This window comes from Molothrus ater, chromosome 8 (assembly GCF_012460135.2).
Source record: "Molothrus ater isolate BHLD 08-10-18 breed brown headed cowbird chromosome 8, BPBGC_Mater_1.1, whole genome shotgun sequence".
Lineage (NCBI taxonomy): Eukaryota > Metazoa > Chordata > Aves > Passeriformes > Icteridae > Molothrus > Molothrus ater.
The window spans coordinates 5,923,341-5,994,089 of NC_050485.2; the positions used below are offsets into that span (position 1 = coordinate 5,923,341).

Genomic DNA, 70,749 nt, shown 5'->3' on the forward strand with positions numbered 1-70,749 from the left:
CTGGCCCAGCACCAGATTAAACTAAACAGATTAATCTCTAAATTGAATTTTATCTCCCCATGGACAGAGGAAAGTGTGCACGGCCCTGCATTCACTCTCAGGACCCCAAAACTTGTCTAGGAGACTTCATTAACCCTTCAGTAGGGCTCATATCAGCTCTATTTGGCAGCCTGTAATTTTTTACAGGCTTTTTCTTTTTGCTGTTTCTATCCCTTACAAAATGAGCAGATCTCTGTGAGTATTAAATCTGCACTTTTGCTGTGATATCTGCCAGTATCAAGTTCTGTTCAGCATTAGTAGGACAGGAACAAGAAAAAAAGGCCAGAGACAGGAAGATTAATTTTAGCAGATACAGGTTGTTTTCCCAGGTTTTATAAAATGGTCTGATGCATATTCCAGAATTGGCATTAACACCAGAGAAACCTCGATATGATGAGCTTGGCTATTTCCCACCTCTTCCCCATCCCACAGCTGGCAGATGTGGAGATATGGCAGGTGGTTGGGAGAAGTGGCAATTTAAGGGATTTACTGGGGAAATTAGAGTATCAAAGGAGCAGGAAGGTCATGGGGAAAATTAAAACTTGAAGAGTGAGAGAAAAGAGCAAAACATAAATCAGTTGAAACTGAGTTTCTTAGTTCACTGTTCATGGAACAGTTTGTTTTACACACTTAATTGGATAAGGTGGTGCAGACAGGGGTTACAACTCAGCAAGATCCTGGGCAGAAAAGATTTCTTCCTCCTGAATATCCCCTTCTCATCAGTCATTACCGTACAGCTCTAAAGATCAGGAGCCAGATGGGTGCAAAAGTAAGCTCCTATCTTCAGATACGCAATGATGAATTTTCCCAGGGGGTGCTGGCACAGGAAATACCACAGATTGGCCAACTCTTGCACAAGAACTAGTGACGTGTACAGTGAAAAAGTGCACAAGTGTGTGTGTTTGGCAGAAAGAAGGATCCCAGTCTTGACAGCAGTAGCTGCAACAAAGTTTGGATGCCAACCTGAGCCTTGCAGAAAGGTATTTCCCTCTTCAAAGATGTGAGGCACTTCAGCTAATCTGGGTCTAAACACTAAGAGAAAAACAGAGATGGCATTTCAAAGCTGTCTAAGTGCCCATCTAACACTGCCATCTGCCTGAACTCAAAATCTCAGTGGAAGAAAGAATGGGATTAAAAGGCAAAAAACCCACAGAATTTAGGGATTATTCAAGCACCTAGTCCTCAGTGGAGCTGCTAGATACTCTTGCAGCTAACAGAAGTGTGCCTGGAGGGCATTAAAAGAAATACAAAAGCATGAGTAATTGGAATAAGTAAACACTGACTCTTTCCTTTTCCCTGACATTTGCTTTAGTCAGATTTATGCATATAGAAATCAAGTGACGTGAGACTATCCTCCACTCACTCATTCCACCCTCACACTTCAGCACATGGAGTACACTAATCTATCTGGGAACTTCTCCTAAAATGAAACAAGTGAAACAGAGAGACTAGCAGAAATGGCAAATAATTCCTTTCTCCACAGTGTGATCCTGTAAGAGATTGCACTGAAAACTGAACCTACCAGCAAGATTCCCAAGGGAATTTCTCATCTCCAGGTTGTGTGACTGCACTCCAAAGAGAAAGCAGAAGAGGCTGTAGAAGCAGAACAGCTTCTAAAGGAGGGGCATTTGTTTGAGAATCTCCTCCAATTCCTCCAACAAAATGCATTTGGCAAAATTATACTTAATTCTGGATTACTCTTTCCCACTGTTGCTGAAGATCAATCTTCCCTGAGTCAGTCTGATGACAATGTACAGACCAACAATGCCTAGAAAATGGCAGGACTGTGTTTGTGCTGTGCAAGGAGGTGTCATGGGCCGATAGCACAGCTGCCCTGAACTGAGCAAGGATTACAAAAGAATCCCCTTCTGCTGAAATAAAGGCCTTTTTCAAACACAGTTGAAGCAAGTTAATAACTAACCACAAGACACACAGTAGTTTAGAACAGGAAATAAGCTCCTGTTCAAGTGGAAGTGCAGGAGGACATTAGGTAAACAGAGGAGTGGGGCTGGGTCTTTGCCAAAATATCAGTCCTCTAGAAGTATGCTGACAGCAAACTCTGCTGGATTTTTCACTGTTCCTTCACATGGTTCACAGCCACCTCTTCCATACCTGACCAAAAATACTGCTCTTTTTGCCAGAGCAGTGCTTTCTGCAAGCTCTGTATGAGAGACGTGGATCCTGCTGCCCACAGAGCCACTTCCTGCATCAGGCTGCTGCATGTGCATAGCTCTTGCCAGCCCAAGAGATTGCAACAGAGCCAGCCAGGGGCAGACATGTGGGCCTGAGAGCAAATGTCCATCACCCAAACCAGTTATCTGCTGGGCAGGCAGAAGCATCTGCAGTGGGGCTCCTGCAGGCAGGTAGGCCTGTCCCACTCACACAACGCAAGGCAGACACCTTCACAGCAGCAAGGAACTTGTAGCAGCACTGCAGCTCTTTTTTCTTGCCATTTCAAAGCAGAAGTGTTGCTGTATTGTGACCTCTTAAAATCACTCAGGGCATTTAATCCTTTGGTAAATTCACAGAAGTTCTGTCCTGTCTTGTTCTTGTTTAGCGAAGGAAAATCTAAACATACCCTTATCTGCTGCAGCTGTAAAATTCAAGAGTGCCATCCTGCTTTCTTTCCCAGCTATGGCCTTGTCACTTAGGCATCACATCCCACAATGATTTATATTTTACCTGGCAAATGGATGCAAACTCTGTGACACTACTCTCCTCCCTGGCAACTGGTCCATTTGGGTTTTCTAGAATGAAAACAAAGGGATGCTGTCAAAAGCCAACCTACACTCCCTGTGATAATGTGGTACATTTAAAAAAATACTGCAGGGTTAACTCATAGCAGTTGTGTATCTTCTGGATCACCTCTTCTACAATCAGAACAGCAGCTGTGAATATTGGGAAGTCTGTTCTGTATTAGAAAGATACAAGGACTATAAAAGTGAGAAGCTCATTCCAACAGTTCTTCAGAATTCTTTTTTCCTCCTTTTTATTTTTTATTTATTATTTATTTTCTCCTTGGTTATCAATTAAGAAACCAAGCCAAGTATTTGACAGAAAAGATCATTTTTGAACTGAGAGTAGATTAAAGGCTGGGAGGCAAATGAAAGGGCTTTGATGGTGGAGAGGAGGCAGCAGTGAGGGTTTGCTGAGTCTGGTTTTATTCAATATCTTCATTCACAACCTGCAGAGAGTGCACAAAATGTCCAGGTCTACAGGTATTCCTGACCTCCTTAGGGCAGTCAAATGCCATGCCAATGACAACATCCTGCAGGATCTCACAAAACTGAACACAAGGCACACTAGGCATAGGAGTTTCAGTATAGATAAATGTAGGGTAACACATGTAGAGGAAGATAATCCAAACCAAAGCTCTTTGATGCTGATGATGGAACTGGCCATCGTGGCCCAGGAAAGAGGCCTGAAGTTGCTGTTAAGAGTTGCCTGAAATGGTCAACCCAGTGTGCATCTGCAGCCAAAAAATGCCAACAAAACTTTTAGGAAGCAGCAGGAAGTGTTAAGGGAAAGACAAAAGGTGTCATTTTTTTACTCTGTGTAGCCTCAGCATGACATATACTAAGTCCAACTTCCATGCCTGGTCTCTCACAGAGAATAGGAACATACCATTAACTATCAGTGTGAAAGATTAAACCAAAAAGATTTGTGGAGAGCCTAAATAGCTCAAGCATGCTTTAGCTGCCTCCAGTCCTAGAAAACAGCAATGACGGATGTGTGTGCTTTGACATCCTTGAGAAAGAAGCTGAGCTTCTCTCTGTAACAGAAACTTGAGATCAAAGTCTTGGGTACCATCTCCTGATCTCATGGCTTACCTGCAGATACAGATCCTCCTTTTGTCCTTCTAAACAGGGATTTTTCCAAGTACAGTGTGGTATCACGGTCGGGGGTTGCTCAGGGTTTACAAATGCATGATGGCATTTGGATTTTACCAGTCACATCCTAATGCTTTAGGATAAGCCCAGAACTTGATTTAAGGTGATTAACATGCCAAGAGGTTTATTCAAAATGCCTGTTTGTCTTTCCCTAGAGGTGACTTAGATTGCCTCCACCTGCAGTAAAATTAAACACTTATTTATTGATTAAACCCACTGGCATCAAAAAAGTCTGTTCTATTAAGTGGTATTCTACTGCCAAAATTTATTTGCAAAACAACAGTCACAACCCTTTAAAAGTAATTTAACCTGCACAGCTGTTAGAGCCAAGAATGAATCACAGAATCACAGAATTTCTAGGTTTGAAGAGGCCTTTAAGATCGAGTCCAACCCATGTTCTAACACCTCAGCTAGATCATGGCACCAAGTGCCACATCCAGTCTTTTTTAAAACACATGAGATTGAAAGAACACACTGTTTGAAAAGAGCAGCATAATTTGATAATTACTGCAGTGGAAGTCTGTGCTGGCCATTGTTTTGGTACCCAGATCTTGAGCAAGAGCCCTGGCAGTGAACAGACAGTGAATCTTGAACATGTCGTACCCATGTATGGTGATATTTTCCAGCTGTGGAAAAGTATTTGAGAAAAGCTATGCACTGTGGCCTTATCATTCATTTTGCTGCCTGTTGCCAGCTAGCTTGACTGAACAGAACAAACATTGCAGTTACTGAGCAGACCCTTGGAATACACTGATTTTTGAATGCTTTACACATTAAAGATGTCATCTCTGGGATGCTCAGGAAGCTTTTTTGCATAGGCTGCTCAAGAAGATAAAAAGGCACCTTTTTTTTTGTGTGTAAGTCTGCCACACATACAAAAACAGCAGAAGAAAATCACAGTCTGCATGACAAAAAAGGATGCAGAGCAGGGTGGATTAAGGGCAGTGCAATGTCAAATAGAAAAGAGGGATGGTTGAGTCTTCAGCTGGGAAAAACATAACAAGAGACAAGATCTATATGTGCTCATGTGAGACCTGTGCAGCTTCTATATATTGAAGGAAACAGAAGTTGCTTGAGAAGCCAGGTAAAGCTCTTCTGACTTCTCCAGACTGCATATGGGAAAGGACTGCAGCCTGCTTAGCTAGTCCTGTAAACCTACTGTGATTTTACTGACTTCTGGGGGAATACCAGAAAATACTCCTTCTATTTATTACAACTGCACATCTAATTAAACAGCTTACAAAGTGGGGTGTGGAGGAACAGGAGACTGCTAAGGGGACCCAGTGCACTGGTGTGTGTTGCTTTCTGTCCAGTACTGCAGGATTTCACAAACAGTTAAGGAACAAAAACCCCAGTAAGAGATGTCTGCTCAAACACATAACCCTTCAACTCTGAGAAGCATGGGTTTGGCAAACAGAACCACCACTTTATACTTTTAATGCCTGGGTCTACTAGGGTATAGAATGAAATGCAACATACCATTGTGTCGTTTGATTTGTCCCTTTTTGCTCCCACGTAGGACTGCTACATGATGGTAAATCTTCTCTAGCTTATGCTCTCTTCCCATCCACCACATCTTCTTTTCTTCCTTTTGCTCTTCTTCTCTTCACAAATTTGTTTGTTTATTTTTATGTTATTTAGTTTTTATTCAGCTGCTCTCAGCATTAGGCAGCTTGGAAATCATCCTGCCAAGAAATGCACTACACGCCCCGGCAGCTATAGAAAACAAGAATCACAGAACTTCATGCAGCAGGCCCAGGTACACATTCTAAATTAATCATGGCTCTAGGAAAATTATTATGACAGTGCAAAATGAAGAAGCCACTCACCAATGCAGGAAAACCACAGCAGAGAAGCCTGGATACAGAGAGCAATTGGAGGAACAGGTATCTGACACTGCTGGACTGAGTGTCAGTGCAGATCTGTGTGAAATGTTCTGTCTGGGCTGAAACAGTGATGGTGAACACCAATAAACTCATCTCCCTGGCACTGGTGTTGGGCATCCTCTCTCTACCCACAGGCGAGGGGAGGCTGTGCTTGTCCACCTAATCCAGTCAGGGCTCAGCATGGGTTTTGACAACCTTGGAGCTTCAGGAGTTGCAACAAAAGATTTAGCATGAGACTTCCATGCCCAGGGTGGCTAAGGAGAAGCCAGCTGACAAGGTTCCTCTGCAAAACTAATGTTTAGTTTCATGCCTACATTCTTATCCTTCCTGCTATTATAAAATGTTCTTCCGTTTCTTGGATGTCAGCAACTGTGATACAACACTGACTCATGTTTCCATGTCTTTAGTTGCATTACACTGAAAGGAAAACCCACCTCTAACTGCTGCACAATTGCACAAGGTAAGTTTTACAGACCCAAACAGCACCTGAACAAGGTCCAAACAGCATCAATATGGTCATTTTAGCAGGCTTGCTGTCAGGGAACTGGCAGTACAACTTCTGGACTCACAGTCCAGAAGGCTCTGGGCATGAAACGCTGTTTAGTTGCTAATGTATTTATGCAGCACTTCCAGCTGCCTGGGCTCAGGCTGAAACCCCTTAAATCCACAGCTGTGGAGAAAGCCCCTAGACCAGTGCTCATGGAGGCACCATTGCTCCGTGTGTTGATTTGGCACAGACTGCTTTTCTGGTAGTGAGGAGGGCCACAGAAGTGGTTTCTGTGAGAAACTGCTAGAAGCATTCACCATGTCCAACAGAGCCAATCTCTGATGGCTCTGAAGATGGAAATGCTGCTGGCCCAGTTAGAGGTGGAAGTGCCTCTGTGATGACCTATTTAAAAAGAAAATTAAAACAGCACACGGAGTTTTTTTCCAGGGGTGGTGAGGCATCACCAGCAGGGCTATCCCAGCGCAGTGTGCAACGTGCTGCAGCCACTGCCATCTCAGCATGGCCTGCAGCGAGCCCTGCCTGCCTGGGCACCCCCAGCCCGCCACGCCGTGGGCACGAGGGGCACGGGTGGCAGGAGGGGTGGGTGGCAGAGGGGCAGGGGTGGCAGTGGCCTCTCTTTCCCAGCCCTGTCTGACAAGAGGCACTGAACAGCCCCAGCGCTGGCACTGTCTGCTCAGCACCGTGGCGCCGACAGCAGAAACACGGCGAGCGATTTTCCAGCATGGAACCCAGACAAGATCAACTTCTCGGTGCTGGAGGATCTCGCAGTAATCTTTGAATTGGAACTTGTTGGCAATAGTACAGGCAGAAGTTTTTCTTCTAGTCAGAAAAGAGGGAGTGAGGACACGTAAGGGAGATAACATGGTGGCACCAAGGTCAGTGGAAAAAGGGGGAGGAGGTGCTCCAAGCACCAGAGCAGAGATTGCTCTGCAAGACTGTGGTGAGCAGCTGCACCCCTGCAGCCCATGGGGGATGCAGAGATCCACTCACAGCCTGTGGGAGAAGTGGATGCCAGAGAAAGCTGTGATCTAGTGGGAGACCTGAATGGAGACAGAGGGCTCCTGCTTCCAGAGATTGAGGGCCCTTGCTTCCCAACTAAAGCAGCCTGTTCTTAGAGGACTGCACCCCATGACCAGTGACCCACATCACAGCAGTTTTGGGAAGACTGTTTGCCTGTGGGATGGACTCATGCTGCAGCAGTTCTGGCAAGACTGCTGCTCATGAGATGAGAGCCACACTAGAGAAATCCACAGAGACAGTTCCAGTTCTGTCTGGAACTGTCTCCCATGGGAGCGACCCCACAGCACAGCAGAGGAAATGCTCCTCTCCCTGAGCACAAAGAAGATGATGTCCAGTGACAAACTGACCAAAACCCCCATGCCCTGTCTCCTATGTCAATGGGAAGGAGGGAGGGGCTGGGGGAAAAAAAAAAAAAGGTGTTTTAAAGGCTTATTTCACTTCTCATTATCCTCCTCTGACTCTGTTAATCATAAATTTACTTTATACCTTTAAATTTCAACCTGTTTTGCCCATATTGTGTTTTTTCCCAGTCCTCATCTCAACTCATGAGCCTTTCATTAATTTTTTTTCCCTCTCCTCTGCCCAGCTGAGAGCAAGAGAGGGTGAGTGAATGGCTTTGTGGATGCCTGGCATTTGGCCAGGGTCAAACCACAACACGTGGCCTCTGTTTCCATCCAGTGGAGAGCACAGCTGCAGTGCTGGCTGCTGGCTCCACTGCCCCCTCAGCCTGCAGACTGAGTGCTCCAATGAAACCTGCAGGAAATACCTGTAACTGACAACCTCTCTCCTTCAAGGATCCTGACTGCAGAAGCACTCAAATACCTGACATTCACACTATTTCAATGAGTCACACTCAATTACTCAAGAATCAGTACTTTAATTGCCTGACCTTCCCAACAAACACTTGCAAGCTGAAAATAACGAGAAGCAGAAATAGTTTTAACTCTGCAGCAGGGATTTTTCTCTGCTTTAATTTTTGAAGGATTTCTATTAGGATTTTCAATCTGAGGTCAAAATTGCACATTTGAATCATGTGGTTAAATTTATGGTTAAAACTGGAAGAAATGTAACCAATGCACTTCATACTCTGGAGATTATTTGAAGAAAGCACTAAAGAACACGACTGAAGAGACCATTGGAACAGTCAAGCACTCTGGCCATTAGAATGTAGTGCCTATTATGGTACCTTAGTACCTGTTAAGGTACTAAGAGAAAAAATGAAGTGTTCTCTGTGATGCTCATTGAGACTGCTTGGTTAAGTTTGTTTCCTCAAATCCAAGACTCTCTTCTCATCATCACATTTGAACAGCTTGCATAAATAAGGTACAGTACAGGAACTGTATGTGCCTCTAATTAAGATCTGAACACTCAAACCAACATTCAGAAATGCAACACTTCTCCAAAACAAAAGTCACCAGGATGTAAATCAACAGAGACTGTGCTTCTCAGGAATAAAAACTTCCCACAGGGCCCACTTCCCTGACGCCCAAACTCCCGGAAATATTTTATTGGCAAACTCCACCAAATAGTTTTATGACTCAGGAGACTTATCTGAAACCTCAGGACTTCATTTCTCAGACCATTAACACTGAATTTCTATTCCTTCAGGAGCAGCCAGGCTTTGATGTTGACAGGAAAAGGAGTCTCAGAAGGAAAATCCACTCCACACACAGGTTCATGACTACAGCAGCACTGTACAGCTCTACTGAAAGAAAGAGCATAGCCATGAGAACACAGACTTTACAACCTTGAGATTAAGATGAGCTCAAATGTGTATTTGACAAAAATACAGAAATATCCACTGTCATATTCTAATAATACAGAATTTACTTTGCTTTGGATAAAATGTATTTGATAATTTAAGGTTAAAACAACTTTCCATATCTATTAGTAATCAGCAAAGTAAAAAATATCAAGTCTTTACACTCAGACAGAAAAGACAAACTAACACATTTGGCTGCAACTTCTTTCAGGTCAAGAGGTCTCTTGGACAGTAGTGCTCTTACTCTGACACTCCACCTTTCTCTACCTGTGCCTCCTTCTTTACATTCTGGGCTTCTGCCCAAATCCAGACCAGTTGGCCAAGACCTCAGCCTCTGAAAGCCTCACAGAGAAACTATGCAAAACATCTTCAGTTTTAACGAGTTGTACCAACCACCCCTAAAAAAATGAAACAAACAGAACTCTCCTGCCCTGATCATCTGAAGAATCCTTAAGGGTCCAGGCTAAAATGTCAGCTTCCTAACAAGGCCTTTGATGTAGCCCTGAGGTAGTTTCTGTCCGAGGACATTCAGAGCTCAATCTTATGCAGGCCACAGTTACACTCATGGGCTGGGTTTAGTACAAAACTGCCCCCTGCTGCCCCACTCTTTGGGTTTTGCTTTGTACTTACATGCATGTTAACAAATCAAAGCTATTTAAGGAAACCAACGTGACAGGCACTGATGCAACCATGCCAAACAAGACAAGTGCCATGGGTAAGGACGGTAAGAGCTCTCTCTGTCTCATCCTTCCCTCCCTTCTTGTTTCTATCTGTTTTCAAAGCCCTTCTTCATCCATGCCAGGTTTTTTGGTAAAATCAGCTGAACCACATTAGCAGCCCAGGGAGGCAGGAGTTAAGACACATAGAGCCTAAGGCCACATATTAAGAAAGGTATGCCTCCTCCCTTCTCAGTGGGAAAAGCTTTCCAGAACCAGCCAGTGCAATGGTGAAGCAGATGGTGATGACAGGTGGGGGTTTTAGTTTTTATTTTAGCTTCTGGAATTAATCAGCAGAGCCACCCCACAGAAGCATCCTGTGGTCTGGGGAAGTTGGCTTCACTGAAAAAATGCAAGTGAAACTAAGGCTTTCTCTAACAGCAATAACAACCCTGCCACCCCCCCACCCATCACTCTTGGAGCACTTGGTGTCATTTCATTCATCTATTAAGAAATCTCTAGAGACTATTTCCCTAATCCTACTCTAAATACAGGTCTGCAGTTTGGACAGTGTTTTTTTGATACCAAGTTGAAGTAGGGTCAAGTTTCAATGCTGCTGTAAATCCAAGGTAAAGTTGCCCTCTAGCCCCATCTTTCAGCCTTTTCTGTTCTCTGTTCATAGCTAGCAATTGGAATTTGTTCTTTTACAGAAGCCATAGAGCACTGTAGTGTAATAGGACAAATGTGACACCTGCAGAAAATGCAGCACAATCAGAGATTATGATGGCACTGTGATTTCTTCCCTGCCACTGCCTTTTACATGGATATCTATCTACCTCTGAACCTCTCCAGGATTTTATTATCTATCTTTTGATACACATGTATTTGAAAATAATTTAATACCTATTTCCTGATGAAGTACATTCTGTGCCTCATTTTAGTTTCACACTAGTGAGAGGGTACACACATTTTACAGGACAAAATATTTAAACCATGACTACTCAGTAAATTATGCATTGTAGTGATTGAAAGACAACAAGTACCAGAGAAAATATACATGCTGAAGCCTGATGTATATACTAAATGGGAAGTCTTCAGTCATATGACAAAGAATTTGTGGATTTTCCCCCCCAATTACAAGAGAACAGAGGATTTGTCAGACATTGATTCTGTAGCTTCTAGTGTCCACTCTACGCTTCCTTCCTCTTGATGATCAGAGGCCCAACGTTGTCACCAGTTTCCTCGTTGTGCTTTGTGTGAGAGCCATCACACAGTGGGAACTGAAAAAACAAAAAATAAACACATCTAAAGTACATCCAGAGTTAGAACTGAGAACCTAGGCTGAAGTTTATTAGGCATCTTCTCATTAAATCCACTGAAACCACAGACCACAACTTTTATGCCAGCATCTCAGGTCTCCCTGAGTTTTGGCTGAATGCTGCTTTATCCTTATTAGTGCAGAGCAGACAAGAGGCTTGCTCTGAAACAGCAGCCACCAAACTCCACCCTTTGGTGTTCCTGCCTCAGGTGAGCAGGAGAAAACTGCAGCCTGAATAGACCTTCAGCTGTGACCTACCTGGAGTATCTTACTCTCAACCTTGCCCTAAGCTTCCTCAGTGCTGTCACAGAGACACATCAGTTGAAAGTAAATTGAAGAAATATTTGTTCCATTAGAAAACCCCAAACAAACCCCACCCCAGAACAGGCTGGTCAGAGCAAGAATTACAGGGACTCCTTGAGCCAGCTCTAACTGCCCAGCTCCCAGAGAAGTGATAACTACTGCTCCTGGGAAGCTCTTATCACATGGAAGAGCTGTAAGACATTCTGGGAGGCAGTAAGAGTGAGGCTGGATCCCATCACTTCTCAAGGATGCATTTTCAGGGCTACACCCCCTCTGCACAGGAAACTCTGGAGATGATCACAGAAATCACACGCTGGTATTTTGCATTCAGTTACAATTTTGTTTGCTTAGAGGTAATGGGGCTGAAAGTTGGGCATTACTCAGCTTTTGCCTCTGCAACAGTTCCATTCTCCTGCAGTACCATCACAGTCAGTACTCAACGTTCCACTGAGCTCCATGTTCCTGCTTCAGTCACAGCCTTTGAAAAACATGAATACCCTACCACCCATGCTTCATTAGAATAAAAGATTTCCAAGTACTGCAAAAAACCAATACAATGAAGCAATATACAGAGCTTTAAAAATAACACCACCTTGTCTGTAGGATAGTACTGGGAGGGAAGGAGAGAGATGAGGTGTAGGGGTTTCTTCTGGCTTTTCACAGTAATGAAATGTCAAAACATAGGCTAAAAATGGCATGCAATATTTCTGAATAAAGAAACCTTGAATTCAGAGAATGCTCATGTAAGCTGATTCATGGAGAAATCTTCCCATCCCATCAGTTACTTGTTACTCAATGAAAAAGTAGTGACAGACACTTGACAAAATCTCAGCCAACAGGAATGTATGTTACTGGGACATTGAGCAGCTTTCAACAGATGTTCCTGGGCCAGTTGTTTTCCCATTTAACCCCACAATCCACTGGTCTTCACAGATGCAGTGACACAGCTTCCATCAGACATGAACATCTCACAAGCTCCAAGGAGGCAGCCCAAAGTCCAGCTACAACATCATCACTTCCAAGTTTTCAAGCAACAAAAATGGTGGGACTGCTAGGTTTAGACAGCATGGAGACATCTTTAACAGCTACCAACAGTGCCTGCTCTGCACTCATTCTGCTGGTCAGCTGCTCTCAGAACTCTGGCTCCCAGGGGCTGTGACACTGCACTTGAGCTTCTCAGGGACAAACACCAAACCAAACATCACTTTGCCAGAGCACTCACTTGGTCTCCTCAAAGACCAGACTCTGCAGAGAAGGATATTGGGCCTGACACAATGTGTTCATCCCTGATTAAAAATAAAGCAGGCTAGCAGCAATAGTGGTCACAGCTCAAACCCCAGGGGAATTGTACAGTGATCTGGACAGCTCAGCTGATTGCCCTTGACACTGAACATGTGTGGATTCTCTGTCACTATTTCTGCTGATAGTCTGCAGCAGTATTCCTCAACCCACAAGCTGGGGACTAATACTTCTCTGGAAGACACAGAAGCTGCAGGTCATTGTAAAAAGACAGCAGATTAAATTTCCCACTCCCCCAACTCAAACCTAAAAATGAAGACAAGTAAGACAACAAGTGTTCTAACTTTAATTACAATTTAGAAGACAAAACTCTTGTCTCTATATTGGTTAGTTTGAGCACTAGGTTTGTTCACTAAACTGGACAACTATGAAGTGCCTGCAGAGCACAAAACTGACTACAAAAGGGTCATTTAAAGAACCACCCATTTATTATTAACAGATAATTACATGCCAAGACAAACTTATTTCAATATACCATGTTTGGTTTTTAAAAACACATACATTACACAAAGACTTTGGCCAGCACAAAAGCATTTTAAATATACTTTTTCAGAAAAAAACCCTAAACAAAAACAACTGCTCTTTTTTCAAGAGTTACTCTAAAATACTCTGGTGTAGTTACTCTAAAATACTCTGGTCCAACTGCTTTGTTATTCCATGTAGAGGAGCAGCACCCTGTGGGGTCAGCTCTAAGTGCATGCACACCATCAGTGCAACAGAAACATCCTGTGGTTCCTAATCCTCCTGCTTCTACCAACAGCCCCATGCCACAGGTGAGCCTGAATCTCAGCAGAAGTGCAGAGAGTAACACAAAAGGACATTTCTTCTAGCCTTCAGATGCACCTTTAACAAAAACATGACAGGTACCTAATGCATTTGAAGTAACTGTAATTTCCTGCATTGAAAGCACACACATTCCACATTCTGACACCATAGAATTAAAAATTTAAACAGTTTGAGAACTGTGAAAGCCAGATAAGGCTAGCTGACAACTTCCAACTATGACAAGCAAGTAAGAATGGTGTACTTTATTACTGTTTCACAATAACAAATATGAGAAGCACACAAACCCTATTAAAGGTTATGCAACCCATGCTGCAAGGTCAGCCCATGAAGGCAAGAGAAAGGCAACAAAACTGGAAACCACAGGCTTTGAGGTGGAACATGTTGACTAAAATACTAACCAATTAACAGCAGTAAAAGGAAATAAATACCTTCCAAAATCTCCACTCACCTCCTAAATGCCTTTACAAGACCTTTCAGATCAGAATTCTAAGAATGCACTCATTATATCCTCATCTACTTTGTTTCTAACTCAGTAGGGCAATATGTTCCTGAACTGTCAATATCCCTTAAACATATGCCAAAACATACTTCTTAAGGTTCTTCTTTCACACCAAAAGAAGGGTAACATCAAACAAGAGGAAACAATTGGCAGGAGCTGCCATGCAGCCAGCAGAATCAGACACTATCTTCCATTTCTGTTTAGAAGACTGAATAGGAAGCAGAAAGCACAAACACCAGGGCTCAAGTAGGGCTTTTTCAGTTCAGACTCCAGAAAGAATCAAGAAGACAAGGCCATCTCCACAAAACTATTTCAGCATCAAATAATAATGCTGTTTAATCCTTAGCAGTTACACTGTAAAACCCAATTCAGGTACAAATGTGTAAGCTCCTGAGTTACCTGCAAGGTAATGAAGTCAGATCTGACAAGAGCAAGAACCTAAAGCTACAGCATCTGGAAATTGCTGAGTTTGGCCTGATGAGACCAATGTCTAAGGCTTGAGAAGTTGAGTATTCATCTCCTTGGAGGAGAGAGAGCTAAATTCCAAGGCAGTTGTCTGGCTCTGGAGTCTGTATTAGTTCAGACTCCACACACTGGCACCTCCTAAAAAAGCTTTTAAATGTGCACCAGTGGTAAATGGACAGGATTAACCATGCAATCTGCTTTCTCTCATTACAGATCCCAGAACTACCTTTATAGATAAAGTATATACATCTCAGGTGTCACACACCCCTGAGATCAGATTGAAATCTGAGGTACTGTTATTGAGAGGCTCCGTTATCACTAGGTTAAGGCAATTGAAGCAACCCAACTTCAAATGCAAGCAAGCTGCACCAATATTTAGGCCAGACTTATAATTGCTCAAAAATAGAAGCTCAAAATTGCTCAAAAATAGAAGCTTAAAGCATGCCACTGTGATTTCACTGGCATACACCATGTACTACTAGCAAGTACTTTCTGACTAAGCTTCCAACTTTCTCCAAAAAGAGGTGTTTAGGATCCTCACAGACTCCTCACTGAGCTCCTACTGCCAACAGGCCAAAGGTTTTGGATAAGCCTCAGTATGAGCACAGGTAGCACACAAAATGGTATCTGTCACTCATGATCACGCTCCAGACAGTTGCTCTCTTTTCAAGATACCTTCTTCAGAGCTACAGGAACATTTTGTCCACTATTAGCACTGATCTGCAGGCTTTACTCTGAGCATCACAACAAATGTGCATCATTCTATAGACTGGAATATTGCTACATCTCTGTGCAGAACTGTTTAGGTGAATAGAGGTTAGTTTGCTCTAAATAAATCAGTTTTAAAATAGTTTTGCTGAAAGATGTAATAATTTATGAACAATCAACATGAACAACACTGGACCCATTCCCTCTTCTCTTACCTTCTTAGACCTCCAACAACGACAGTACACAGCCTTGTCTCCCAGATCTTCCATATCAAAGGCATGGACTACCTTGGGGTTATCCTTCTGGATATGGGGATTCACCATTGCTTTGGAGGATTTGTCTTTACAAAGAAGTGTTTTGTAAGCTAGATATCCAAGAGCAGCTGCTCCAGCAGCTATGGAGACTGCAGCAACCCATTCAGCTAGAATAAAGAAGAAAAAACAAGAGACTGTCAGGTTTTGACCCCAACATTCTATTAAAACTACTCAGCAGTAAATATTTTCATACTTGCAGCAACATCTCTTTACTTTCCAACAGATCTTTTTATTCTGTAGTAGTAATTCTCTACCTTAAAAGAGTATTTTCCTTTGACAGTCACCAAGTCAAGCTCTTTTCTATTGATCAGAGTTCTACTTCACCCAAATCCTTTCTACACAAGGGTGAGAATTTTCATGGCAGAGTTTTCATGGTTTGGTTTTGTTTTAACTTTTCTACTTAGCAAACCCTGATATTACCATCAGCAGTACATTATTTCAAAGTTCAGCATATTAAACTAGGTGTAGCAGCAAAAACCTGTGTTTGTTTCAGTTGCAAGAAAGTCACTAAAGAAGAACAGTCACTGCTAACAACCCAAAACTAGGTTTCAACCCCAAAAAAGGCATGGGCACTGAGTAGCTTTTAATAAAATCCATCTTGTAACTAAAAAAACTAAAACCAGTTGTTTGGCAATGGGGAAATTATTAAATATACTGCCACCTGTAACAAAAGCCATCTTAGATTAAATCCCTACTGCAGTATAGAAGAAAGAACAAGGATCCAAAAAGATTCTATTTAAGAATCATAGCACATGTTTATTTTAACTAGGTTAAATCCTGAATCTCTGCAAGACAACTTTCATTTAAAAAAATCCTCTTACCACAACTCATCATCCTCACATTTTCTCCCTTTATCGGGAAAATTTTTGCAGTCTGTCTTAGCACAATGTCCATTCCTGCAAGAGGTTTTCCTACTTTTTTGTGGCTCTACTGTTTTCTCTCTGCTTCATGAAAATAAGCTGGACTTTGGCTCAAAGGTTCAGGTTGCAGCACCAGGTCCGGTTGTTTCCTCTCAGAGTAACAAGTGGCTGCTCTTTCTTTGCTTTCTATCCAGCACTCCTACATAGGCATGTACTGCAAGTTCTGTTTACAGACAAATAAACAGGAATTTCACTTTTAGCACATTTACAGAACTTCATAAAATTAGAACTGTCTCCTGGCCTTCTATGTTTTAATTGGATTTGTAAGATGCCAAGTGAGATGGCACCTGTGGAGCAAGAGACATCACTATGTTCATGTCTAGGAAGAAACAAAAACCTTTATTAGTTCTTGCTACTTTCCATGATCTGACTTGCTGAATTTCCACTGAGAGCTTGGACTAAAAGCATCAAAGTTTTCTGTCCCTGTCCCACAGACTTTCCTAAAATCCATATCAAGCTCTTTGCTCAGCTAACACTGATAGGCATCAAACTGATCCAAAGGTGCCTGGCTGCAGCAATATGGAATTAGCCAGGTCTGTGCAGTGTCTGCAGCCCTGTCAGATCTGAGAAGGCAGGCACTCTTCTAGAGTCTTACTAAAGGAGTAAAAGATGCAGAGATCCTTCAGAGTTCATCTTCTTAGTAAATGACACAGAAGAGACCAACATACACTGAGACCTCATCTGCTAATGAATGACAAACCCTTCCTGTAACAGTAAGGTGACATTAAGATACAGAAAATCATCTTTAACATGCAAGAATTTAGGACAGGTATGTTTCCCTGCCCCCCATCTCCTTAAAACAATAAAAGCCCCAGAGACTATGTTGTGAATGCTGTGTTTTATACCCATCCAGTGAGTTCTCACCCTTTATTCCCCAGAGTAATGCATTAATTTGATAAAGCAAGGAAATTAAAATTTAAAAAGAATTCTATGAAAATCTGCTTTAATTTAGCACAACAGCCCAAATGAATCAAAAGGACAACTACAGTTTAAATCCAAGACAGCAGCTCTCCCAAGAAAAACCACTGCAGCAGCCCTGTCCTGGGGTGTGGCTGGGAGGAGCTCAGCAAACCCAGGGACCTGCTGGCTCTGAGAACTTGGAGGTGACCCCAATGAAAAGCCCAGTGCAGCTCCAACAGCAAAAGCAGATCTAGGGCTGCTCATTGTGTGGCTTTCAGGAAAGCAGCAACTGCAAGGACTGCCCAAGCTGCTCCCAGTGCACTGCCCATGCTCCAAACCTGCACCTACATTTTCAGTAAGTGACAAGGGCACAGGGAGACCACAGACCTTGTGAAATCCAAGGGGAAAGAGTGACTTTAATGAAGACCACAGGTGTCTCCTGTAACTGAAGCATCCTTTAAGCTACTGCACCTAAAGGAAGCTGATCTTTACTTGTACCTATCCAAAAGTCCAAGAAAACTGAGCAAACAAGAAGAGGAAAAAAATTGTTAATATTCCTGTGACTCACTGCAAGCAAGAGAAGTCTGGACTAAAATTCAGCAGCACATTTAGAAGAGCTGCTCTGCACATCTGCAGCCAGCCCAGATCCCTCTGACACCCCTGGGGCCATCGCCCATAACTGTGCACATCAGCTCCAGCCCAGCAGGCAGAGATCACAAACCAAACTGTCATCTCATCCTCTCTGCCTCTTCTGCCAAGGGCCAGAGTCATCCTTCACACACACAGGCAAGGTGCACACACATCAATAGCTTACACAAGCTTAGTAATAGCTTGGATACACATCAATAGCTTATATGGATACACATCAACAGCCTCAGGTATTTTTTCTTATAGTAGGGGAATGTTCTTATAGTAGAGGAATTTCTACTGTATTACCTTTTTTCAGGTAGTGGCTTCACTGGAGCCACTTCACTTTTCCCCTTTTGGGATGGAAAATTATATCAACCAATAATGTGTTAAATCAAAACATTTAAAGCAGTCTTATTCTTTAAATTCCAGAACTGCCTTAATAAATATAACAAAAATTTAGAAGAAATATTTTAATTTATTCAATAGACTCTCTGATAAATCATCCTCCAGGGTTTCAGAGGCACTAAGTTTTGTCTTGTTTCACACACAGATCTGGAAAAGCTGGAACACCCATTTAATCTTTCTAACTAAGTTAACCATAAAATGCTGACCATAAAATGGAAGAAACACTTTTATTTTTAAATACTCTGAACTGTTTCAAAAGAGCTCTGGTGCCAATTCAACAGTTTGCTGCGAAACTCCTAAGGTCATGCATGAGGCATCTGTTAACAGAGTGACACTGATGTGGAGTGTCAAGGGGTTTTTATTTCTTCTTAAAATAAAAAGCAGTAGGAACAACTTTTGAGCTTTTATTAAAGAACTCCCAATTCTGGTATAATACCAAATCAGAGTGTTATAAGGCAAGACAAAACAGGTCTGCGTAACAAGGCAGAAAAAATTGGTTTTGTGTTTTAAGCACTAAGCAATGGAAAAAAATTCAGCTACAACTCCAGAAAAATTAAAACAGAAAGGAGAGAAGAGACAGCAAGAGAGATGGAAAGAAGGAAACAAATTCAAAGAATGGAGCCCCAGGAGACAGGCAGTGCACAGAAGTAAACAAAAAAATCAGAGGCAAGAATGGCAGTAGAACCCTGACAGGGATTTACTCTCTTCTGTATTCTTTGGACATATTCTGATGAAAGAGATTTTGATCAAAGTTTCTCTCTCTTCTTTCTCTAAGCATCTAGAAGATTGCTCTGGATGTTTCCATATCTACACTACAGAGGGAGTTCTTGAATCTGCTAGAGAGCTCTGAGGCACTTCATGCACAGGAAAACACAGATTTACCAACTGCACTGAGAAATGGACTAAGAAAGTGAAGTGGTCTTGCCTCCACCACCATCCTTCTGAAGAACCCAGATCAATTTACATTCTAGCAGCTATCAGCAATATGGGGGAGAGCTACAGCCTGACAAAGTTAGTCCAAGACTGCCCTAAGAGGCAACAGTCAGGTAACCTCTGCTGCTTAGAAAATATTTATGTTATTCAAAAGTCACAGAGTAATAACACCTGACATGAAAAACTGTATTTTACATCTCCAGAAGTGCTTGTAACTTTCAAGCACTTTTGTCCTCATTTTGTTGCCAGTGAAGAGACTATTATTGTGCAAGGGTTGTTCATGACAGTCCAGTAGTGCCACTGCCCACAATAAAAGCCAATGATGGAGAAACACATGATACTCACTTACTGAAGAGTCATCCAAGATAACTGGATACACAAAAAGCCTAACAGTAAAAGTCAAGCAGTCAAAGCCAACAAAGGCATTTCTACCACTCCACAGCATCCACAAAAAATGAGATTATAACTGGCACATTTAATTTAACTGAAAATGTATGGTAAAGAGGCCACCTGAGGGAAAAAGATTGCTGGATTTCACCAATAAGCAGTAAAAAGCACGTCACCATGATCAGATCTGTGGTTGGTGTGGGGTGACACCTGCAAACAACCACACCTCTCAGACCAAAAGCATTAGTTGTGCTACTCACTGCTTTTCAAAGGGCACACATGCACAGAAGCAATGAACTCCCCTAACTGATACCACGAATTAAATCTCATAAAAATACAGTAAGTTTCTGGGGTCTAGTTTTCAGTGGAGAATAAATGATTTTCAATACTCATTAGCCTGAGACACATGCCAGCTGGAGGAAAAACTGTAACCTGCCAGTGACAAGGCAGTGGTCAAGTTTAATCTCTTCAGAAATCACAAAAACCTAATGCTGTCTCCTCCCAAACAGAGCACCCTCCAGACTAGTGCCATCAGCTGCTCCTTTGTTAGATAATGAGGATATTTTCAGTTTGTTCAAGTGCATATTCTTCTCCCATCTCCACAAAGATTTTCTGTTTAATTCCCAGTGTCTAGGAACTGTTCTAATTCTTGCAAGATTATAAATGACAGCAAGCTGCCGTTGGGAACACAACCTGGATGCAAGTCATTGCCAAGTGATCCTCAGTGATTTGATTATCTTAATAAGCATAGCCTTCCACCGCTATAGCCCATTTTAGACTAATGTCTTTGCCACCATCATCTGTATCAGCAGCTTCCACCCTCCCCCACGCCTCAAAAAAAAAAAAAAAAAACAAAAAAACCCAAACCATCTGCCCGCTAAATCAAGGACATAAACCATGAGCAGCTTTGCAAGTGGAAACCAGTCATGCACGTAAAGCTCATTTTTTAGGGAAAATTAGGTGATTAATCTTTCTAGTCTATTCTATCCTCCACCCAGCCCAACTATTTCATCCTGTCCTGTTGTGCAACAGCATTTAAAACACACAACGCTACCTCAGGCGCGGTTCAGGTCAATCATTACACAGCGCAAATGTCACCGTTACCTCTACTGTTCAGTAGCGGGCACAGAGAGCCAGACAAAACCTCTGACATTTACAGGTTTTCACGAAATTTTCACTCAAACAGGTGGAACGACAAAAATAAACAGCGGTGTCTGAAACGGGCTGTCCTCTCTACAGATAAAACCCGGCTGGCGGCCGAGCCCGCTGCGAGGGCCGCAGCACCCGTACGGGCCCGGCGCGGAGCTCGGCGGCTCCGGGCCCTCACACGGCAGTGGGGGGCTGGGGACCCCTCAGGCCGAGCCAGCACAGCGCGCTCCCCCCTCGCTGACCACAGCAGGGGTTTTACTGACGAGCGGATCCCACGGCCGCTTCCAGACGCGCCGCATCCCGCGGGCCCGGCGGCGGGCAGCCCGCCATCTTGTCCCGGGGGTCCGACGGGGTACGGGGCGCCAGGCGCAGCCGCCCCCCGAGCGGCGCCCCCCGTCCCGTCCTGCCCGGCCGCGGTCCTGGGCCCCCGGCCCTGCCCCGCCCCTCCGCTCAGCTCACACCTCCAGCTCCCGGCCAGCCATACCCCGCACGGCGCCGTTCTGTCCCGGCCCCATCGCTCCTGCTGCCGCTCCGCACCGCGCACGCGCTACTGCCCAAGATGGCCGCGGGGCCGCCCCTTAAAGGCCGCCCGGCAGGACGGGGGGCCGGGGCTCGGGTGAAGGTGACGGGATGTGCGGGACAGGGGGAGGGAGGAGCGGACCAGCGGTGTCACCAGCCTCACGCCAGGCACAGGGCTCTCAAGGAGGCCTCTGCAGCTGTAAAATGGGAGTTGGGCACTGTCTCTTCTCGCCTGCTCTTCTTGCTTCTGTTGTGGTGCTGTCAGTGCCCAACAGCTCTGCAAAACAGATCTGCTCAGGACAGATCGCTGTATGAGCCCTCTCCTGTGTAGTTGAGGAAAGATGAAGCTGAAAAGTGATATCCACTGAGTGACAGCCGCCTCAAACCTCATAAACTTGGGTATTGATCTGAGAATTACTATACAATAAAAAAGTACTATGGAAGTTCTATACCTGATTAAAGACTCATTACTCTGGAGCTCGTTTATGGTTTGACCTGATGTGTGCTTATGTACAAAATACTTCCATGGGTGAGGGGTTGGGTGTTAATGTCTCTGAAATGCATCTTAATATCTCTACCAACTTCAAGCCACAGGTTTGTTACAGAGCCCAGAGAGTCTGACTCTGGAACAGACAAATAGGCCCCTGAGTTTCACTGGGCCCACAGACAAATGGGCCCCTGAGTTTCTGAACTTTTGGGGAAAATTACATATACGAGGGGACAATATGTGCTAGGCAGTTCGGGAAGGCTGTACCTTCCTAGTACCTCAGCCCATGGGGAAAGGAAGAGGGCAAGGTGCAGCTGGGAGTTCGGGGTAAAAGAGCCTGTGTAATCCAAACCTTGAGAGAGAAAACCCTGCGGGTGTGTGCCCAGTGGACTCTGCGTGATTTTTCCGCACTGACTTGATCTTAGAGGTCTCTTTCAACTTTAAAGATTCTATAACCTGTTCAACAGACTTTTCAACCCCCACGCCTACTGCTTCTCTCGCACACCATCATGAATATGACACACCTTTTCCTTGTATGCAGTTCTGAAGCTTCACGCGGTCACGTTCCTCTTCCTCACCTCTGTGTTCACTAGACACTGACACTCGCAGTTCCTCACTCGGCCCCGCACATCCTGAGGGGCCCGGCCCGACCGAGATTTCCGCACCCGCGCAGCGCCGCCCCGCGTGCGGACTACGCTTCCCGGCGAGCCCCGCGCGCGGCCGCGGCTCCGCATGCGCAGGAGGACACAAAGGGCACGGCCATTGCACCCCCGCCCCTCCCTTTTCCACGGCGCGCGCTCCCGCCACCCGCCCCGCCCCGGCCGCGCTCCCGCCCCGCGCTCCCGCCGCCTGCTTCGCGCTTCCGCCGCGCGTTCCCATGGCGCTGAAGCGGATACAAAAAGTGAGTGGGGCCGAGCCGTGGGAGGGGGCGGAAAGGTCCCCCTGCGTTCGGGTAGTCGCCGGGGCTGTCCCCTTGTTGGCGGGGTTGAGGCGGCGGCCGGAGCGGGGCTCAGCAGAGGTGTCGCGGTAGCCGCTGCCGCGCGCTTTCTCTGCCAGGACTCGTCCTTCCCTCGCCGGCAGCCGGGGAAGCAGAGTGGGTGTGAGACGGGGAAGCGAGGCTCTCGTCGGCCGCCTCACGGTTTCGGGACTCTGCCCCCTGGAAGGCCCCGCAGCCCCAGTCGGTGCCCTAAGGCGCCGTTGGCGGAGCAGCCGCGGTGCTCCGGGCGGTGCGGGAGCGGGGAAAGCCGCGGTGCTGATGGGGAACCCTCAGCAGGGCTCAGGGACAGCATCAGTCACTGCCCTTGTGCACGGCTGCTCCGCGCTGTGCTCCGGGCAGGGTTAAGAAGTGTTGTCAGCATAGTTCTTGATGTGACCTTTGAGTGTATCCCAGCTGTGGTGTTTTGGGCTGATACGGATAAATGGCCTGGTTCGAGTTGTGAGTTGCCGGTTTCCTTTTGTTTGGCAAGGCTGAGGCGGTCGCTGTACCGCACGGACCGGGTGTCGCGGCCAGCACCGGGGGGAGCGGAGCTTCGTGCTTTGGCCGTGGAACAGAATCCGCGCTGTTTGGTTGCTGTTGCTGTGCCATGTTTAGGGCGGCATCGGTGCTATCCTGGGTACGCGACGGTGCGATTATTTCTTGTGCAGGATTCCCTTTTGCTATCGGAAGCCATTGGTATTGCAGAAGTAGGATTCTGTAGTGACCGATTAACCTCACAGTAGGCAGATTTGGGATACCCTACAGTAGATACCAACTTTGGATGGATTTCTACCAGAAGCTGGTAGTCCTGTCTCATGCTGCGAGGCTTATGCCTTTACACAGGACAATTTTGTTCCTTCATATCACATGTTTGTCATGAATGTTGCATTCGACCAATATATCAAATTACTACAGTGGGTTTCTTTAGGAATAACTTTGTCTTGCTTCTACATATTATACAAATGGTTTGCCTCTTGTTGCCGCTTTCATTTCGCGCATCTTCTTCAACATCTCTTTACCCTAGTTTCAGGAAAAGGATTGTTCTGAATACCATCTCTTTACAATTCTTGTCCAGCTTCTTTCTGCTAAGATAAACAGACAAAGGGGAGAGTCTGGTTATCTAGTATTTTTGAGATGGAGTGGTGGTTTGGGGCTTTCCAAATGAAGTCCTGCTAGAATAGAATCAGCCTTCATACTTTTATCATGTTCCCTGCATAACTTTCTTTCTGCTTTACAGACATTCATACATATTGGAAAGCCACAATTTTCTTTAATGTGGCATTTAAGAACTTCAGATAGATGTGAAATTATGATTAGACTTTTTATCTAAGTATCTTTCATTCTGTTAGCCTTATTGTGTTTCTACTCTTTCAAAATAAAGTGATGCTTTCCAACCTGCTGACTGCGACGTGCTATGAGATTTCCTGGTTTTACAATAATTCCCACCTGAAACATGAAGAGATACTGGGTAAGGACCTCCAAGAAGAGTTGAGATTAAATTCAGAACTAGTTACCCCTTGCTTCTACTTTGCTGCAGAAATGACTACTTCTGCCTTTCTTTTTTTTTCCATTAACTACCCTCATCACTCTCTTCTGCCTTTCCAGGAGAAGAAAAAATTCTACTAGAGGGATTTGGCTAGCAGTCTGTCTCTGAAGAAGTAGAAGAGGAAAGGGAATGGCAAGGCAATAAGTTTGTTTCAAATGGAAAGTTAAAATGAAGTGGAGAAGTTTGAAAAGACAAACTATTTTGATGTCACTGTAATGCATAAAATTTTCCCCAAAAATCATGGAGATGGAAGTTTAATGGTAGATGAAATGTATTTGTATGTTGGTGTGTTTGTCTTCTCTACTTTCCTGGCATTTCAGACTGGCTGTAAAGGTTCATAGTTGTGTTGTATCTGAAGGATAGGAAGGGATAAGATCTGGAGTAGAGGAAATGCTGTGGTTTCAGAGTGCCTAGAGGAATTCTTTGGAGAACAAAACACTCAGCAAACACAGTGGCATTGCTTGGGAGCTCATCAGTCTAGACACTGTCTGGAGTTAAACTTCAGTGGGTTTAGGATGCTTCAGAATTGTGCTTAAACGAAGCTAAGGATTTTGGTGTCAAGCTTGTTTGTTCAGAGTAATTTCGATAATTTGTGTGTTCAGTGTGACAGCACCTATGAAGGAAGCAAAGCTATAATATGTCAACCTGTTAGTAAGCATATTTTTGTCATACTGGTTGGGACTCTGATTCCTAAGTAATATTGCCCCTGGGATCTGTGTCATTGCATCCTGCCTTTGGCTGCCTGTCTTCTTCAAGGGGCTCCTCAAAGGACAGCACAGGGACTTCCAAGGCTGTACCCTAGCCACAGACAGACATACTGTGCTTGGCAGCTTTCTTAAAAATGGGCAGCTGAGTAACCAGTGAAGAAGCTGCTCACTGCACATGGAGGTATTTGATCCTGGTGCTGCAGGTGGAAGAACAGTGAGGACATGAAGCCCTGCTCTGCAGGCACAGCTGTCAGCAGTGTCTCCATGCCAAACTCATCTCACAGTTCCTCAGAGAGTTTGGGGTTGGGGGATTCTTACTCATCACAAGCTCAGGATCCTGTGTTCATTTGCCTTGTGAGTGCTTTGCTTTGCTGTTGTATGAGAGAGGCACTGTCTCTACACTGTCAAAAAAGTTCAGCTACACTGTCTGTGATGTTCCTTGGGGCAGTGAAAGAGCAACACATCTTTGTGGGCAGTGTAAATTCCAGATGTTGCAAATGATGAAAGCAAAACAAATAGTGTAGGTTTTATAGAAAGAAATATTGTGCAAAGAAGCCTTTATTCTTGCCACCTCTGGAAAGTGAGATACCATGCCTTTTGTGAAAGGTGGAAAATAACTCAGGCTGTCAGGTTCAGCACAATAGTCTGTAGGTCTCAGTTCTGCCCATCTGTCTTATGCAGAACCATTTTTCTAGGGTTCCTGTTGTAAATTCTTTGTTCACATATCTAATTTGCAGAGTTTGCCATCCTGATAGTTCCATATTGCAGCTGAGATTGTTCTCATCATAAGTCCTGTACCTGGGTGCTCCCCCAGTGTTAGTGGGAGGTTGATGTGCTGGTTAATGCTCAGGCTGTCTTGTACATACTTTTGTTCAGGACTTCAGGAGATTTTAGAAGACATTTTGAAACCAGGAAGGAGGAGATAGATTTGAACACTGCTTTAAGAATAGCTCTTGTTCTTACCTTATTGATGCATAGTGCTTGGTTGGTTTTCTTCTACAACTCAGTAAGAATAGAAGCATTCAGACATTGAGTTGAACTATATGTCTCTGTGGTTCAGTATGTGTTTCATATATGCATAGGCTAACAGGACATACTAACTTAAAGCTATGTTGAAAATAACTTCTGTTACTGTAAATTGACTCAAATAAAAATTATTGATATTTGTGGTTTAGATTTTGACTTTAAACCTGCAGCCTTTAGATGGTAATCAACATAACAAGGAAACTTTTTTGACTCTAACATAAAATGTTTGCATTTACTTTCAGGTCCTCAGCTGAGATACTACCTATTTAGCAATATTTTTTTTTTTGCATTAGAACAATGTATAGAAATAGAATATTTATTACTGACTAACCATTATAGCAGTAAATCTTATTCTAAATATGTGCTTTATATTTACCAAATTTGTGAAGAACCAGAGAATTCTTTAACTAGTCTTAAGTATAATCACTTTGGGGTTTTATAACAAATGGTTCCAAGCAGCAGTGTATGCATGGAATTGGTAGGAAATAAATCTGTGGTCTACAGTGCATTTTGTGCAAGAAATTAAGAACGCAACTGACAAATATAAATCTATTTTTTAAATAATAGTGTGGAGAAAGGTTGTGGTTTTGTGGTGCATGGAGGTTAAAAATAGCTTTTAGTGATGCTGTCTGCAGTTTATTTTGGTCTTCAGATAATCTGCAGTCTTTTTTACTGAATTTTTTTAGACTGAAAAAAGACATGTTAGGACTTCTATGTTGAGAACATTTATTTCCTTATCACCAAAGTATCCTTACAATGTTGTTCCAATAGCTTTTTGGGAGAAAAGCCTGGATGCTAATCAAGCATGTAAGTGTTAAATTGGCCTTGCAGTGTTCATACTTTTATGAAATACATCCTGTATTATTCATTGACCATGGGCATTAGTCTGCACATTCAGAAATGTCTCCAATGTTTATAGCTTACCACAGCCTGTTTTTTACAGCTGTTAAACTTGAATTTTTGCTTCATGCTGTCTACAGGGCTGTTCAGGAGGTGTGTGTTGCAAGGGAAGGTAATTTGGAGGCTTTGACCATCTCCAGTAGTATGTTAACCATTAGTATTCTATTCTACCCTGAAATGTTTTGTATGAGAGGATTAGAGGATTTATTCCTACAGTGTCCCCAGCTTAGGTATTTTTCTCTGTGCACGTTTATCCTGGCATGTGTTGGAGCTCTTGAGAGGTGCTTTTATGCTGTCACATTCACCAGTGTTTGAAATAACTCTTCCTTCTGATGCATCTCTTGCAGACAGAATCTTGGGTTTGTGTGTTCTCATAAAAGATGTTGCACCAGTGTACACTGTAATTTATACTGGTGACTTTCTCTATTGAAAATGAATCTGCTTTGAGCTATAGATCCTGTTTGTCAGCATATGTGCATCTTGCACCAGCACTTTCTATACCAGTGACTAAAAGTATTCGTGCAGACCCTTGAAGTGACCAGGCCTGCCTCATGCAGCTACATGGTAATAATCCATAAAGCTTGGACAAAGCTGCTTAACTTAAAATTAACTTAAAACTACAGGGCAATCTCTAGTGTTGACTGTAGTGCCTCACATGCAGTTATCTTGTGCTTCTTGATGAGGTTTCAACATGTTAGGCTTTGAGAATCTTCAGCCTTGTCCCTTAACAAAGCAAATTTTTGACCTTCTTCTAGAGAGCATCTGTGCTTTGTATAAAGAATTCTTGTATTCTCATTCTTTCGTGAATATGTACAGTCATGAAGAAGTTTTTCTACATGTATTTAGAGGATCCTCATTTCTGTTCTGCAGTGTTCAGTTCTGGCACTGGCAGGTCAGACTGATTCAGGGACATCTGGGTATCTCCTTGCTCCATTTCAAAAGGTATAGGAAAGCTTTAAACCTAAATCTTACAGCTCTCCAGATAATTTTGCTTTGAACCTAAAGCTTAAACAGTATCATCAACAATGTAAATCTGAATAGTTCTTCCTTTTTATCACAGCTTGATCTGAATTTCTGTATATAAAGATTCAAACTGTTCATACTGTTGGATGATGTTACCACTTGTATTTTTAAACCACACTAGCTTCACATATGGATGCTAAATGCAGCTTGAATTTGCTCTGCTGATTTTGAAGTTTGATCTGGCTTTATGTTTTGTAGGTGCAGAAGGTCTCAGAATGTATTTGTGAACATTGCTCTCAGTTGGTGAAGTTGATTGAAGAGAACCTTTTCCTCATTGTTCTTAGGAAATATTAATTACAAGGGTTTATAATTGTGGGCCTCATCAATGTATGATGAAAAATATTTGCTGTTTTTTTTCTAATCATGAACAGATGTCAGTGCCTTTTTAGCCTGAACAAATTGAAGTGTATGCCCAAGGAGCCTTCCCCAGTTCTGTTAATTCTTAAGTACATGTGTATATATGAAAGAAAACAAATTTGTGTGGTTTTGGGGTATGTAAAGATCTTGATGAACACATCTAGCAACGAAAGCACTGTTACAGACCTGTGACTCTAAGTGGTTGCCTGGTAGTTCCTATGTGCACATGGAATGCTTGCATATACTTCAGAGACTTTCTGAAAAGTTTAAACTACTGTTTTTCCAGTTACTGCCTTGAATTTAGTAGTCAATAACGACTGTTGCAAAATGCATGATTGTTAGTGTGAGTTCTCTGTTTTGGTGCTGTGGTTGCAGCTGTTTGGTTTTGGTTGGGTTGTTTTAGTGTGTGTACAAGTCTTCCTTTTCTCTTGTTAGGTTAGATCTTGAGTTGCAGGTTAGAGAAGACAGTGCCTGTAACAGCTCTGCTGCTGGTCATGTTTGGTGACTGCTGGAAACTTGAGATTTGTTGACTCCCTGTGTGTACTGGCAGTGCCCTGGCTTTGCATAAATAGCTGGTTCTCTGAATCACTCCTTAACGAAATTTGAATCCTCTGATTAAAATAGGAACTGCATTTCTCAAGTGCCTTTATTAGTTCAAGTCTAGCCCAGAGTGTTCTTTCTGGATCAGCATACAGTGTCACCAACAGAATAAAGTGTACACAAGTAATGCCAGTTGCCAACCTGTGCTATTTCAGTATAGGAAAAGGTGTTTGTTTTGTTTGAAATCACAAGATTGTGAGAAGTCACTTCAGAGCAGTAGTAAGATAGGGTGCAGTGCTTTTCTTTGATTTCAGGGCCAAGAGTGGAGCTGTAAGTCTGGCTGAATTTAGGTGTTGGGTCCATGGCAAATTGAGTTGAAATATTTACTGGATGTCATAAATGGAAAAAATATATCACAACAGTTGAGAAGTGCAGATTTTTAACCCTTCAAATTATATGTAAGGCCTGATCACACTAAGTACACCAATTCTGCACTTGAGTTAAACTTTGCTCCAGTTTAAACCTTGATTTTGTAAGTAGTTGCCTTGACTAATTTATTTTGAGTAGAAATGTTTCTGGTGTTACTCCTTAAGGTAAACTCACATACCTGCTTATGTCTATTGTTGACTTAAATGTGTGTGTTTTGAGTAAGGAATTGAGTTACTTACAAACACACACCATTTGACTTATATCAAAGGAAGTACTTGCATGTAGTCATAAAGTTCCTACAGGAGAATTTCTATCAGCCTAGAATTGGAAAAAGCTTTCCTTAGTACAGTAATAGTTCAGACATCAAAAGGAGTATATGGAATCAAATGAGGAAAATGAACTAACATTACTACCTGTCTTGTTTGAATTAGTGATGATAAATCAGATGAAAAACAGTGCTGACTTTGTGAAACCACATAATAATTTTAAATTATTTGGGACTGTGTGGACTCCAGCAAGAGAAATAAATCAGTTGACCACCAAAAGCTCCTCTGAGTGCTTAAGTTTTAACTTGGGAGTTTTTTAGTAGCCATTCAAAAAAAAAAAAAAAAGGCAAGCATGCAGGGAATTGAATCAAGGTAAATAAGGTGTAGAGCTAATATTTTTCCTTTAGTTTCCAATTTAGTTAGGATCCTTTGTATTATGTTCATACATCATCTCCAGGCAGGCTGCAAACTTTTTATCAGCTGGTTTAGCTCAGCTGATGTCCACAGACTAGGACAATACAGAAACTTTTGTAAAATCAAAGGCTAAGGGAATGATCAGGTTAGTACCTAACTAAATTAATCTGTGAGTTTACAGACTAATCAAGAAACCTTTCTTATTTATTTTGTCTCCTTCAAGTATATTGAACTTACTGTGAACTTGGTTGCAACTCTTAAATTCTTTCAGATATTAATTTCTAGCACAGTGTTAGCTGCAGGCCGTCTGGCAAAAAAGCTTTTTCAGTTTCAATGGACATTTCAAGTGTTGACTGTTTTATCAAAATACCACAAAAAGTGCCCATGGGTTTAATAAAACTGGTTTGTGTTCCCACTTTGGAAGGGATGCTGCCAAGTAGTATGGATTTTCATGTCCTTGAAGTATTTCTGTGTTTCTTGCAGGAACTAAGTGATCTGCAGCGAGATCCCCCAGCCCACTGTTCTGCCGGACCTGTTGGAGATGACTGTAAGCTCTTCCTAGAACATTCAGTACATTTCAGTTCTGGAAAGGCTCAGAAAATCTCTAATTGCTGTATCTTTTTTGCCTTTCAGTGTTTCATTGGCAAGCGACTATTATGGGACCTGTAAGTATAGGAATCGTGCCCCTTAAAATGTAATACCTTGCTTCTCTTTTTGTTACAGAAGGATTCACTTGGGTTTCTGTAGACACAGCAGCCACATTCAGCTGAGCTGTGAATAGTTAAAACTTTAGGGTGACATTGTTGTTCTTATTAGTCTGGTAGCAGTTGCTTTCTGTAACTCCTCAAAAATCCCTGCTCTTCATGAAGTTAGAGGTGTTTAATTAGTCAGCTGTGGTGTTTGAGTTGGTGATGTGGAGCTTGCTTTTCATAGATGATCAGCCTGGAAGATTCATCCATCTGAAAGGAGGAAGAGTGGGTGAAATCTAATATTAAAGTTGCTAACTGCAAACAGTAGGGGAGTTGCAGAGGGTTTTTAAATGGAGCTTATTTTATTTGATAGTGTACAACCTGGATGTAAACCTGTGCACGTGTTGTGTAACAAAATGCATGTGCACAGATTTGTGTGGGTCACAAAGATGTTGTGGGTTTTAAAACTCCCTGATACCATCATGATGAACTGAATTCTGTTGGAAAATCCCACTCTTTGCATCTGTAAAGAGCAACCACTTGTTAGGGTAAGTGTGTTTGTAGCTTGAGAATGGAGGAAGATCAGAGCAGCTGTGGTCTTGCACAGGGACAGGATTTGGAGGACGTGCTGTGGTTTCTGTACTCCCTTCAGTGCAGTGGAGCCATGGAGCTCCCTCTTTTTTCTCCCAGCAGGGCAGTGCTCAGTAACTGTGCAGTGCTGCTGCAGCAGTAGCCACTCTGGCTCTATGTAACTCTGCAGGCCAGTGGGAGGGTTCAGTTCCCTCTGTGCCTTCCCAGTTCTTGGCCACAGTGGGCTATGTACTGGGGAAAAAATGGATTTTCTCTAGGAGAAGGGAAGCTCCAAAACAGCTGAAATATATTAATGTGTTTTATCTGCTTTGTTTTTTCCTCAGCCTGATAGTGCATATCAAGGGGGAGTATTTTTTCTCACAGTACACTTTCCAACAGATTATCCTTTCAAACCACCAAAGGTAAGTCCTTTCTTTAAGGAAAGAAAGTTTTTAGCTCAAAGTTTATTCCTTGAGGCTTAATTTTGGCTAAGTTAACTGGAAAGGTGAGTCACAGTATACATGGATGTATACTTATCTTCATGGATGTAGATAAGACTCAAAAATTTGTGCTGGCAGATCTGATATGACTGGAAAGGAAGGGATGATGTTAAGGATTCCAAATATAATAACCCTAATCTGATATTATTTGTTTTTTATTTATTTTTTATTACAGATTGCTTTTACAACAAAAATATATCACCCAAACATAAACAGTAATGGGAGTATTTGTCTTGATATCTTGAGATCACAATGGTCACCAGCTCTGACTGTTTCTAAAGGTAAACTCACTGATTTGATAATGCATGTATGAAGCTGCATACACTGCCATGGCACTTTTTGGTGTATTATTGCACTGTCTTAAAGGTAAACAGTGGGAACTAACTTATCCTGCATGTTTCAGAGAGGCAAATTCCATTGGAGTTCTGGTTACGATCTAAGATATTGTGCAGTTTATTGGGAGTTCATTACAAAAAAATGCATGCACAGCAAAGAAATATTCTAAACCAAGTTGGGTAAGATAATAATGTACAGTTAGCCTGAAATGTACAGGCCTGACTTTGCACGCTGAATGGAGGAGAAACTGATAAGCAGGGCTTGAAAATCACAACTTGGGAGTAAATGTGAACCCTGATACTGAGGTTGTGTGAGCTTCCATGATTGCCTGTTGATGACTCTTCAGGCTGCCTGAGCATCCTTGTGTGGACTAAGGTCTTAATTACACTTTCTTTAAAAATGAGATAATTTGTTCTGGTTTGCATTCCTTTGTAAGATGAATATTTCAAAATGTAGCTCCTTTCACAGTCATCAGTAAAAGTTTTCTTAAAATATTCTCATCCTGTAGTTAAGCTTTTTCAAAACTTGAACACTGCAGATTTCTGGAACATTGACTCAACAGTTGAGCAGTTCTTCTGCTGCAGGCATTTTGTGTCACTTAAAAAGCTGCTTAAAATGTGGGTGCTGTTGCTTCTCCTCACCCATCTTCAAATTGCTAAGGCACACTTAGTCATATTACAGAAATTCCTCATGTGACTCAAAAGGTCAAGAAGCCATATCACATCTCCTGTAGTTGGGAGCTCTCTGAGCTGTGTGCCAAAGTGTCACTGCACTGGCTGTACAAGCAAAGAACAAATTGTGGGGCTTTGTCCAGTGGAAATTGCTCTGTGCAAATCCAGTTGCTGTACCTCCTTGGAAAAACAACTTCTCTTGTTTACAGGCCTGTGCAGTAATCTCACAAGCCATATAAAATATAAGTCTAATATTCTGTTTCCTCAGCTCCTTGCTAAAGACTTCAATTACTTTTATGTGTAATTGGTATCATTTTTTTCCACATAAATTAGTTGTTTTATAGCTATCCAAAAATTGTATCTAGTTATTAAGCAAATGAAAATTGCCACTTAGGTTTAACAGCTGGCATCTACAACTGAAAACCTGTAAAATTTTTAGATCTTCAGCATTTTTCTATCTCCTTACTTGCTGAGCACTTCTTTGGTAATAAAGTGGAGCAGGTCTCATGTTCAGGTATTATGTATTTCATAAACTGGAAATTAGCTCAGTGACTCATGGAAGTTTCACCTTTCTAGTCTTTGTTTGACTGAATCAAAAGTTGACAGCATACTATAACACCTCTGACCATCTGTGTGACCATGTATTCTAACCTGATTTTCTGACACTATTACTGACACTTAAAATAAGTCAGTTGAAGTGGCTGAAATTTCTGCTCCTGAAAATAGGAGTGGGTTCTTGGGTTAACAAGATAAAGCAGGGAGGAAAAAAGGTATTCTACAGCTGATTCTTATGGCAGCATGAATTTCCCTTTCACAACATATTTAGAATTATTTAACTGTGTACTCTTGTATGCATATTAGTTCTGACCATAAAAATACAAATTGCCTGCAAAGTATGGCCTGAAAATGTTAGGCAAAAAAATCAAACCTCCTTGGTTCAATACCAGGAAATTAATATGAAGTTATAAGTGAGTACCTGTATTTAATGCTGATCAAGTATTTCCCAAAATGGAGGTCACACTTAGGTAAAATGTTTTTATGATTGAGAGAATAACTGTCAGCACAGAAGTGGAAAAGGATATGCACAAATAGAGTACTGCATGGCAATGTAATATTAATAATATTAGTTACCTTAGCTGCAGCTGCAAAGCTTAGTTTGACCAATATCTATATGTAACTGTAGTCTGTAGTTGGGTTCCTAGGCTAGGATGTGGGAGAGAGATCCTTACAAAAGTTACAGGTTCATGGCTGCAAATTCCCTGGGCTTGTGTCAGGTGTTTACTTCAGCCCTAGAAAAATAATGCTGTATAAACATTTCTGGGCAGAACTGTTAAATGACAGCTTAATTCTGATATGCATTCTTCTTCCTATACTCTCCTACCACCTCCTTCAGTATACTGGAATATATTAAAGAATTGTAGAAATAAAGTAAACAAACTTGCTTAATCTAGTGTCTCTTTTATTTAGTTTTATTGTCCATATGCTCCTTACTTTGTGATCCTAATCCAGATGATCCTTTAGTACCAGATATTGCACAGATCTACAAGTCAGACAAGGAAAAGTGAGTATAACATACATAACTGTGTGTGTGGTACTTGCAGGTGGCTCTCTGCTGTGCACCTTCAATATTAACTTTAGCAGTTCTCTTTTCCTAGATTTCTACAGGATTAGCTCTTTAAATATTGGGAATAGCCATGGCAAGTAGGAAACTGTAGGCATACACAGCTGTTGGTAACTGATTTTTTGTACTTAATTACATAAAACCCTCATGCTTCTGTGTAACAGATTGATTGCATAAAAAATTATTTTCCCAAATATGAGTTACTTGTCACTACTGCAATCCTCTGGTTGTAAAACCTGTACAGAAGAAATTTGGACCTTCTGTTTAACTGCCTGAGTTATTTGGTACCTCTTTTTCAGTGTTGAGCCATTGAAGACTTCCTGCAGTGCATGCAGTGGCTCAACACATGTCACAGATTCAGGCAGATTTGAGTATTGCTTTTACCTTGAGCAGTAGAGAGCAAAGGAGTCGTGTAGAACTTACATGGACATCTGTGGTCTAATATTTCTCTGCCCAGACTAAGAATGATTAAATGGCCTTTTTCTCACAGTTCAATGTCTGGAATAGTCAAATCATGTAACTCCTGAAGTGCCTGCATGCTGTAGCTCATTCTGCAAAGTAGATAGTGTTCAAGTTGAGGAGGTTGTGCATCAGCTTCTCCCCATTTCTGGCTCAACTTTTTTTCCACCTACTTATTAGTGATTTCTGTTGTGCCTCCTGTTTGTGAAGGAGATGAATGAGGGATGGTTTTCCATCTCCAAATCTCAAAATTTAATCATTGCTAGGGAAAGTGAGAGACTATGTAGTGTTGACTGTAGCTTTATCTTCTTAAAATGACCACCTATTACATTTTATTTTTTTATTATAAGTTAAAATCCAAAGACTTATATGGTAGCATATTCTTAAGAAGAAAACCAATTAGTAAATGAGTTGCTATACTGATCTTAAGAGTTAAAAACTTGTCAGTATTTTTCTCTTGTTGACTCAAGAAGAGTAGAATGTAGCAAATGTAAAGACCTGAGTGGAAGCTATCAACTCTAAGGATATTTACCCTTGGGATTATGGAATTATAAGATAATCAGCTTCATACCAGAAGGAAAAGACCCAAGACTTAAAACCTAGTAAAAAATGCTTTTCAGAAAATTTTCTTTTCAAGTTCTGAAATGCAGCTGGCAGTGCAGAACAGAGAATAAAATCCCAGTTAATTATACTGAATTTTGTAGAACTCAAAAGTGTAAACTTTGTCAGACTCTTAGTAGCATATGCCTTCAGGAGTGATTGACAACCAATTCCTGTGAAGGTGCAAATAAGGGAACCAGTTATGAAATACAAATGAAGGATGCACGATTTAATGCAAAGCTGTGAAGCTGGGTTTGAGTCTGGTAGCTCTGGTACATAACTTTGAATGTGTAGTGGGTGTGTACTTTGTGCTTTTAGACAGTTTTAGTGTTCTTTGTGCTCAGAGGTGCAAAGCTCAGTAGCAGCTGTATGAAGTAAGTCCATGGCCATTGTCAGTGTATCACTAACAGCTCTTCACTGTAATGCCTTCTTTCTGCACGTACAGATACAACAGACATGCAAGAGAATGGACTCAGAAATATGCAATGTAAACTTTTGAAGACATTTTCATATACCACAGAGTACTGTAAATTCTAGTTTTTTTCAAAATTAGAAGGAAATGGAGCACAGTTTATGGTTTCAATGTGACACCCCTTGAATTTTTTTCACCCAAGTAAGTGTGTTTCTGGAGCAAGAGAGAACAAACTTCCAAAAATAACCTTATGACTTTGGTAAGAATATTTATCCTCTTTGTATGCTTTGCAGAAAACATTTATTATAGTTTTTAAGAGTTGGACACCTGCATCTTCAGACTACAAGATCTATAATTCAGTTGTAAATCAATGAAATTATTTTTGCTGGAAAAAGTAGCTGTTTTCATGTGATGAATACTGTATGTGTGTCATTGAAGTACGTTGTCTGTTTCATGAGTGTGTTCAAGTTTCTTTTTGTTAGTTCTCTTATATAATTTGTATTTTTTTACTGTATAGACTTATTTTATTTACAATGTAAGTCATTTCAGTTTAGACTTGCTTGTGCACAGTATTGACAAGATACAACTACTAATAGTGAAAATAATTGGAGTATCTCACCCATTAAATATTCTGAAGACTGACTGCAGACTTCTTAAAACCTAAAATGATCTTTGCACTGTAAATCTTTGTATGCTGATTATGGAGAAACACTTGGTTTTGATTCTGTTGCATACTTGACTTAATTTTATTGCAATGTGAACTAATTGCACTGGTATGTAGAAAGATATGTAACTATTTTGTTGCTATTCACAACTGATTTGTGACGTGTGGGCAACATAATACTATCACAGACCTTTTACAAATCCAGATGTAGCCTTTTCCATATAAATAAAATACATTTTCTACTTTCCTTGACTATTTTTTTTTATTTTAACTCCTGCATATCCTTAAAGTACTTGTTCCACCATTCTAACAGAGAACTGCCAGTAGTGTGTAAGTCTTGTAGGCAGAATGTCCAATAAAGCCTTGCATCATGCACTACTCAGAACTGGGCTCTAAGTTCATTTTTATGCTAGTTCTAGCTTAGTGGATTTAGCCCATGGCTGGATAGAGGATTTCAAAGAGGTTCATGCCATGCCACACCAATAGGTGGTGTATTTGCAATACCAGACTATTACAGTAAAATCACACTTGAAAGTAACTTTTCTCCTCACACTTGAAAGTAACTTTTCCAATAACTTGCACTTCAGTTGCTTCAGACTATGCATGTGGAAAACCAATCTGTTCTTAAAACATAGATCAAAAGCAGAAAAAACTCTTGATTTCCTACCTTTCATTCTTCTTGGTTACTTGAAAATTAAAAAAGATGACAAAATGTTTTTCTCTGTTTTTCCATTGGGAAATTTGTCATCATAAAATACATTTTTAACATGACAGATACATTTGATGGGGTTGTTTTTGTTTTTTATTTGAATATGCATCAAACTGGAATGTGGGGCATGGGTGGTAAGCATGCACAGTAGCAGCTTTTATTCCTACCCCTGGGATATTAACTTCATGTTTCCTGATTTACTTACCTTAGGTTGGTCACATATGGGAAAATATCATTTTTGGACAGTTTTATCTATGATGTAATGGTGACATTTGAAACAGCAGCTTGATTGAGATTGGCTCTAATAATCTTAAAATATCCCCGTTCACTACATTTTGCAAGCTGACTAAATGGATTTGGTTTTGTTACTGAGTGCTTCATTATATTTGAACTGGGGCAATGGAGCTAGGAAGGCAAAGATATCATTTATACTTCTTGCTCAAATGATTGTAGAAAACTGACCATCAGAATGTGTTCAGTTTTTATTTTCTCTAGGTAAAATAGCAATCTCTGGGTGCTAGAAGTTACTTAAATTTTTGGAATATCTGTACAGAACTGTGTGAAATCAGAAGTTGGCCTTGGTTTCTTTTGGTTTATCAGTTTGTTAGGGATGGTTTGAAAACATTTCTACTTTACCTGGTAGTTTCTGCTTTGTGCCAGACATTAGTGACTTCCCACCACAGTAGGAAACCAGCAGGAGCACTGAAAACCAACCAACACCATGTGTAGGACATACTAACTGTATGTAAATTAAAAAATCAACCTGTCTTATGATCATGCTGGTTTAGAGGTGTGAAGCTAAGTCTTTGATTCTTATGCTATCCTAGCAGTTCAGCCTTTCTACTTTTGAAATTATTAGAATGAAATGATAAGTACATTATTTAAAACTTCAGGCATGCTATGAAGTGGCCGGCTTCAATCTGTGGAGGGAAACACTTCCACTCCTTGGTTAATGCTTTTGATACAAATTCTGTTTCCAGGGCTGGAAAGTTTACTTTATTCTGTGCTGTTTACTACGATAGGGAAAAGAAGGAAAAAACAAAAACAAAACAAAAAAAAAAAAAAAAAAAAAGAAGAAAGACTGGTCGGAGCAGAGGCTCCTGCTGTTTCAGCCATAGCGAAGGAAGCAGCGAAGCCGTGGGTTTGTTTTGGGCACAGCTCATTAACAGAACGAGTTACTTGGTGCCCGCTTGGTCTCTGATCTCCATTACCGTTTTGCTGTGCCTGCTCTTGTGGGCGCCCACAGCAAACCCGCCCGCGGTGCGGAACCTTCGGGGCCACGGGGTCACCTCATGTCGATGTCACCTTGTGCCGCGGTCACCTCGTGGAGGGGTGACCTTGTGCCGGCGTCACCCAGCGCCGGTGTCACCGTGTGGGAGCCGCCCTGGCCCCGCCCCTCAGGCCGCTGTCCCAGGGTGCCGCGCGCTGGCGCGCATGCGCGGCGGGCCGGCATGGCGGCGGCAGCGGCCTTGCTGGGCCGGGCCGCGGGCCTGGGCCTGGGCCTGGTCACGGCCGCGGGCGGGCGGCGGCTCCTCCGCTGCGGGACGGGAGCGGGGCTGCGAGAGCGGGGCACCGGGACCCTCCTCGATGCTGCCGTTCTGTGCCGGGCCGGTGGCGCGGCGGAGCGCTGCCTGTCTCGGGGGACCAGCTCGAATCAGCGCCCGAAGCGGCCCCTCACCGCCTATTTTCGTTTCGTGATGGACAACCGGTCGGCCTTCAGGGAAAAGAACCCAGGTACGAGCTGGAGGGGAGGCGGGCCCGTGCTTGGCGCTGGTGGCAGCCGGGGCTCCACCACCGCCGCCCCCGGAGCGGGGCCGTGGGGGCTCCGCTACCGCTGCCCCGCCGAGCGGGGCCGTGGCCTGCGCCCCCCGGAGCGGGTGAGCCGGAACAGCCCGAGCAGCAATGCCTGTGTAAAACCGAGCTCTGGGAATGAGCTCAAGTGATCTCAGACACCCCGCCCGTCTATTTATCCGTGCCAATCCCCACGTGAACCCAGCACGGTCATGCTCGTTGCCTGCACGTGCTTCATAAGTCAAAATAATGAACATAGTATGTAACTTTAAAAACGTTTGGTGAAATACCTCGCCTTGGTAATATATGGTAACAATGATTTATGATTCTCAATTATTTTTGGACTCTGTACTTGAAGTACATATTCTGCTGATATTATGAGCCCTGTGTGTGACTTTATTCTGAGGTTTAGTAATTGAAAAATTGCAGGTACTGGATTGCATCACTGTATATGGGAGAAAAAGTAATTGTATTTAGGGGAAAATGGTTTCCTGTGAATATGTTTGATTTACTATCAAAAAATTCACTTAGAGGCAATGCAGTGACTCTTGCCAGAGAGCTGCAGAATAGAAAGATAAGCTGGTTTTGAAATACTGTTGAAGGTTAAAATGTTTAAAGAACTATGGTCATATTGGGCAAATCCTGAGGAAAATTTTAGTGGGGAAAACTAGTTGATACCCTGTTTAGCTCACCAGTTCAAGAGTTCCACAGTCTCATCTAGAACTGGAAATTTTACTTTTGATTTCTTCCCTGCTCTCCCCTCCAAATTCAGACCATCCTGCATTGTGCAGAAAAGTATCCAGCTGAAAAGGCAAAAAATGTGAAATTGTTGTAGAGTAACAGTAGCTGCCTTGAAATGGTGCTTCAGTTTATCACTGCATGTTGTGTTCCAGGTGAGCAGTTGCTCTTCCCCATCCCCCAAATATTGCAGTGCCCTTTAACTGCCACCATGAGTTAGTTTTATGAAAGAGAAAAATGCATTTGTACAGGAAGATGATACCTGTGACAGCTTTCCTTGGGAAAAGTTGAAGGAGCTTACTAAAGATACAATGTTGATCTTGATTTCTGGGCTTTCTCTTTTAACCTACAGAGGCCAGCAACACGGAATTGATTAAAAAATTGGCAGGTGCATGGAAGGAGTTACCAGCATCACAGAAACAGGTAAGGTTCTATCCTTTCCTTGAGAACTTTGAGCTCTCCAGGTGGTGGGGTTTTATTTGGTTTGGTGTCTTGTGGTTTTTTAATTTAGTCTGGTGGGGTTTTTTGGTCGGTTGGTTTGTTTCTAAAGGGCTTGAAAAAGCACATGTGTACAAAGGTTTAGACATCAAAACAGTTGGGAGAATTGGGAGACTGGAATAACTCAGGGGAGGTGTGGTGGGGTGACCCTGGCTGAATGCCAGGTGCCCACCAAAGGGGCAGGGGGGAGAAAATAGAGCAAAATGTTTGTGGGTCTGAATGAAGTAGGGAGAGGTCCCTCACCAGCTACTGTCAGGGCAGGACAAACTTCACTTGGGGAAGTCAGTTTATTACCAGTCAAATCAAGTAGGATAATGAGAAATAAAACCTCATATTCTAAAACACCTTTTCCCCTACTCTCCCCTCTTCCCAGGCTCCACATCACTCCCAATTTCTCTACTTCCTCCTGACATCAGTGCAAGAGCACAGGGAATGGCGCTGAGGTCAGTCCATCACGTGTTGGGCTGACCTCAGCTGCTCCTTCCTGTCCAGGGGGAGAACTTGGGCTCCCTTCCTCAGGGGACAGCCTCCATGAACTGCTCACAATGTGAGTCTTTCCTGTGGGCTGCAGTTCTTCAGGAACTGCTCCAGCAGGTGTCCTGCAGGAACAGGCTTCACACGGGGTCACAGCCCCTTTGGGCATCCCCTGCTCCAGCAGGGGTCTCCTCCATGGGCTGCACCCCAGGCTGCAGGGGAACCTCAGCCCTGGTGCCTGGAGCATCTCCTGCCTCTCCTTCCCTGACCTTAGGATCAGTAGAAATGTTTTTCTGACGTGGTCTGCCTCCTTTCTCTGGCTGAAGTTGTGCAGTTTTCTTTTTCACCTTCCTATGCCTGTTACCCTGAGGTGCCACCACTGTCCCTGATGGCCAATAGCAGGTGCCACTTGGAGCTGGCTGGCCTTGGCTCCATCAGGCTTCTCACAGGAGCCATCCCTGTACCCCCCTGGCCACCAGAATCTGGCCATGCAAACACAACACAGGACGATACTTTCCTACTTGTACATGACCTTGGCTTTAATAGTTTTACTCTGTTGCCAGAGAAATGACACAGCTCTCGCTCCATGGGGCTGTGGGGCTGCAAACCAATTCTTTCTCCTTTTTGAATGGCAGTATTGCCTGACATGTACAATGCAGGTTTTGTAAAGTTGTTCTGCTCTCATGTAGAAGGCAGATGAAACCTCAGTTATTTCTGATGAAAGGACCAACTTCATTTGCTTCATGTAAATTTCTTTAAGAGTCATCAAATTCAGTCATAAGTAGTGAAGTTTTTGTGAGTGGCAGTTTCAAGGGATAACGTAAAGCAGCTCTAGGACTTGCCAATGGATTTAAATACCATTTATAGCAAAGTAATGATTTTTCTTCCTTGACTGCAGTTAGCAGTCAGGAACTAAATTCCATTTCCTAAAGGAAATATTTAGTAGACCTGAGGTGTTCTCACATCCCTTTTGTGTACCTTTCTCTCCTCTGAGATGTAGAACAGGGAATCAAACAGATAAAAATATGATGTTCTGGTGTAAGATTTTCAGCCTGTAATTCTTCTACTCATAGGTTAGGAGTGTTACCTTTGTCTAATGATCAAATGCTTCTGACTGAAAGCATCTAGCTGAAGTTTAAGGCTGGTGGTGGTTTGTGCTGTAGGTTTATGAGGAAGCAAGAAAGACAGACTGGAAAAGATACGGGGAGCAGCTGGCTGCTTACAAAGCACAACTGACTCCAGCCCAGGCTGCAGCTCTGAAAGAGGAAAGGAGAAAACAACTGGCAAGGAGAAGATCAATCAGGGCAAAAAGAGTAAGTATTTTGAAGTTCAGGTTTCTTTTCTCTCGAGGAACCTAAGTATGTTTGTCTAGTATACAGAGCAGAGTTGAAGCATGTTTTAGAAATACAAAAACAACTCAGAATAGAAAAAAACACACAACATACACTAACCCCCCAAAATGCCATGGACTAAAATAATTACTGGTGTTGGCAGCTAGTTCAGTGGCTTTGCTATGCTTAAAGAGCACAGAACTAGCAGGGATCTTTGTGCTTAGAGGTATTGTGCTCTATGCTTTTTTTCTCCCTATTTCTAGAGCTGCCAGAGAAAGGATAGGCACTAAAAGACATTTGGACCAGCAACACTTTCTTCAGGTGGGAAGACATTCAGAAATGGCTTTTCTCAAAGACCTTGTTTCTGTTACCTCATTAGGCCCTACAAGGTAGCAGCTGTTTGAAGTAGCCTTTTTTCCTTGCTTTTTTGGGCTCTGCCACTGTGTAGCTGCTGCTGTGACATCTGTTTGTGTCCTTTACTAGCATATTCATAGGCACCATCTTCCCTATTCCTTTTTGGCTGGTTTATGTATAAATCCTTAAAGGCAGAACCATCTTTAACAGTACAATATTATGGTTTCTCTGGAAAGGTCAAAGGGTTAGGTATTGCTAATTCATTTCTGTGAATTAAACTGTGACATTGCCCTAATTGGCAAAAGCAAAACAAGTTTGGTTTAAAAGACCCCTTCTTAAAAGGAGTTTGTAATCTTAATGGTTCTGCTGATGCTTTCTAGAGGATGGCACCACAAGGAATTCAGTTGGCATGTCTAATACCTAAGCAAATGTTAACTTACAGCACCTAGGCTCCAGTGGGAATGTCAGGACTGGAGAAAACAGAAGTGTAATTACATCTATAACTTGCTGTACTTTCATTCTCTAGCCATCATCCCTGTAGGCCAAAGCATTCTGATAGCAGAAACACAGTTCTCTTCCACCTTGTCACCTCCCACAGATAAGTGTGTGCCCTCTTCTCTGCACACAGGCAGTATTTCACTCCAGAAACTGAAGCCTTACTGAAGAACAATAGAAAATCTGTCATCATGACTTCCTTACAGAGTTGAATTTAGTAGCACTCTGGTTTCTGGAACACGTAGCTGAAGTAAGAATCAATGCTTTTTCAACACCTTGTGAAAACTCAAGTTGTTACCTTTTTGTAGTTTAACATTAGTTTGAAAAGCACTAAGAGCACCTTGACATACAGTCCAGTTTACAGAATAAAAACCACAGAAAGAATTTGTGTTTGATTTTTGCATAAAATATAAATACTGAGTTTAGTTTTGGAACAAATGCATGCTTGGTAGATGGAATAACTTCTCTTGTTGTTTTTAAAGGAATTGAATCTGCTTGGAAAACCTAAAAGAGCTCGTAGCGGCTTTAACATCTTCCTGTCAGAAAATTTTCAAGAAAGTGAGGGAAATTCACCTGTGGTAAGCCAGGAAAGATTCTTTTTCTAAAATATATCCATTGTATTCAGAAAAATCTAGTTTAGATTCTGTCATTTTCAGAGATACTGTTCAGTAGTTCACTTTCTGGATGCTGCATTGCTTAGGTTATTTTTTTAAGCTGTGGCCATCTGGCTGTACTGCTAGCATGGCCTGTATAAAAAAGTGATGTGTGGGTATACAGACTTAAAACATCTGTGCTATTTTTTGCACTTCAATATTACAGACTTTTATCTGTTCCTTTTGTAAGGAGAGAATTATCTTCCCTTTGTTTTGATGTAGAAATAGAGTTTTTCAAAGAGCTGTGGTGGTGTGCTCCTGCTCTGGCAGTTTATTGTACCTCCTGTAGTTCAGCTGCTGTTATGGAATACAAGAGTTCCTCAGCAAACTCACAAGTTCTGCACTGAACTGTGCTTTGGGGTGGTTTAAGTTACACTGGTGGATTCTAGCACTGGAGGTGCTGCAGACCCACCCTGTGTGCCTCACGTGCTCCTCACCCTACACATTTAGCCAGTAGGTCAGGATGGTGGACAGAGTTTGTTGCTCAGTTTTCCATGTACAAGGCAGGTTTCTCCATTCAGCTGAGGCCTGCATCTGAATGTGGCTCAGATGATGCCCAGAAGCTTGATTTGAGCTCTAGTTTATTACTTACTTAGATTAAAAGGTTAAATAAGGGGAAGCAAGCTTTTGTGCTTTTTTGTATTGGTTTATGCTTGACTTTCACTCATGCAGTATTCATCTGTAGGTCTCTGAAGTCAGTCTACTCCTAAAATAAATAATGGATTGTATGTTCTGTATCCCCTAGGCAAAGCTGAAGAAACTGTTTGATACGTGGCAAAAAATGTCTGCATCCCAAAAGCAGGTATGTCAGAGGATTTGAATGAGGCTCTGATCTCATCAGAATTAAAAACTTGAGTCAAAATTGATAAATTCATACAAAATCTTGAACTCAGTTACTCAAATTATGATACTGAGAAGAATACTCCAAGATCTTTATGCATCTTGAAAAAGATTGTCATTACTTTTATTCCAGTAGTGACTATTTAATTCATAGTTTTGTTGAAATGGGAGTCAGTAGGATAGGATGGAAGTTGGGTATGCCTTAAAGTGGATGCTAAGTAACATCTAGAAAAGAAGGTGGAATAATATGCAACAATTTGTTTTTTTTATAATCATCCATAATATCTTTGAACACCAGCACAAGAATGTGCTGCTCATGAAAAGACTTCTTACAAGGGAAAGTAACAGAAATCCCCAAGTGATATGCAGGGTACTTTATTAACTTTGGTTGTCTGGGGGATCATTTTCTGCCAGCTTTCTGAGTGTATTGAACTATGAAGCTGTAGATGAGCAAATCAAAAGTGGAGAGGTGCTGTACTGAAATCTAAACTAAACCTTGACATTTTCAGGCATTTTGTACCTTGCTGTCCTTCCTCCTGAATGCCCTTCTTCCAGGTGGCTTTCCATGTGTACTTAGGACATACCCTCGGTTCATGTTCTTACTGTAGAAAAATAATTTGAAATAATTCTACAGCAATATCTATTCCTGTGCCTCACTTAGTCTAGCTGTCTCAAACTAGTGCTCAAATAAAAAAGCCTTAACTGTTAGTAGCAGAACTTAATAAATCTCCTCTTTGGGAATGGCCAGCTGCTGGCATAACTGCAATTTAGTGCTAAAGCTTGGTATTTTTCTGCAAGTTTTGAGTTTTTTGTTATTTTTTTCAATTAGCTAGGGTAGAAAGCAAATGCCTGGGCTGTTCATTGCACAGGTGTTGTTCTAAATCACCTTTGTGTGTGGCAGTTTTCCAGGAAAAGCCCCTTGTGTAACTTGTTGGTACCTTCTTTTCTTTCAGCCATACTTCCAGCTTGCTCAGGATGATAAGGTTCGGTATGAGAATGAAATGAAAGCATGGGAAGCAAAAATGATTGAGCTGGGACGTGAAGACCTGGTGCGTTCCAAAAGGCAAAGGTTAAAAAAGAAACCTGCTGAAGCTGCAAAGCAAACTCCAGCAGCCAAAGCCAAAGCTTCCTCAAGTGGGAAAAAGGCAAAATTAAAAAAATCTGAAGAATAGAAAATCCCCTTTGGTTGTCTTATTTCTGTCCTGCTGTGCTAAAGCTGCAGTCAGCATTAGCACTGAAATGGGGAAGGCCCATGAAGGCCCCTTTGGAAAGGTGATCAGGTAAGAGAGAAGTTACTGTCTCTCAGAACTGACTGAAATAATCACTGCAGGTGTAGCCTGAACTGTAGAATAGCAATTAATTAATCAAGCTGTGAATTCTGATACCCACTGACAGCAGCAGTGCTCTCCAGTAACGGTTGATAATATCCAGCTTTTATAAGGTATTTTTAATGAAAAATAAAAAATACTTTTTCTTTATGAAAGAAAGGATATTCTGCAATGTTACCATCTAAATTCTGTAAATAAGAGCTGCAATCTGAGTTAACACTGCTGTGTTGTATTCCCTCCATGTTATTGCTAGCGAGATGTTCTACATTTCATCAGGCACAAGAAACATAAAATGCTAGCTTTTATTTTATGCATCTGTCTTTTTGTACCTGTTAATCTGTGTATGCCACTTCTGTTGCATTTAAAAACCATGTGAGTTTTGTATGGACGTACCTTTTTGATTTTGATTTGTATTTGATTTTGTGGTTTTGTTTGGATACATACACACATTTTTGTCTTGTTGTCACATGTGGGATGACCTAGAAGGAAAAGAAGTATGTGAACTGCTTGGACTTTGAGTTTTGGTGTAATAAATACAGGTATTTTGAAGAAGTGGTTGGCTTCTTTCTTGGCGTTTCTCTTTCTTAGTTCAAGTCCCATTGGTATTTTGAGGAAGCTCTTTTTAGAATGCAGGCCAACTTCTTCAGTATTTGGTGGATCCCATTTGTTCTCAGTGACCCATAAAGTAATCATGGAATTCCAGAAAGGCTTGGGTTGGAAGGGACCCTCAGGATCACATGGTTCCCACATCCCTCCCAGAGCAAGTGATGCTCCTCACTAAATCAGGCTGCTCAGGGCCCCATCCAACCTGGCCTTGGACACTGTCACCTAAAAAGGGACATTTTGCTCACACCCTTTGTGTTTGATCAGTCTGTCAGTGCCCTGGGCTTGACTGTAGAAATAAATTGAAAGCAATTATAGACAAGCTCTGAGTGCCAGTGCAAGCCAGCTGGAGATAATCATTCAGTGCACATAGCATCACAGAATATCCTGAGTTGAAGGACCCAGCAGGATCATCAAGTCCAACTCGTGGCCCTCTAGAGGACACCCCAGGACAGACACCCCTGTGCCTGACTTGTCCAAACACTTGGTGAATACTGACAGGCTTGGTACTGTGACCACTGCCCTGGGAGCTTGTGCAGTGCCTGACCAGCCTTTGGGGTAAGAACCTTCTGGAACCTGACCTAATCCTGCCTGACACAGCTCAGCCAGTCCCCTGGGCCCTGTTACTGGTCATGAGAGCGAAGAGATCAGTACCTGCCCCTCAATGAGGTCTCCCCTTCAATCTCCAGTTTTCCAGGCTGAACAAACCAAGTGACTCAGACAGTGCTGATGCTCAGGCCTCAGCCAGAGCTGACTTACAAGATGAAACCTGGGCATTATGTGACTGACACCAGCAGTATTACTTACCTAAAAACAGATGACTGAGACACTTCTGCCAGCTGTTTCACACCAAACTGGCTGCTTTAGAAACTTTCACCTAACCTTGTGTAGTCATCTGCAAGAAATGTATCATTCCAAGAAATTTGCACAACTGACATGAATAGGATTGCTTGTAGGATATTTTATCTGGCCAAGTCCTGGTCCCTGCTGGATGAGAAGTGTGCCATGAGACCCAGGTGCTTCTGCTGAGCTTTTTGTCCTGGGACCTTCAGTGTGTGAGCAGTCCCTGGTGCCATTCTGTTTGGATCCTGACTCTGGGAGACTGAAGGCTTAGGATGGTACCTAGAGCTGAAAAGGAAAGTGCTGAGAGCAGGGTGGACATGGTAAATCGATGGGTGCAATTGAAGTTGTAGACAGCAAGAGCTTTCTCAGCGAGCTCTGTTTTTGCCAGGTGTTTTCAAGGTTGTGGCCAGTCTCTGTAAGAGAGAAAAGCTTTGTTAGGGCAGAGGAGTTTGTGCTGCTCTTTGAGTGTGGTGCAAAGAAGGGTGTGCTCATGGAAGGGGAGGATTGGTGAAATCTTTTTGTCCTGACACAGCTGATTTGAGAGCAGGGACGTTTCCAGCCTGGCTCTGCCCGGGGGTGGTGCGGAGCAGGGCTCGGTGCGTGTCCTTCCTTTGCGGCTCGACAGCGCCACCGTGCTTTTGTCCTCCGTCGAGGAAGGTAGTTATGCTAAGGCGGTGGATTAAGGGGTTAAAGTACCCTAGAGATGTGGAGAAGTTTGAGAAGGGGGTTTGTTTGGTGAGGATGAGCGTTTGGGCTATTTTTGAGATTTCCAGGGCTAAAGCGATGCCTAGGGCTGTCACAACCAGGGCAGTGATTTTAATGGAGAGTGGGATGGTTGTTGGAGGGGTTTTTGTAGGGGTGATAAATGAAGTGATGAGGAATCCTGCTAGGATGCTTCCTAGTGCATCTGGATGGGTGGTTCTGATGGGTGCTGACAGTGCCCAGACAAAGCCAAGCACTTTCTGTCCCAGCCCTGCTCCAGTGGGGGCAGTTCAGGAGAGAGCTCCTGGAGACAGAATGTGATCTGCAGGAAAGGAAGAGGAATTGTTTCATTGTGGCTTTGCACTTTATAGGCTGCAGAAGAAAAGGCAATTCCAGCATGGTCTCTTCCTTTTAGAGCCCTTTCTGTGCTCAACACGTAACACAAACCCACTGAACTCCATCCAACACCCTGGAGATACGTGCTTTCCCTCTGGCACTCTAACTCTTGCAGCAGCTCATGTCCAGCCACTACTCCCAAAGAAAAAGTTCCAGAGCAAAAAGCCATTTCTGGCCTTCACAGCCCCTTGGCAGTCTGTAAACCAGACAAATCACACTAGTGATCCATACTGCTCAAAAATACATACAGCATCTTCACATTCTCAAGGTGGCAGAGTCCATCATTGGAGTGTAGCAATTCCATCTGCAGTTCAGACAGAGTGGTGTGCCAGGAAAGAATATATTTGCTGACCTTCCCTCTACCCTGTAAAACCCATTTTCCAGTGCAATCACTTTCACACAGCTTCAACATGGTCCACAGTCCAAGCAGCTATACCTCACAAAGAAAAAATGTCAGGACAGAAGACATTCCTAAGGCAGCCATTTCTTCCAGCACCATTTAAATTGCACACAGCATATTTGGAATACTCACTTTCCTTCTAACATACATGAAGTGGCTGATTTTTAACTCTCATGGCTGGGCTGCAAATGCAGAGCAGCTGCCCTGTCAAACTGTACCAGAAAAGCCAAGCTGGGCTGCACCTTCCCCTTGCCACATGTAAATATCACAAATTCCCTGCTTCCCTTCTCTGCTGCATCTACCACTCTGTTCTCTGCATCTTGCATCCTAGAGGTGAGTGCAATTGTTTCTACAGAGGGCTGGAAGAGGAACAGGGAGGAGCACAAGCAGTTCTTGTTGAACTTGCTCCTTCTGACTGCTCACATGAGCTGGGCTAGCAAGGGTGTGGCAGCCACGCTCCTCCTGCAGCCTGGAACACCGTGCTCACAAGCACAGTGCTTGTGTGGCTTCATTCACTGCCTTTTTTATCACACTTCCATTCCCCAGAGGTGAGTATTTGTCAACTATTCCCCCCTGCTGCAGCTTTTATATGAGCCATAAAATAAGGAATGGAATATTTTGAACTGAACATTTATTTTCTCTGGCACTCTTAACAGAGATATACATCCCACAACCTAACTCATCTTCCATTACTTCGAAGGATCTCAGTATTTTTAGTATTTGGGGAAGTAATTCTACTTCATCAGAAACAGAACACCATAGAGGAAAATAGATAATGCACAACTTCTCAGGCTTTGTATTCTCTGACTACAGGAAGAGAGGTGGGTTTTTAGTGTAGTCTTTAACACAACTTCTTTCAAGAGCAGATTATCTAAAAAAACTAAACCAGAAGAGCTTTGTTCAATCTGTGCTGTATGCCAGACATTCCTTGTATTCATGTGCAGGAAACCTACAACACTAATTCTTTTATTTCTTTTACAGCTTTAACTACTCATCAGGAACATAAGAGGTGTGTAACTTTTTCTTTTAAAAGAACATTCTCTAAGAACACAGCCCAGACAAAGCTGGCACTTGAATGCTTACTTACTGAAGGAGTTTATAATCGTTATTATGATAGTGCCAGTGTAGGAATTCAAAACAGGAGCACCCAGCACTAGGAACAGGCACAAGGAACCTCAAAAGCAAGCAGATACACAGCAGAACATGCTGAAAAGGTAATTCCAAGTGCTCCCACTTATTTCCCTTTGCATGCATCTCATGGAAAGAAACTCTAAAATCCCTCCAGGATGACTTCCAGAAGTTCTGGAGTGCTGAAGCCCTGCCTTGGCAAGAGGCAGTGCTACTGGCAGATGCTCCAGCTCACAGCCTGGCAGGCCTTCCTTCCCTTCCCCAAGCAGATTTGTAATCAAGTTTTCTTGGGCAGCTGGCACACAGCTGGCCACCACAGCTGTAACAGCATTCAGAAACACAAGCTTGTCTTTTGGGTAATCCTGACTTTCTGCTTCATTTAACACCCCTTCATCCAGCACAGTGTAATTTTAATTTTGTTTGGTTCACAAACCCATAAAGAAAAACGTCATCCTCATTTTTGCCACTCCAACTATGACAAGAAAAAGTAACTTAATTACTGCATCTTTTTTCTTATCATTATAATGCATGTGAACCACTTAGAAAGAAAGGAGGAGGAAGAAGAAGACTCCTGGCATTTCCTTGAGACAGTGTTCTCATTTAACAAGACCCTTTACTTGCAAATGCAGCTGGAAAACAAAACACCAGGACAGGAGTAACCCACTCCTGAAGATGCTTAGGTAAAGTGGCCTCCCCTACCCCCTCAAAAAAAAAGCACAACATTTTTATTTGAACAATATAGTTAGGCAATGTGTGGAATGCTGTGCTCCAATAGAGATAGCCATGGCAAAAGCAGTTTCTTTCACCTCCCACTAATACTCCCTGGCCTCTGTGCTGCTCAGCACACTGACACTAACCAGTTTCAGTGCTGCTCCCCTCCCAGTGAAATGCTCATACAGGTCATTGACATGAGCAGTGTTTGAGTAGGGTGGCCCAGAGGCAGGCAAGAAAGAGATGGTTTCCATGTAGAATACTTAAAAACCTTTTAACAATCTTACCTGAGCTATACACTGGTTTCCTGCCCAGTTTATCTGACAAAGGGCCAAATGTGATATTTCCAATGAGCATTCCAGCAAAAAACAGGGATGATGCAAGGCTTAATCTGTAGACTTCTTGTTCAATTAGGTACCACTATTAAAAAAAAAACCTTATTAAAAGTATGCCTTTCCTCCAGTAATAAAAACTATCAAAATTATTCTCTTATCATTTCCCACTTCTTGTTTTATATCCCATTAAAGTTTTATTCAAAGTTAGATAGGTAAGCCAACAGTAGTGATCTTCTTTCCTCCCTAACAGATTCTAACATGTTTCCTCCTGGAAATTCCTTGTAATAAATTAAAATTGTTCCATGTGGTAAGCAACATTAGCTGCACCCCAATTCCCAAGCTTTGGCAAGGCAGCTTATCTTGGGCTATTAAAACAAGGACTTGTGAAAAGCAGAGCTATTTCACCACTAAACCAGCAGAGTTATTTCAATGAGCAGGTATTAAAATTTCTTCACTAAGAAGTACAATGCACATTCACTACTGCAGTACTTAAGAGAGTTAATGCTGTGCTTTCTGAACAATAAGTGATCCCTGGTGCCTTTCCTCACCAGACCCATGTTCAACTCTTGAAGAGAACCAGAAAGGGATTACAGCAAAATGTCTTGGTTCATAGAAATGCTCAGAACTCATTATGGGCTACTCATTGTACTCAGTGGTATTTCAGTATCTTATTGTGCACATGCATTTATAATACAAGTTACAAATAAATTATAGGTTTCTTTATAAATTATATTTTCTACCACCTCTAAAATCTAAACGGAGGCAGCACAACCACAAATCATCAAAGAGAAGAAAATAAACTGAGAGTGGATTAAAAATACTATTTCCCAACAGGGCAAGGCACACAGACAGCTTGTACAGTGATTAGTTCCTGAAGCAGAACATAAGAACCACTCTGGAGTTTTTTGAGAACACTCCCTGCAAAAGCAGAACAGAACTGAGAATATTAAAGTTCCATTAAGTTCAATCTCCATCAACAAAATAAAGGAAATAAACTCTACAGAAGCAGCCCTTGCAGGGCAGAACAAGAGAAAAGATTGCTTTTACAAACTGGTACTTTAGCTGCTCAGTGGCTGCATGTTTGTATTTTAGCAAGTCTGATATAGTGACATGTGAAGAACATAACTTTTAAAAGAATGCAGCTACCTACTTTATTTGCACAAAGGGAGCTTGTTAAATAGTCTTCAAAATTAACGGTAGCTTGCCAACAAAAATGTTGCCAAGGAGAGAAGGGGCTGCCAAGAGAGGAGGCTGGTCCAGGCAGGACACTGGGGGATTCAGCCACATCTCTCCAGCAAACTGGCACCCAAAGGGGAGCTGCAAGAGACAGCCCAGAGAGAAGCAGAACAGCCTGGCAGCTGCTCCATCGTGGTTTGAACAAGGGAGCAGCTTTCCTTCTCTCATGGCCTCCATTTAAGAGAAGCATTGTTTCACATCAAGATTTAATCTACACTAGATAATTGCAGGCCTCCACCAAAGGTTTATTTTGCTCAGTAGCCTTCTCCAAAGGCCAGGAGATGGTCCTGCCAATTGACTGATCAATTTGAACAACTAGAAATGCTCTTTTCACCCAGGGGCTTGGAGAGTGACACCTAAAAGCTCCACATCCTGTGAACAGCACAAGAAACTCCCTTCAAGAATAGAGACATGAACCATCATTAATTAAACCTGCCAAAAAGGGGTTTGACAAAAGCACAGTGAGTGGCTGTTGGTCCAGTTCCTTCAAGACTAGCACACATGGTTATGCCTGTATTTTTCCTAGCATTACATTTGTTTACTATCACACGAACTTTATACAGGGTTTTAGATTTGCTTTGGGGCTTTAAAAAAAAAGTCTTTCTGCTCAGCCATAGAAAGAAATTCTATTGTTTAAGGCAGTAAGGTAGGATGATTTTCCCTCAGTTTTCTTAGTTTCATTTTTACTAAAATTAGTAGAAAGATTGGCTGGGGTGGTGAAGTTCTCTGAGGAAGCAGTGAGTGCCACACAACATAGTGAGTGTTGTACACAGGAAAAACTAGTGAGGGTCAAAGTGCTGCTTACCTTGCAACTGTTAGAGCCTGGAAAAAATGAACGTTCTAAATAATTTCTTAGCTTCCCCATCCATGTAGCCACTGTACATTAGCAGACAGCAGTGAAATCCTACATTTTGAATTCCTTGTAGCCTCTGCTCCAGCTGCTTTCATAATTCCTTTCCTAATGCAAACAGAGCAATCTGTTGCTGAACTTTGGCAAAGGCAGGCAGACATAAGACAGGCTCCCATTCTGTTCCTTAAGACAACTACAGAAAGGAGGAAAATCATTTTGGAAGTCTATTGATTTTACAATATGTATTAGATTTCCCCTCATATGCCACCATTTTTCTCCCCCATACTAGTGGGGAAAACACACAATGCCTCAGAACTTAAAACCCAAAACCAAAAAACCAAACAACAACAAAACTCCCCAAAAGACCTGCCAAAATTGCTGCTGCTCAATATTTAACATTTTAACCCAAGATATATGTACCAGCACTAGTTTTGAATAATCAGATTATTCCCTGAGAGGGTCTTACCAGCATCACATTAAAAAGCAGGAAGGCAGCTTGTAGCCCACATTCAGGAGTGCTCCCACTACCTGCTAAATGTCAGCTGAAGAAATAAAGGAAAAAAAGTCAGCATTGCTTTCTCACATCCACCATTTCTTGGCAGGGTGCTTGTACTGCATGAACTTTTCTGACATCAATCACTGGAAGGTCCCTTAAGAGTCAGTCTGTGCTTCTGGGATGGATTTTCATAATGCTTAAAAACTATTTATAGTTAGTAATACTGTCTTTTAAATCTTTCTCTTCAATTAGCCATATCAAGAAATTCTTTTATTTGAGGAAGTAAGCCAGGAAGCCTTGCAAACAAGACCCAGAAAAATGTGGTTACTGAGTATTTTGCTTGGGTTTTGGTAGGGGTGTTAACAGATGACTCAAAAGGAGGTTTGAAAAAGGAAAGGGCCAAATTCATCTATCCATCTCCTCCTCTGGATTATCAGAAGAACTCTGACTAGGGAATGCAAAACAAAATCAGTTTGACGTCCAGCAGATCCCCAGGAAGTTCCACTCTTTTGGGACACTGAACATCTCAATTTTCATTTACTCTGAACAATACATCTAATCAAACCAGGCATGTTTGAATTGCCTTTAACTCAGAAACACAGAAACCTTTAGCAGGGTACATTTCATTTCAGCCTAAATTAGCTTCAGACTTCATGGCAGAACCTCAAGGGCAGTTTAGTCATACTTGGAAGAGTTTTTCAAGTCTCTCCAAAGTTCAGCTTGTTTTCAGGTTGTTTTTGGTGCTTGAACCATTGCAATAAGAAGCAGAATACAGATTACACAGTGACTAGTTTGTTAATAGTAATTCAGGTAATAAAATATCCACTGCATCTTGCTCAAAGCAGCATTTATTAAAGACAGCATCAAGATAAGTCAATGCATAATGAAGTTCCCATCCTACAAATATGTAAACAAGTTGACAGCAAGTTATTATTACAATATAAAAATTAAAGCTTACATTGCATTTTTTTAAAGCTACTATCTTCAGTCCAAATGTATATTCTCTGGTTTGTAGCATTTAAAAATACAAGTTCTTGAAAAATGTTAAAGTATTGCCTTTGCACATACATTTTTGTAGAAAAAGTACTTAAAAACACCAACTTCCCATTAATAAAAGCAACACCAAAAATAAAACACATTTTTGTCATGAACAGCACATTGAATGCGTCCAGCATTTTCTTCACCATTCTCTTTTACCAAGTTATCTTCTATTTTAAAATTCATTGTAGTTTGCAAAATGTTTGTTGGATGTTATTCAGTTACTTACACACACCAAAGGAATTCGCAATTACATTGCTAATATTGGCAATTACATTGCAATCAAAGTCCAGCCTAAGCTCACTTGCAGCTGAGGCCACCAATTTAATCCTCATCTCAGACTGGGTATTTTAACAAGCACAGTAGACTCTTGCTAAGAAAGCTGAGTCAGTTCAGATGTATTTTGGAAAGGCTTGAAACCTTGATATGATTTAAACAGAACTACATATTCTCTTTTAAAGCATTTTTAAACCCCAAGTCTTTGTTTTACTACAATCAAATTAGCAGTCTTGTTGGTGGCAGTCAGTCAGTTCTCAGGAAACAATTTGTTCAGAAGATTAGATTATTTGACATCAACTACATTTTACATTCCAAATCCAAAAAGAATGCTACACATCGATTTTTAACATTTTTTTCAAGAGGTTTCCTGGCAAGAGCTAGACAGGTGACTTCTGCAGTTGCTAAGGCAAAAAAAGTTTGAAAATTCCCTGTAACCCAAGTTAAAAGACTGTAGTGTTTCCAAACCAAAGTAAACTAAATACACCAAGGAGAGAGAACTATGTATCACTGGGATGAGAGCTGATCATGCCACTGTGCCCTGACAAACATCAGGCTTGTCATTGTGCCTTAACAATCAACAGTAAGAAGAAAAAATCAAGATAATCCAGTGAACCAGTTTGAGGATGAATTCAAAGATCAAAATCAGGCTGGCAAGAAAATATTTTTACAGTTGGCTGAATTAGACTGAAGAAAACAGCTAGGAAAATATTGAAGGTTTGATCATGTAAGACAGTTACCTAAAAGAACAGAAGTACATTTATATGCAAACAGTCATGAATATGAATAATACTGCCAGCTTTCCTAATTCCATGCAAGTTCCAGGAAGAGGAGGATTTATTCAGCCTTTATCACTACTGAGTTAGTAAGTTAAGTCTGCCAGAAGTTACAGCCTCAGGTACATAGAGACACATAGAGCAACTTCCTGACAGAAGTGTGGTAGAGCCTGAAACACTTCAATGATCTCTAGCCCTAGAAATGTGTTAAAAACATAAAAACAACCTCCAAAACAGCACCTACATGAACCTGTAACAGGAACTCTAATTCTGAAAAAATGGCTTACTCTACTCCTTCGTGCAGGATTATGATTTGTACAAAGATGATAATTTTTTTTGCCACGCTTGCTGGTAAAACAAGCATGATTAGTTACAGCAAAATGTGTCAGTAAGTGCTCAACTCTACAAGAAGAGTCAGAGATCCCATGCCAGGCCCAGGTTAGTCTACTATTCAGAGAGGGGTGAGATGCAAATACAAGAGCTTAGTGTTCCTTAGAGTCTAATACACAGACAAACCTCAGGAGAACAGAGGAGCAGCACAAACATTCCTGGGGCAGAAGTCCCACACTCTGGGAGAGGTTGCTTTTGTGATCACTCCTTGCCCACAGCTCCTTAGAAAAGCTGGATAACAAGGGACAGGTTTGGTTAGGGGATGGGATTTTTTGCACTGTACTCATCTGGGAGGGAGCAGCCTTCCTGTCTACTGGTATCAAACTGTGTTTCTGAGTGAAGTATTACAGGTTTCAGCCTTTTCATCACATGTGGCCTGCTGGGACTTCTCCCTAAAGCACTGAGGTTCCTCAGAGATGCTGAAGTGCTGTTGTATTTGAGCACAGCTTTGCACAGGGCTTGCAGACACTTCCCACAGCCAGGGAGGAACACCACCAACACAGACCAGCTGCATTTGTACCCACAGAACTCAAAGCCTGGCTGAAGTGTGCAGAAAAGTGCTTTGAATGCTGCAGACCAGCAGTGAATTGCTACGGCCGTAACAGAAAAAAACCTGCCCAAACCTCAGGAATATATTTAAAATCTCTGCTGGAGACTTGCAGATGACTGTCAATACCTGGGGAAAGGTTTAAGGATTGAAGCCAGAGATCCCAGGATAAGAGGAATCCCTGCCATTTTCTCTTTGAGGGAAGTAAACAAGGTCTGTCCCACAGATACATAATAAAATACTATCTGCAAAAAGTGGGTGGCTTCTCCCTGAATCCACAGTAGAAATATAGTCACACAGTAAACTAGAGTCAGCCTAGTTCTCAGATCTGCAGAAAATAGTACCAAAGGTGACCTAAAAAAGTAATTTTGACAAGTCACTGCATATTGAAAGACATTTCAAAATTAATCTCTGTGCAGATATGCCATGGGACTCTAGGTTATGAAATGACTGACTAAATCAACTAGACTTTTAGAAGAAGCTATCTATATGCAAATATTTCAGTAATAACTTCAGCAATAAAAGAAAGTACTACACAGGCCATTTTAGAATCCACATATGGTATGAAATATACACTCATACATGTTCTGAAGTACATCTATATAAATATATTTGTTCTTAAAGCAATGTAGAGCAAAACTAAACCAGGGCCTGACTAAGCTATCATACATACCTCGATGGCAGCATGACTTGAACACACAGCTCATGGGCTGATCAGATCCCTGAGGCATATCACTGGAATTGCTACAAGTTTTACTTACCACAATTTTAACCAAAAACTGATTTAAATCATGTTACATCTCTTTAGATGGAGGAAGACAGACACAAACAAAACAATCCAACAAACAAAAAAAAACCCAAAACCCCCCAAAAAACCACAAAAACCACACACAGAGACAAAACCCACACAGCCCTATTATACATAGAAAGGCACCTGATAATATTGTTAGTAGCAAATATCTACAGCATCCTAAGTGTACTTAAGGAATCAAGATAAATTTTTAAAAGATGATAAAATACAAGAATTGCTGGCATTCAAAATGTAACTGTAACATATCTAGCAAGTCACTAAAATGACATGTGCAGTTGTAATCATTAAGAGTGTGCAAAACTACAGAGTTTTGCATAAAGTGCTATATGTACCCCCAGTTTGCTAAGCTTGGCAATATGATGCAAGATGATGATGTTAAGGATGTATCCTACCTCCCTTACCTTTCCTTCTTCTTTCCCACCATCATCCACTGTCCTTTAAACTGTACATTTAAAAATTACACAAAGGCCTTTTCAGGAATTGTAGTTCAGAAAAATATTTCAAGTATATCTATCTTTCAATGTAAACTTGGGGACAGTATGATTCAATTCTCACAAGCTCTAGATACTTAAATCTTCTGCTAATTTAACTGGAGTTGCAATTATTTCAATCTGTATAATACCTCTGTCCAAAGAGTATTGCCTATTCCTCATTTAACTCCTATTTAAGGAGTGCTGAAATTCATGCTGTAACTTGTCCAGATTTAAATCTAAACAATTCTAGAAAAACAGAGTAATACTTTATCTGATCACTTGGGTTCACAAAAACAAGTCCTACCATATCTGTTCATACAGACTCATTTTAGGAATTGTACACAGATCTTTAACACTTGAATTCAAGTTATTATAGTACAGCAGTTTCTCTTGCAGGCATTGTGCAGTACACTTAAAAGTATACAGCAGGTCTCTTCTTTACTCTGTATTTCAGTGATCCATATCGTATCTGAGGGGAAAAATAAAATTATAACAAAGGGTTGAGTCACACCAAGCAGAAATATTATTCACTTGCCCACTAATCTTATTTTGCAAATGTCTTTCAATGTGCTTTGGACACCCCAGTTTCACTAAGATAATCTGCCTATGACTAAATAACAAAGTTTCAACAGAATTGGGCAAGAAGAATAAGTATCATCTGTTTTCCTGCAATGACCCAAAAGCTTCTATGAGACTCCACAGAGATTTATCCTGAAGTATCTTTAGATTTTGTGATGCATGCACATATAAAGTGCATTGAATGCTAACTAGGAATCTTCTCTTTGTAGATCACAGAGAGTCAGGCCATGTGTCTATGGGAACTAAAAAATTCTGAATATTCTTTATCTATTGAACAGGAGATGTTTAAGTGTGCACAACATGTAAATGATAATATTGCTATCCATAACCCCTCCAAGGTGAGCAGCTCCTGAAACTGGGCTCAGTGGTGTCAGAATTAGCATTGCAAGCACAGAGTCTGTTTCATCTCCTCTCCCTTTCTCCTTGCTTAGTTCATTTCATTCATGTATTTCCCCTACAAAAGCCCCAAACCTAGATATTGTTACACATACTTCCTTCCCCATTTAGCATTCCAGAACCCAGTTATTGCTGATACCTTCTCCAGGATTAAAAATGAAAATCAATGTCTGCACTATGAAAAATGCCAATACAGGCTGAAGAAACAAACTCAATTAACCAGCATTACACTTGCCTCTTTACGGCCTTTCATCGTTTTCACAGATTTCATACTCTGAGTTCTTCGAAGGCCTCTCTGAGCAAACATTTCATCCTCTGAATGTGTCCCCTCCATCTCTTCATCTGTTTTATCATCTCCAGGATTTTTTTCCAGTGGAGTTTTGTAACCTTTAAAAAAAATTATTTTAAAAAAATAGCTGTAACTGATTTCTAAGAAAGTTGTGATTTTCATCTTTACCACATGTGATTGATCCTTTTTAATGATGTGCTCATTTCAAAACAGAAACATTGACTCTGCCACGAGTTTGGTACTTCTCATTCTGCCACTTCATTCCACAGGTATGAAGTGCAGTGATTCTTCAGTTGCCAAAACAGAAACCACAAGTCTGTTGACATCTTCTGCTTTACGCTGAACTGCAAAAACCTTAGTGGTCATCTTAAGAAGTACTCAAGATTTTTGGACACAATCCACATGAGAGGGAGGTTACACTTATATAAACCTTTAAAGGTCCCTTCTAACACAAACCATTCCATGACTCTCATTCATAGGGTCCTTCTTCATGCTCTCATCCTCCTGCATTTTTAACACCAAAAGCTCCTTCCAGATCAGTAACACGCCCAAGTACTGTTAAGGGTTGTTAACATCCTGCAAAACCAGGACCAAGATTATTACCTGAGACTCTCACTAGGGGGCACAAACTGCTTAAAAACACATCCTGAAAAGCTCCTTGGGGTCCAACAGTCCCGAGTACCCATCACAGACCTATCACAAAGCTCCCAAATGCACTCTGGCTCCTTCCTCCACAAAACTCGCTTTTTATCCCAGAATCTACAGGCTGTAACACTCAGGAACACCTTTTAGACTCCAAACCAAACTTTATTAATGACCTGTGTACATTTCATCTTAAGCCAATGTTTTATTTAGGCTTAGATATTTTTTCTCAATGTTTTTTCCCTAGAAATTAGAATCACATAATCTATTCCACAGCTACTTGAGGCAGACATTCTGTCGTTCTCTTCTGCCATTTTAGAGGCAATACATCTCTGCTTCCAGTACAGTTTAAATTCATCCTTTTCAACACAAAATATTTCAATCACATCTGTTTCTCTGTTTCAGGCTAGCAGTGTTTGCAGTGACACCAATACTTCTTATCTGTCTTTGTAACATGTGATGCATCAACATCCCATCAGAGCATTGCCTTTTTCACTGCCAGCTCAGCACCATCCTATGATCCATGTTCTACAACTTGCAGAGAACTCTCAGCTCAGACCACAAAAAATAAGATCCTGCTAAGCACAGCAGAATATTGCTACACAGTGTTCCTAAATCTATGTGTACTTTTGATCTTTTTTAGGTTCATAATGATGCAGAAAATTAAAAAAAAAACATGAGAGGTGTATGTTAGATATCAGACCAGGAGCAGAAACAATTAACAAAATTCAACTAGCTGTAAGAAAGCTTTTTGACATTTGAGATTGAATCTCACAATCAGTGATCATTTATACAATATAAACTGAAGCACTTAAAAAAAAATTCAATTCAGAGCATTTTCAAGCTACTTCAGCTAGGTAGATAACGCTCTCTTACTGAGGAACAGACCCTGTACAACAGCTGCAGTGACATCATCTCTAGTGCAGCTCTTGATGAATTCTTGGCTTTCTCTGCAGCCAGCAGCTCCAGTTCACACTGCCCTGCCCAGGATACCTTCTGGAAACAATGTGCAATTCAGCCTAGGTCCCTTCAGCTGGCCACCTACTCCTTACAAACATCACAGGCTACCACACTACCCATGGAATCCCGTGGACCCCACAAACACTACTCCTCCCCAAAACTGAGGGATCAGAAGGAATGACAGGCTTAGGTGACATAGCCCAGACCTATTTCTTTTGTGGGAAATATCAGCTCCTTGACATCGTAGCCTTGCCATTTAAAAAGGTGCAGTTATCAGACTTCCAGCAAAAGCTTCCTTCAATTATCACAAGCTCAAGAGCAAAGTGATGATGACAATAACAGTACATGTAATATAATAATGAAATAATAGTATCTCTGAACAAAACCATATATTGGTGACCACATATCATCTTTTAAGTGCTGATTGGCATCAGTCCATTATGAAAACTTGATGCCTTTATTATTGCTATCACCATAAACAATTTTACATTTTGATCTATTACTACAAGCCTGGTGAATTAATTTCTATTAATTTTCTCTTCTATTTACTGAGCTTCCATATGTTTTCACATTTAACTTCTTGTACATTTGTCACAGAAACACCACTTAATCACATAACATTTGACTTCCAATTAAGTTTTACTTTGGTAATAAATTCTTGTTGCCAATTGGCAAAGACAGGAGTAATGAATACAGTATGATTACACAGAGTGGCTGTGAGAAGAAAGTAATTCAGCAAGGATTTCTTAACTGTCATAATTTACTTTGCTTGAGTGTACTCTGTTTAAGTGTACTAGAATTCTTTGAGGCCTTTTCCATTAAGAGATGGGGTGAACGTATTTCTGCTCTTCCACTTTTGCTTTGGGTGAATTGTTCTTTTAGGTAGGGAACAAAAAAGATACATACCTGAAGATTCACTTGTAGAGGCTCTGGTTTTCTTTTTAGCTTCTGGCAATGTCTGATAAGCTCGCTGTCCAACAGGCTCATCTCCTTGTATAGTAGTCAAATCATGCATACTGAAACTTCTCAGTTTCTCAGTTATTGCACCTTGGCTCTGAAATACAACAACAATATCTTTGGAAACCAGGCAGAGGTTTAACTTTGCTGCTCAGCTTGGGTTAAGATGTTTAAGCCCATGCTTCCTCGCTGCACAACAAAACCCAGTGAACAGACACATGCAGTTGCTTTACATTTGTAAAGGTATTGCTTTTACCCACATTGCTCCCAGATGACAAAGTTACACAAGCTGGCAGCTTAATTTCAAATGCTGCATTTCACTCCTTTCATCTGAGCAAATAAAGACCAAGGGTAAGTGTTTAAAAGAAACACACATCAGAAATGTTCACTTCAAACATGGCAGTTCAAGGTAGCATGACAGTAACACTTCCACTTTAAAGAGTATGGTTGAAGATAGTTTTCTGCCATTTTATATTTTATCCTCCACAAATTTGAATAAGGTTAAGGAGGAAAGTGTTAAAAATACACTCTGTAACATTAACTCTAATAACTGAGAAACTGGCAGCACTACAAAAGCAGCCCCAGTTGACAGAAACTTGAAACCACAAACTAAAGAGGTCCTGCCTGGGCTCCAGCCTAGCAGGTCCTCTTTACTAATGTAACTTTACTGACATAATACCAACCCAAAACCTAATGCTACACAGGAGAATAGTTCATCACATATGAACATCAAGTATTCCTTCTCCAGTTGTCTTCCCTTTTTTTCCATATGGAACATATGGAAGTTTCCCTGTTGGAAAGAAAGCTCATCCAGCAGCTCTTTCATCTTACATCAGATGATTATTATTAAAGCATTAAAGATTAATTTATTGCATAAGCAACTAAAAGAATAAGACCACGAGAACAAGTACTCAAAGTCAAGTTAAAATAACACTTAATTCTTCCATCTCTGGCATGAGGCAAAAAATAACCATTTCAGGAAAAGATTGACAAGCCTGTGCATGAATTCCACTTCAAGCAAGTGTTAAAGACTTTGCTGTAAAGTAAAATTCTTCATTTGACCAGCCTGTTAGCTAGCAGGAACAGAAACCTGGGTACAATTCCATACACCTTCCTCTGCAACAGCACCAGCAGAAGGCAATTCTGGCACTGCTGGCCACAGCCATTTGTTCTCACTCTCATGACAACAACTGCTTTTGCAATTGGTAGACCAGCACACCGAATTAGTCCACGTTAAAAATAGCCATGTAAAGTGAAGAGACAGTTGAATTAAAGCTCTTCAAGTTTGTGTGGGTACCAAAGGGCAGGAGAAAAAGTGGCTGAAACCTAATATTAATTTTCTGATGACTAATTATTAGTACAGCATATAAAATTAAGACAGTGGACAGTATTCTACTCAAGCACAACAAACCTATTATAATTCTTACCCCACCATTCATTGTCACCAATCAACAAGGAAAAGGTTTCTTGTGAGAGAAGTAGAAGCCTTAACTTTTCCATCTCTTCCTACATACTTGTAGGATGACTCAGTTCTCACAAACTAAGTACAGCTTGCCTTTGAGTTAAAATGCACTACAAACACTGCACAGTATCTGCATTAAAGATTGTAAAAATCCCAAAGTCAAAATTATTCCCCAAAATGGCTCATTTGAGGCAGGTCTCCTAAAGTCTCTCCTAAGTCAGGAAAAATCCTGCCCTTCCACTACTCCACTTCTTGCACTGAAAAGCATTTCAAGTAAACTACATCAGGAACCAGCTATGCCAGAGACCTTTATCAGCTCCTAGGACATGGAGATGAGAACTGCAGAAAGAACTGCTGCTTTTGACAAGTAACAGCTCACAGTAAATATATCACTCTGCTGTAACATACAGGAGTGTTCATCAGACTGTGTCCAATGCTTAAAGAGCTTGAACAGGACTCAAGTCTCAGTCACTGAACACTGGACTGTTTTACTGAATATGTAAAATGGACCTAGCTGGTTCTCAGCAGAATCCATATATACTCAGCACAATTCCACTCACCAAGAGTGAACAGAGTCTACTTAAAATAGTGACAGAAGCTGGTTTTGGCCAGCAGCAGAAGTATAGAAAGACACACTTGTTTAACAGCTGCCCAGCAAGTTCATTCATCAGGTGATATACTACAAAAAGACATTTGGAAATTGTATAGAATAATGCAATTAAGATTATAACAAGCAACATACCAAGAATTCACATTACAAGCTTACATTTCTTATTCCACTGTAGATAGAGGACTAGATCCAAGCTAGGAACATTCAGCCCTATTTTCCAGTGCAGCTTTTGGATACAGAATTTTGTTTTTCAAAGGAGGAAAAAAAGTCAAGTATGTGCCATAAAATAACATTGTGCCCCTAACCAAACTGCACGGTTGAGCTGGAGCTCCTGTGGAGCACTGCCTCATTCAGGGAGGACTGCAGGGATTTATACAATGGGCCCTTCATTCCAAAACTACTTGCCAAGATGGAAAGTTTTACTCAAGTTACACACAGAAAACATTGAGAAGTTTGAAAGGATATATACACAAATAAAGATGCAGCACACATGCCTGGGAGTCACAGTAGGAATGGGAGCTGCACAAGCACTGCTGTGCTGGGCAGTCCCCATCACACATGACTCCAATCCTATGCAGCTACTCCCTACAGGGCCCCCAGTCCCTATCCCACCCCTGGGAACATCCAGTCTAGCCAAATCAAGATTGATTTCTACTTGAACTCCACTGCATGGACTGAAGAACAAATTTCAAGGTGTTCTGTGGGAGTGTGCATAGCACTGTGCTCACACTGCATTTAAGATTTAAGACGATTCTTCCACCCCCATGCCCAAAAGCAGCAGTTAATTGCTTTTTGCTGAAACAAAGCATTCTGTGTAGATCTGGATTACTATCAGCTCAGGATGAAAGTCTGGCTGAAAAATATTAAATTCCTTCCTACTGCAGGAAATGTGAGATTAAATACCCTTTACAGCAGGAAATGTGAGAGCAACATTCCCATTTAGAATAATAATGCTTTAAGAGCTTTAATATTTTGTTTGAAAGGTCAAAGAGTTACAGCTTGAAAGCAACATGTTTGCCCTAAAAGCAGAGTAATAAAGTTATAGGTGGAGCTGAAGAGGATCTCCTGCTTCCACTCCCGTGCCATGGACGTGGCAGCAGCCATCACCCTCCCCAGACAGACACACCCCAAGATGCTGCTCAGGAGAAGGTGGCAGAGCAGTTATCACTGGTGGCCCATTACATCAACAGTCCCTGTCACTAAGGAAGGAACACACCGGCCTGCACTCGGCCCAGAGGCTGGTAACTAAATTACAGCCCAAAAGATAGAGACACATACATTTACAATTACAGTGCCAGGGATAGAGAAAATACATCACATAACTTCAGCACTAAAATTTCTATGTAGGTAAACACTGAAGAGAGATGAACTGTGAAGTCTCTGTGCTGTCTTAAAAATGCAAGTCTTAAAGAATTGTTTTTCTTCATTATTCAATAGCATTCCTAAAACATACTAAACTGTTTTTGGAGTCCACATTCATTAGCAGTGACCAATGTGAAACACCAACTCAAGTTGTAATATGTTTCTAAATCAATTCTTTGAAATAAACATAGCCCATTTAAGAGTCTCCTTTCAAGACTACTCAGCCTCTAGTGAGCTATTAGCATGCAGCCTCATCAGCTGACCCTCATATATGAAATGCCATTTTCTATTCTGCTATTGAGCATGTACTTTTCTGGAAGTTGCTGTAAACAAACCCCACATTGTGTGCCCCAGGGACTCTCTGCTGTTCAATGGCACTTGCAGCCCTCAGGGGGCAGGATCACTGACTGGAGCTGCCTGCCTTCCTTGGACACAGTCCCAATGCAGCACCCGCATTCTCAGCTGCTCTCTCCCTGATCCCATCCGAGCTGACAGGGAATGACTCCTGTTCCCTCTCAGCCTGCCCAGGGACTGCTGTCCTGTGAATGACCCCTGCAGCACGCCAGGCAGCCCAGCAGGGAGGAGGATGACAGCACTGCTGCTCCCCAGAGTGACACTGGCTGTGTGCCACAGCTGGCTGCAAGACAGCTCCTTCCTCTGCCCTGCCCTGAGTGGGGATAAGGGGAAGGGTGAGCAAGGCCAGGAGAAGAACACTCCATCAGCAAAAAGGCAGCAGACCCAGGATGACCAGAAGGCGTTCAGAAAAGACAGCCCTGTGATGGTGTTCACAGGGGTCCTAGGATGAGGGAGGAGATGAGGATCTGACTCCATGTTCCAGAAGGCTTGAATTATTATTTTATGATATATATTACATTAAAACTATACTAAAAGAATAGAAGAAAGGATTTCATCAGAAGGCTAGCTAAGAACAGAAGAAGAATGATAACAAAGGCTTGTGACTGACTAGACAGTCCAGACAGCTGGGCTGTGATTGGCCATTAATAGAAATAACCTCATGAGACCAATCCCAGATGCACCTGTTGCATTCCACAGCAGCAGAGAATCATTGTTTACATTTTGTTCCTGAGGCCTCTGGGCTTCTCAGGAGAAAAATTCATAGCAAAAGGATTTTTCATAAAACATGTCTGTGACACAGCCCTCAAAACATATTAGCACCACCAGCAGCACTTTACAAATTAACACTATTTGTGAGACCTCATGAAGAGGGACAGAATATTTCACAGCTTAAGTAGCAGTCCCCTTGCTCATAGTGATAAAGACACCAGGTTTCACTAGTTGCTCAAGAAATCTGAATTCATGGGTTGCAGAAATTGAAACATAGAGGTAGCCATCATCTCAAAAGACCTGAAAAGCAGATGCATCAAAGTATGAGATATATCACTGGAACTTCAGTGTTGTGGATATAACTTGCCCAAATCCATAAACTACTGAGCTATTGAGACATCTTGTTTCTGATTCTTTTACTAATAAAAATTTCCTTCAGTATAAAGAAAAATTAACACAGACTATCTTTCATCTCTAAATCTCCTGAAATCAGGATTTTACAAAGATTTGTTTTCTGACATGCTAATTTAACACAATTTATTTTGCTAGTGTATGCTATTTAGCAGGTTTTGAAACACAACATTTTATATGAACAGTGGCTAACTACTACCAGCTAAAAATAGCAGTATGAGAATGCAAGCTATAAGCCACTACTCCTGCCAAATACATTGAAATTTAACTATAGGGGAGCAGGTTTAAATCAACGTCAAATTTCAGCAGACTGACCTTGCTGGCTGCTCCAACCTCCCTGACAGAGGCAACAAGCCTTTTAATGGTAATCCCCTATTCCTTTGACAACCCTTGAAGAAAATCACTCTCTCCCACATCTGATATTCAAAATATTTCAGCAAGTTTCCAAGCCATTTTCAACACCCCCCTAAACTCAGCATAAGCAGTTTTCTTGGACAGTTTACTGTCTTTTGACATAGGTTTAACCTTGCACACATGTTTAGCCTCTCCCCCTCTCCTAATTTGAGATCTTCTATGTCAGAATAAGCATGTGTGCTCTATTTTAAAAAAAGGGTAAAAAAAAAGAATAGTGATGAAAGTGTGCCCTCTTTCCCATCAAGACTGATCCCACTACTACAGTTGTGTTTTTGAAATCCTATAGCATGCTCCACCAGCTCCTGGTGAAGGGATAATCTTTTCACCTGCTGGAGGCAGCAGTCAACTCCTGAAAAACAGGGAACAAAATCAAGAACACACGCATTGTGTCCATTTGCTTGCATGGAGCAGGCATGCTCAGCATTTTGGAATGACAAACCCAAGAGGCTTAACGTGCCAAAATAAAGATTTTTTTTCAGTGAGTCTCCTCTTTCATAGTGTTTAAAAATCATGCCTATTTTAGGTCTATGGTATTGTGGTGGTTGTTTTTCTCAAGCATCTGATGTGCACTGAACTAATTCTGTACAAATATTCATGAGCATGTTTAACAAGTTTTAACAAATGGAGCAGGCATCTTGCCAGTCACAGCTGAATAGCAATGAAATCTAAACACAGACATCTCAGAAAAAGTTATTCATTATTTCAGAAGAAAGTGAGAGGAGATACTAGTGTTACTTATTTTACAATATTTGTCACAACCTTAAAATTAACAAGGAAATATCCAACCATAGCCAAACATAAGGAGCACACACAAAGCATAAGGATCCTTACAGGTGCTTATTGTAATAAATTTGCAATACAAAGAATTTGCATTTTAGCAAATAAACTTTTTCTCCCAGTAGAGGACTTTGGGTGTTTGTTGGGTTTATTTGGTTTATTTAAATAACCTATTTTCACTCTGGATACTTTCATTCCTTTGGAGGTGCACTCTATTGCATTCTAAATTATTTCATGTCTCAAGGCAATATTAAGAATTTGAATAACAAAAAACCCCTACAGTGATCAAATTTAATCACTTTCTCAGTATTTCAGGCTCATTATGACCATATTTAAAAACAAAAAGTCATAATGCTACCACCCACATGTACCTTTAAAAAGGGACAAAATGAACAAACAAGATATGCATGACGACTTTTCCAAAGCTTTTTGAGGTAGCATGTGAAGATGTAATTTTTAGCAATGTCTTTCATTTATAAGGCAGGAAGTTCACATAGAAGCTCAGACATTCAAGCTAAATGCCAGCTGTACATACTCAACTTTGACAGCCAGGGATCTCTACACTGTCTTCTGTTATCTACTGACAGTGCTCAGGTTTTCAGTGCTGTTACTATGAGCACAATGGCTCCATTTATTCCCAGGAAGAAATAAATCCTGACTGCCTTAAACCTGTGATTTCACTTGGACACACACCTTTTTATCTTGTTTGTTTGTTTTGGTTTAAACTACTGTTGGGTAGGATACACATTGTCTGAAGTATATTCCTTTCAGTGGTGCACAAATTGCTTAGAATCTGCAATATAAGCTTGTATTTTGTCTTCCTAGACCCAGAGCTCTCTGAAATACTGAAGGTGACAAGTTTTTGTAGGAAGGTAATCTGGGAAAAACAACAGATTACTCCATAATTTCATGGAAAACAATGACAAGGCAAGTGTATGCTAAACACCAATAGGCAAGCTTATGCTTAGTATATTAATTTAATAATTCATCCAACAAGTTGCAAACAGGTTAATTGTGTCAAGAAAATTTTTAACCATAGTAGTAGTCTTTCATGCCTTAATTCATATATGGCATTACCTCAGGTTGATTGGAGAAAAACAGCAGAAAAGCCAGAAATCCTTTCAAAAGTTTGTTTATCAACAAGAAAGCACCACAGAGACAGAAAAGAAATAATGGTCATCTTTACTAAAAGCCTGCACAGAAAAATGAATGGTACCTTTTGAATTAAACTGATCTGATCATCCAAGAAATAACTACAAGTCATCTTAAACAAACAAACCAACAAACACAGTATGAGGAGGAGAGGGCTGCAAGCCTTGAATTGTGTCCCAGGTTTTCAGTACACTTGCAGAATTTTCCTTTTTATGTATGATGATAGATCCTCAGTACAATTGCACTGTTCTACATCAAACCCAAAAGCAATTAATGCAAGCAGAAACTTACCTTCACAGCTGCTGTCACTGCAGCAGTTGCTGCCAAATTCAATCCTTGCCTTCCAAAATTCACCATGGTCTCATAGCCTCTTTCTTTGGCTTGGACTATGTACTCATCAATCTCCTAAAAGAAAAACACATTAAAATTTTAGAAGGCTGTTCATAAGAGAGCAAAATTACTCCACAGTATTATTTTTCCATCAGTAAAGGAAGAGAGAAGAAATATTTAAGAAAATATTTAATGGGATATATCTTTGTATTCAGATGTTTCCTTCATTACAACTCTCTCATTTAAAAAAAGGATTCTATGTGGTCAAACAAGAAGACAAAGTAGATCACTTTTGAACACTCAGAAACATTGCAACAAGTTCGAACAGACAGTAAGCTTAACTTGTTGGACAGAAGCTTTTCGAGAAATAACATCATCTAACAGGAGCTCCCTGGAAAAACAGAGCCGACTTACCAAGAGCTTCCAAAGCCACAGCTTTGAAATAGTTAAGTACCAAGGACAATACAGGCATGGCATTTATCTGGAGCTGTGGTGAATGCCTGGAGTTGAAGATCAAAGTCTGCAAGGTACTTCCCAACAGCTTGGAGACTACAGGGAAGTATCCCTTCACCTTGCAAAGTTGCAAATTGTTCCTAGCAGAACCTTCAGAAGGTCAAGATGACCTTACTGTTCCTATCAGTGGCGATCTTGTCAGCTACTTGCTTTGCCTCATAAAGGCCAAGTCTAGCTTTATGAACTGACCTTTAGAAATGCTATTTTCTGTAGTGGGAGGTTTCTCAGTGCTTGCCTTCACACCTTGCTAATTGCTCTTTCCACACATCCAAACAGGATGCTGAAAAAGAGCTAAGCAGAGCTGTGTCCCTGTCATACTTGGACTAAAGCTAACCATCTTCCAGCTATTTTGATGTTGGATATTTACTGTTGCAGACTGGTCTACCCTTACAACTCAGTAACAAGTCTCTCCTCTTATCTTGTCAGTTTGCAAACCAAAAAAAGTCAATGTCAATCATCCTGAGAAGTGTTATTACTAGTTTACACTAGGAAAAAATGTTAACATCAACAGCTTTTAATAAAGCTGTGTTGATGCTTCTGTGCAGAGAGTACTGTACACGTGCTTGCAGGACTACTGCAAGCATTGCTACTTTTACACGGGGCACCAGCTGTGGGGGTATTAGCTGTTGGCCTTTTTGGGTTTGGATTGAAGGTACTTGGGATATTAATTTGTGTTTGGACCTAGTGTTTATTATTTCTTATTAGTAAAACAGTTTCATTATTGTGACTTTGGCAGCTTTTCATCAAAAGGCACAAAATGATTAACAATTTTTTGTTACAAGGTCTTTTAAGACTAAACAAAATAATTAAGAATTGACACTTAGATTATTTTCTCTTTTAACTCAGGAACTGGTCCTAAAGAGCTGCAATGCAGATTTTGCCTAAGTACAAAATGCTACTCAAACCTATGAAGAGAAGGAAAAAGAAGCATGAAGAAGAAACCCAGAATGACACCTTGTGCCTTCCATCTTGCTGCCACCTACAACATACTAAAAATCCCCAAACCTAAATTTCTCAGCCAGTGACACACCTACAGTACTTTCTATAATCTATTGCACACTTTTGTGGGTTCCAGTCTATCTTGAAGTCTGGGAAACTTTCTCCATGGATGAGGGTCAA

At 41.5% G+C, this 70,749-nt stretch overlaps 4 protein-coding genes across 9 annotated transcripts in view; 2 read left to right on the top strand and 2 right to left on the bottom strand.

The window, feature by feature from the left end:
- Positions 1 to 8,200: 8,200 nt before the first annotated feature.
- Positions 8,201 to 21,360, bottom strand: CISD1 (CDGSH iron sulfur domain 1). Of its 5 annotated transcripts, none has more exons than XM_036385490.2 (4): positions 16,275 to 16,498; positions 15,355 to 15,560; positions 10,924 to 11,041; positions 8,201 to 9,045 (listed from the first exon to the last, which is right to left on the bottom strand). In XM_036385490.2, exons 1-3 carry the CDS (start codon positions 16,345 to 16,347, stop codon positions 10,952 to 10,954), a joined length of 369 nt encoding a protein of 122 aa, XP_036241383.1. In that variant the 5' UTR covers positions 16,348 to 16,498; the 3' UTR covers positions 8,201 to 9,045; positions 10,924 to 10,951. The 5 variants fall into 5 exon arrangements, with proteins under 5 accessions (XP_036241383.1, XP_036241384.1, XP_036241386.1 ...); XM_036385491.2 differs by having other exon boundaries at positions 8,201 to 9,048; XM_036385493.2 differs by lacking the exons at positions 8,201 to 9,045; positions 16,275 to 16,498 and adding an exon at positions 21,262 to 21,360 and having other exon boundaries at positions 9,098 to 11,041.
- Positions 21,361 to 22,590: 1,230 nt separating this feature from the next.
- Positions 22,591 to 36,736, top strand: UBE2D1 (ubiquitin conjugating enzyme E2 D1). Of its 2 annotated transcripts, none has more exons than XM_036385716.2 (7): positions 22,591 to 22,684; positions 30,451 to 30,514; positions 30,601 to 30,632; positions 31,571 to 31,648; positions 31,902 to 32,007; positions 34,201 to 34,294; positions 35,859 to 36,736. In XM_036385716.2, exons 1-7 carry the CDS (start codon positions 22,661 to 22,663, stop codon positions 35,902 to 35,904), a joined length of 444 nt encoding a protein of 147 aa, XP_036241609.1. In that variant the 5' UTR covers positions 22,591 to 22,660; the 3' UTR covers positions 35,905 to 36,736. The 2 variants fall into 2 exon arrangements, with proteins under 2 accessions (XP_036241609.1, XP_036241610.1); XM_036385717.1 differs by lacking the exon at positions 22,591 to 22,684 and adding an exon at positions 22,850 to 22,876.
- Positions 36,737 to 38,647: 1,911 nt separating this feature from the next.
- TFAM (transcription factor A, mitochondrial) lies at positions 38,648 to 46,252 on the top strand. Its single transcript, XM_036386151.1, has 6 exons — positions 38,648 to 38,932; positions 40,080 to 40,150; positions 41,863 to 42,012; positions 43,362 to 43,457; positions 44,278 to 44,334; positions 45,326 to 46,252. Exons 1-6 carry the CDS (start codon positions 38,650 to 38,652, stop codon positions 45,542 to 45,544), a joined length of 876 nt encoding a protein of 291 aa, XP_036242044.1. The 5' UTR covers positions 38,648 to 38,649; the 3' UTR covers positions 45,545 to 46,252.
- Positions 46,253 to 54,230: 7,978 nt separating this feature from the next.
- REEP3 (receptor accessory protein 3) overlaps positions 54,231 to 70,749 on the bottom strand; it is a 37,409-nt gene continuing 20,890 nt past the window's right edge. The window contains exons 5-8 of the mRNA XM_036385898.1: positions 69,079 to 69,192; positions 61,484 to 61,631; positions 58,922 to 59,073; positions 54,231 to 58,180 (exon numbers count right to left, since the gene is read on the bottom strand). Coding sequence (XP_036241791.1) covers positions 58,124 to 58,180; positions 58,922 to 59,073; positions 61,484 to 61,631; positions 69,079 to 69,192 — 471 coding nt within the window. The 3' untranslated portion in view covers positions 54,231 to 58,123. The remainder of the gene's footprint in view (positions 58,181 to 58,921; positions 59,074 to 61,483; positions 61,632 to 69,078; positions 69,193 to 70,749) is intronic.

Bases quoted from the DNA above. Each gene is read 5' to 3' on its own strand.
- CISD1 (XM_036385490.2), bottom strand. From the start codon at position 16,347: ATGGACATTGTGCTAAGACAGACTGCAAAAATTTTCCCGATAAAGGGA. The intron at 15,561-16,274 runs GTAAGAGGATTT...TCTTTATTCTAG, and splicing joins TGTGAGGATGATGAGTTGTG to CTGAATGGGTTGCTGCAGTC. The intron at 11,042-15,354 runs GTAAGAGAAGAG...TTGTTTTTTCAG, and splicing joins GTTGTTGGAGGTCTAAGAAG to TTCCCACTGTGTGATGGCTC.
- UBE2D1 (XM_036385716.2), top strand. From the start codon at position 22,661: ATGGCGCTGAAGCGGATACAAAAA. The intron at 31,649-31,901 runs GTAAGTCCTTTC...TTTTTATTACAG, and splicing joins ATCCTTTCAAACCACCAAAG to ATTGCTTTTACAACAAAAAT. The intron at 34,295-35,858 runs GTGAGTATAACA...CTGCACGTACAG, and splicing joins TACAAGTCAGACAAGGAAAA to ATACAACAGACATGCAAGAG.
- TFAM (XM_036386151.1), top strand. From the start codon at position 38,650: ATGGCGGCGGCAGCGGCCTTGCTGGGCCGGGCCGCGGGCCTGGGCCTG. The intron at 40,151-41,862 runs GTAAGGTTCTAT...TTTGTGCTGTAG, and splicing joins TACCAGCATCACAGAAACAG to GTTTATGAGGAAGCAAGAAA. The intron at 43,458-44,277 runs GTAAGCCAGGAA...TGTATCCCCTAG, and splicing joins GTGAGGGAAATTCACCTGTG to GCAAAGCTGAAGAAACTGTT.